Source organism: Babylonia areolata, chromosome 1 (genome assembly GCF_041734735.1).
Source record: "Babylonia areolata isolate BAREFJ2019XMU chromosome 1, ASM4173473v1, whole genome shotgun sequence".
NCBI lineage: Eukaryota > Metazoa > Mollusca > Gastropoda > Neogastropoda > Buccinidae > Babylonia > Babylonia areolata.
In genome coordinates, this window is record NC_134876.1 from 27,193,681 (window position 1) to 27,265,769 (window position 72,089).

Consider the following 72,089-nt stretch of genomic DNA (forward strand, 5'->3'; position numbering starts at 1 on the left):
CAGATTGTCCACTGTCAGATGTGATGTACCCCCTCCCTCTCTCCCTCCACACCTCTCCTTCAATCAGATTATTCATTGTCAGATGTGATGTACCCCCTCCCTCTCTCCCTCCAAACCTCTCCTTCAATCAGATTGTCCATTGTCAGATGTGATGTACCCCCTCCCTCTCTCCCTCCACACCTCTCCTTCAATCAGATTGTCCATTGTCAGATGTGATGTACCCCCTCCCTCTCTCCCTCCAAACATAATTCAATCAGAGTGTCCACTGTCAGATGTGATGTACCCCCTCTCTCCCTCCAAACCTCTCCTTCAATCAGATTGTCAGATGTGATGTGCCCCCTCCCTCTCTCCCTCCAAACCTCTCCTTCAATCAAATTGTCAATTGTCAGATGTATTGTACCTAACCCTCCCTCCACACCTCTCCTTCAATTAGATTGTTCATTATCAGATGTGATATACCCCCGCCCTCTCTCCACACCTCTCCTTCAATTAGATTGTTCATTGTCATATGTGAACTACCCCCTCCCTCCCTCCACACCAATTCTTCAATTAGATTGGATATTGTCAGATGTGATGTACCCCCTCCCTCCACACCTCTCCTTCAATTAAAATGGATATCGTCAGATGTGATGTACCCCCTCCCTCCCTCCCTCCACACCTCTCCTTCAATTAGATTGGATATTGTCAGATATGATGTACCCCCTCCCTCCCTCCCTCCACACCTCTCGTGCTCACCGCCAGAAAAAGATTGAAGCAGATGACCGCAGTGAGATTTCCACCTGACCAAAGCCATAGACCCCAAAGATGCAGAAAGTCTGGCATTGGCAAATGCTGATGGAGAAATCCACTGTCTCTAAAACCACTACACATACAACAGCATCCATGGACTGTGAATCCCTACCGGACCGCCGTCTGTTCAGCAGACTGCACGGGGTGAGGGACCTGCAGGATTCTACTGTCAGACCTGACCAGGCATGCTGATTTGTTAAAAGCCATGAAAACAGACATCAGACAGAGAGAGAGGAAGAAATGAGAGGCAGAGAGAGAGAGAGGGGTGGGGGTGGGAGAGGGGGATGGAGTGGGGGAAGGAGGGAGATATTTCTTTCTCGTGAAACCTCGATTGTTCCCTTTGGTTGGTTCAAATGTAAAAGAAAGGGATCGGGTAGAAAAGAGGAGAGTAAGAGTAGAGAGAAAGAGACAGAGAGAAAAAGAGATACAGGCAGGCAGGCAGGAAGACACAGAAACAGAGAGACAGACAATAAGAGAAACAGACAAACAGACAGAAAGAGACCGAGACAGACAAAAACAAACGGAGACAGACAGAGAGGGAGGGAGGAGTGTGCCTTGGTGGCTTTAGAGAATCAGTCCAGCGTTTCCTGTCCAGTGGACAACACAACGCCGCCAATCACTGGAAATGAATGGACAGCAGACCAAATGGCCCTCAGCAATAACGTCACAGACAGCAGACCAAATGGCCCTCAGCAATAACGTCACAGACAGCAGACCAAATGGCCCTCAGCAATAACGTCACGGACAGCAGACCAAATGGCCCTCGGCAATAACGTCACGAACAGCAGACCAAATGGCCCTCGGCAATAACGTCACATACAGCAGACCAAATGGCCCCCCGCAATAATGTCACAAACAGCAGACCAAATGGCCCTCGGCAATAACGTCACAGACAACAGACCAAATGGCCTTCGGCAATAACGTCACATACAGCAGACCAAATGGCCCCGGGCAATAACGTCACATACAGCAGACCAAATGGCCATCAGCAATAACGTCACAGACAGCAGACCAAATAGCCCTCGGCAATAACGTCACAGACATCAGACCAGAATTAATGGCCATCAGCAATAACGTCACAGACAGCAGACCAATGGCCATCAGCAATAACGTCACAGACAGCAGACCAAATGGCCATCAGCAATAACGTCACAGACAGCAGACCAAATGGCCATCAGCAATAACGTCACAGACAGCAGACCTTTTGGCCATCAGCAATTACGTCACAGACAGCAGACCAAATGGCCATCAGCAATAACGTCACAGACAGCAGACCAGTGGCCATCAGCAATAACGTCACAAACAGCAGAACAAATGGCCATCATCAGTAACGTCACAGACAGCAGACCTTTTGGCCATTAGCAATTCAACACAGACAGCAGACCAAATGGCCATCAACAATAACGTCACAGACAGCAGACCAAATGGCCCTCGGCAATAATGTCACAGACAGCAGACCAAATGATTGTTGGAGGATAATAGTGATGTGACCTTGATTGTTGGATGGTAACAGTGATGTGACCTTGATTGTTGGATGGTAATAGTGATGTGACCTTGTTGGCTTTTGGGGGGTAATAGTGATGTGACCTTGTTGGTTGTTGGAGTTTAATAGTGATGTGACCTTGATTGTTGGAGGTAATAATGATGTGACCTTGATTGTTGGAGGGTGACAGTGGTGTGACCTTGTTGGTTGTTGAAGAGTAACAGTGATGTTACCTTGTTGGCTGTCAGAGGGTAATAGTGATCTGACCTTGTTGATTGTTGGAGGGTAATAGTGATGTGACCTTGTTGGAGGGTACTAGTGATGTGACCTTGTTGGTTGTTGGAGGGTACTAGTGATGTTGCCTTGATTGTTGGAGGGTAATAGTGATGTGACCTTGATTGTTGGAGGGAAATAGTGATGTGACCTTGCTGGTTGTTGGAGGGTAATAGTGACAGTCCTGACCTTGTTGGTTGTTGGAGGGTAATAGTGATGTGACCTTGCTGGTTATTGGAGGGTAATAATGAAGTGACTTGGTTGACTGTTGGCGGGTAATAGTGATGTGACCTTGATTGTTGCAGGGTGATAGTGATGTGACCTTGTTCATTGTTGGATGGTAATAGTGATGTGACCTTGTTGGAGGGTAATAGTGATGTGACACTGTTAATTGTTGGGGGGAATAGTGATGTGACCTTGTTGATTCATGCTGGGTAAGAGTGATGTGACCTTGTTGGTTGTTGGAGGGTGATAGTGATATGACCTTGGTTGTGGGGAACCATTCAGTTTATGTCTATGTACATGTATCAGTGTTGAACCATTATGTCTATGTACATGTATCAGTGTTGAACAATTCAGTTTATGTCTGTGTGCATGTATCAGTGTTGAACCATTCTGTTTATGTCTACACTCTATGTACTTGTATCAGTGTCAAAGACTCAAACCATTCAGTTTGTCTGTGTACACACATCAGTGTTGAACCATTCAGTTTATGTCTATGTACACACATCAGTATTGAACCATGCGCTTCACATCTATGTCAGTATGTGCATATATTGGTGTTGAACAAATTAAGTGTGCATTGCATGTAAAAGTGTCAACCATTCTGAGTGTACCACATGTAAAAGTGTCAACCATTCAGTGTGTATTTCACGTAAAAGTGTCAACCATTCAGTGTGTATTGCATGTAAAATAGTCAACCATCCAGTGTGAATTGCATGTATTGGTGTTGAATCATTCAGTGTGCATTGTATGCAAGTGTCAACTATTCAGTATGTATTGCATGTAAAAGTGTCAACCATTCAGTGTGCATTGTTTGTCAACGTGTCAACTATTCAGTATGTATTGCATGTAAAAGTGTCAACCATTCAGTGTGCATTGTTTGTCAACGTGTCAACTATTCAGTATGTATTGCATGTAAAAGTGTCAACCATTCAGTGTGTATTGCATGTAAAAGTGTCAACCATTCAGTGTGTATTGCATGTAAAAGTGTCAACCATTCAGTGTGCATTGTATGTAAAAGTGTCAACTATTCAGTATGTATTGCATGTAAAAGTGTCAACCATTCAGTGTGCATTGTATGTAAAAGTCAACTATTCAGTATGTATTGCATGTAAAAGTGTCAACCATTCAGTGTGTATTGCATGTAAAAGTGTCAACCATTCAGTGTGCATTGTATGTAAAAGTGTCAACTATTGAGTATGTATTACATGTAAAAGTGTTGACCATTCAGTATCCATTGTATGTAAAAGTGTCAACTATTCAGTGTGCATTGTATGTAAAAGTGTCAACCATTCAGTATGTATTGCCTGTAAAAGTGTCAACAATTCAGTATGTATTGCATGTAAAAGTGTCAACCATTCAGTGTGTATTGTGTGTAAAAATGTCAACCATTCAGTGTATACTGCATGTAAAAGTATTAACCACTCAGTGTGTATTGCATGTAAAAGTGTCAACTATTCCACATGACTGTACACTAACAACACATCTCATTCCAATGACATCAAACACAAAAACTCTCAGAAAAAGCCTCCTCACACCATACTTTTGTTGTTTTTCTATATATAATCGAGAACTCAAACAAACAACTGACAAAAACCATTCAATCAACCCTTCCATTCTCTCTACAATACCATTTATTGATGAACACTATAAGCTCTGTCATGTGACACAAGGTAATCACGTCCTCAACATGTAAAAATATTTGTATTAAAACCTGTATTTTTGTTTTTCATTTCTGTTGTGTGTTCTCTCTTTCAATGACCTGTGGGGGGGTAGTGGGGGAGGGTCCTTTTCCACATTATTTGTACACATCCTCTTACCCCAGTCAACATAATTATGCTGTCAATATGTAAACCTGCCAAAGACACCATACACTCTTTTTCTTTGGCCCATGTGCATACTTCATGAGGAAACAGTATATACTTGTGTGTGTGTGTGTGTGTGTGTGTGTGTGTGTGTGTGTGTAAAGTGAATGAGAAAAAGACATAAATAAGTGCAGAAAGGCTTGTTCTCCATCAAGGTCACCACCTGAAGTGGGCATATGCTCTGTTGGCTTCACACAGTCGGTGTAACTCCTGCTTCTTCCGGATGCTTTTCCCCTGTGAACACAAGACATCACACTGGATGAACAATGAATGCTGCACACAACACAACACACTGGATGAACAATGAATGCTGCACAAACGACACACCACACTGGATGAACAATGAATGCTGCACACACCACACCACACTGGATAAGCAATGAATACTGCACACACACCACACCACACTGGATGAACAATGAATGCTGCACACAACACACCACACTGGATGAGCAATGAATACTGCACACACACCACACCACACTGGATGAACAATGAATGCTGCACACACAACACTGGATGAACAATGAATGCTGCACATAACACAACACACTGGATGAACAATGAATGCTGCACACAACACAACATACTGGATGAACAATGAATGTTACACACACATCACACTGGATGAACAATGAATGCTGCACACACACCACATTGGATGAACAATGAATGCTGCACACAACACACACCACACTGGATGAACAATGAATGCTGCACACACAACACACCACACTGGATGAACGATGAATGCTGCACATAACACACTGGATGAACAATGAATGCTGCACACTCACCACACCACACTGGATGAACAATGAATGCTGCACACACAACACAACACTGGAAGAACAATGAATGCTGCACACAACAACACACTACACACAACAAATGCTGATGCAAAAAGAAAAAAAACACCCCCCCCCCAAAAAAAAAATAGCAACAACAAAAAATATGAACACCAAAAAGACAACAAAAAAAACAACAACCATATCAACAAACATATAAAAAAAACAAAAAAAAAACAACAAAAAAAACACAAAAAACCCCCAAAACAAAAAACAAAACAAAACAAAAAACAAACCCAAACATCAGACTGTAGATGAAAAATGTTTGAAGTAACACATCAATCCTGCACATCCCATCCATACCTCACTGAGCAACTGCATGTGATGTGTGTGTGTGTGTGTGTGTGTGTGTGTGTGTGTGTGTGTGTGTGTACATATGTAAAATAAATTGTAATTATGTATGAAATTTCTTACTCAAGTATATTTCATAATGAAAAGAAAACCAAATGTGAAAACACACATACACACACACACACACACGCTCTGTCTCACAGTGAGTCAGACAGCAAAGCACTGAAGTTGAAACAGAGAGACTGACAGACAGACAGATGGACATACACTACCTGATTGCTGTAGGCGTCGAGGAGTTCCCAGGCCAGCTTGGTGTGCATGGGGATTTTGCGTTCCTTGTCTCTGCAGCTCTCCACCAGCCACTTGGACGCCTTGAACATCTGGTACTGGGCAGAGCATGGCACTGGTACCTGTTCAGTCATCAATACACCTGTATAAGTGCCTAGACAGTCATCATTACACCTGTATAGGAACCTGGACAGTCATCACTGCATCTGTATAGGTACCTGGACAGTCATCATTACACCTGTACCAGCACCTAGACAGTCGTCATTACATCTGTACAGGTACCTAGACAGTCATCATTACACCTGAAAAGGTACCTGGACAGTCATTATTACATCTATATAGATACGTGGCCAGTCATCCCCACATCTATACGGGTACCTGGACAGTCATTATTACATCTGTATAGGTACCTGGACAGTCATTATTACATCTGTATAGGTACCTGGACAGTCATCACCGCATAATGCTTTAACAGCTGGTACTGGACAGAGAGCAGGGCAATCACCACACTGTCAACTGTCATCTCACCTGCGCAGGTACCTCACCACTCTGTGAAAACTGTCATCTCAACTGTACAGGTACCTACACAGTCATCACTACACTATGACAATCGTCATCTTATCTGTACAGGTCCCTGAACAGTCATCACCACACTGCTGACAACTGTCATCTCACCTGTACAGGTACCTGAACAGTCATCACCACACTGACAATTGTCATTTCACCTGTACAGGTACCTGAACAGTCATCACCACACTGCTGACAACTGTCATCTCACCTGTACAGGTACCTGAACAGTCATCACCACACTGTGACAACTATCATCTCACCTGTACAGGTACCTGGACAGTCATCACCACACTGTGACAACTGTTATCTCACCTGTACAGGTCCCTGGACAGTCATCACCACACTGTGACAACTATCATCTCACCTGTACAGGTACCTGAACAGTCATCACCACACTGTGACAACTGTCATCTCACCTGTACAGGTACCTGAACAGTCATCACCACACTGTGACAACTGTTATCTCACCTGTACAGGTCCCTGGACAGTCATCACCACACTGTGACAACTATCATCTCACCTGTACAGGTACCTGAACAGTCATCACCACACTGTGACAACTGTCATCTCACCTGTACAGGTACCTGAACAGTCATCACCACACTGTGACAACTGTCATCTCATCTGTACAGGTACTAATCATCAGGATAGATACCTGGTATGTGACAGTGTAGAGAATTATCACCCTAATCATCAGGATAGGTACCTGGTATGTGACAGTCTAGAGAATTATCCTGATCATCAGGATAAATACCTGCTTGGTGATGCCCCTATGACTGATCAATCGTAAGCACAGTACCTGGTATGTGACAGTTAAGAGAATTATAATCCTAATCATCAGCATAGATACCTGCAAGGTAACACTTTGGAAAATGATGATCCCCATCATCAGGAAAGCTACCTGGCAGGTGATGACCCAATCACTAATCAATCATCAGCACAGATACCTGGTAGGTTACGCCGCCCTTGACAATCTTGGTGGTGATGAGGACAGGCTTGCAGTTGTCCAGGGCCTGATGGAAGATGGTCAGCGGGTTGCACTCAATGGCTGCCTTCTCCTCGGGGCTCGCTGCCTTGTTGTACTTCTCAACCTGGATGTGCTTCATGTTCTCAAATGTCTGCACAGGTAATACACACCTGATTTCAAATGTCTGCACAGGTAAAACACACTTGTTCTCAAACGTCTGCACAGGTAATACACACCTGATTTCAAATGTCTGCACAGGTAAAACACACTTGTTCTCAAACGTCTGCATAGGTAATACACACCTGACTTCAAATGTCTGTGTTACCCGAGGAATGGCTGGGAATAAACACAACCACCTCGTCAGAAGTCTCAATGCAAACTGACGAGTCTGTCTCATGGTCTCATGTGTACAGTTTTCCTGAATTTCTATCACACTGCATTTAACGTACTCTCTCAGCATACTTCCCGTGCAATGTCCAGCCATAGCAGAGTTCATGTCACTACATCTGCACAGGTAAAACACACTTGTTCTCAAACGTCTGCAAGGGTAATACACACCTGATTTCAATTGTCTGCACAGGTAAAACACACATGTTATCAAACATCTGCAAAGGTGATACACACCTGACTTCAAATGTCTGCAAAGGTAAAACACATTTTATATCAAACGCCTGTACAGGTAAAACATATTTGTTCTAAAACATCTGCACAGGTAAAACACATCTGTTCTCAAACATACGCACAGGTAAAACACACACTTGTAATGTCTGCACAGGTAAAACACATACATGTAACACCAGATGTTCTTCATATTATCTAATGTCTGCAAGTAACACACTTGTAACATAGTGCACAGGTAAAACATATACTGTAATACCTGGATGTTCTTCATATTCTTTAACTCTTTCATTCCTGCAGCAGTTTTCCAGTTTACAGAATTCTCACCCTTCATTCGTGGGGCCCAGAAAACTGTGCAGCAGAGGATTCTCCCTTTCCTTCCTACGGCACGGAAAATTGGTTCTTGCAGTGAGTGCTTTGAATTTTGCGTGAGTCGCGTCATCAGCATGTGTCATATATCCTTGACTGGGTATCTTGCATTGCAGTGTTTGTGAGTCGAATAGATGCTGGACACCCCACTCCTCCTCCTAAGGTTGTGGGAAAGTGGCCGCCACTACATTTTTGCCGATGTGCTGTGTAGCAACATGTACACAGAAAATAGATTGTGAAGAAAATTCAGATTCTGACCAGTTTTCTGATGATGAGTTTTACAACGCTTAGTTTAACAGATGATGATTTCAATCTGTTACTACTGAATGAAGAGGAGAGAGTGCAATTAGCTGCTGCTATAGAAGCACTGATAGTGGTTGATGAAAGTTCAAAAAGTGCATGTGTGAACATTGTGGATATCTGTGCAGTGACTAGTGTGACTGCTTCAAGGAATATCACACATGTCACCTTTGTGTGACATATGGCGTGATGACTGTGACACGAACATGTGCCTATAGAGAAAGTTTCGGTTGTGAATAGTTTATGTTCAAGAAATGTGTAAATAATGTTCTGACTATGGCCCAGTGACTGCTTGTGTAGTGAAAGGCATACATATTCTTTGAGGCAAACTTCAAATATGTTGTAAGGACAATAGCATTGACAACTGTTACAATTTTTCATGGATGTGACCTGTAGTGTGGCACTGAGATGCATGTGAGGCACTTCTCCATGAGTACCTGCATGAAGTGCATACTCTGCAAGCAAAACACTGTCCTGCATGTGGTACATACTTCCATGCATTGCAGTTAACCTCTAACTCACATGATTTACACCTGAGTGTCACCAGAGATGTCACTTTATATTGTCAACAGGGTCACAAACAACTTCTCAAATCAATTCTGTACACAACAGCATATGACAATCTTAGTGTATTGTAGGAGTTCCTGGCTGTGTAGAACATGCGACAATGATTTGGGATGCAATCCAAAGAGCAAAAGGCAGAGAAAAAGAACCTTGATGTGGTATGGCTGGATCTGGCAAATGCGTACGGGTCAGTTCCTCATGAGATGAAACAACTGGGCCTCAAGATGCACCTTGTACCAATGAACATCAGGGAAATGCTGAAGAAGTACTTCCATGGCTTCTCAATGCGGTTCACCACCAAGGAATACACAACAAATTGGATCAATCTGGAAGTGGGCATAGCCATGGGCTGTGCAATTTCTCCAATCCTATTTGTGCTGGCAATGGAAGTGATCTTGAAGGCCTCAATGAAGGGAATGGATCGAGCTGACCTCGGTAACAGATACCACATAACTCCTTTGAAAGCCTTCATGGATGACACAAGTCCCTTCAATAAAAGAGGATGACGCCCGTGAAATATTAAAGTGGCTGAACGAGCCAGTTGCCTCAGCCAGGATGAACTTCAAACCAAAGAAATCACGGAGCCTCTCACTGCGTAAAGGAAAGGTAGCTGAAACGGTCACGTTCACTGTAGCCAACCAAGCCATTCCAACAGTGTCAGATGAACCAGTCAAGAGCCCTAGAAGATAGTATGATGAGTCTGTGAAAGACACAAAAAGAGAAAAGGAAACCAAGCAGACAGCAGAAGAAGGCCTGCATATCACAGACCAGTGTGGCCTTCCTGGCAAATACAAAGTGTGGTACCTACAGTTAATGCTAATACCAAAGCTCCTGTGGCCTCTCCTGATGTATGATATCAGCTGTAGCACAATCGAGTCAATTAAGGCAAAGATCAACAAGTACACACGCAAATGGCTTGGTGTCCCACCTGGTCTCACTGACGTGGCACTCTACTGTCACCAAGCAAAGCTGAGGCTACCTCTGAAGTCCCTTGTCGAAGAATACAAGGTAGGGAAGGCAAGACTTCTTAGCATGCTCGAAGACTCAGGTGACGGTACTGTGAGATCCAACAAACTCAAACTGAAGACTGGCAGAAAATGGGAAGTCAGGGAGGCAGTCATTGCAGCAAAAGAAAGTCTGAAGTTGAAGGAAATAATAGGACACACCCCAAACCAATAGACAAGGCCTGGGATCGATAAAGATGGAATGGTGGGACAAGGCAAGGGGGAAAGCAAAAAGAGACATGATAATGTAGGAGATCAAGAAGGAAGAGGATGATAAAAGAGTCCAGAAGGCAGTCCAGCAAGGCCAGCAGGGGCAGTGGACAACATGGGAAAATGCACTGGGCAGATGTGGGGGAAGGGAGAGGCAGGGTGTAGATGGTGAGGACTGGGGAGATATGTGGGGAGAGGCATGGTGTAAATGGTGAGAACTGGGGAGTGGCGGAGGGAGAGGCAGGGTGTAAATGGTGAGGGGAGATATGTGGGGAGAGGCATGGTGTAAATGGTGAGAACTGGGGAGTGGCGGAGGGAGAGGCAGGGTGTAAATGGTGAGGACTGGGGAGTGGCGGAGGGAGAGGCAGGGTGTAAATGGTGAGGACTGGGGAGATGTGGAGGAAGGGAGAGGCAGGGTGTAAATGGTGAGGACTAGGGAGATGTGGAGGGAGAGGCATGGTGTAAATGGTGAGGACTGGGGAGATGGAGTGGCTGGGTGTAAATGGTGAGGACTAGGGAGATGTGTAGGAAGGGAGAGGCAGGGTGTAAATGGTGAGGACTGGGGAGATGTGTAGGAAGGGAGAGGAAGGGTGTAAATGGTAAGGACTAGGGAGATGTGGAAGGGAGAGGCATGGTGTAAATGGTGAGGACTGGGGAGATGTGTAGGAAGGGAGAGGAAGGGTGTAAATGGTAAGGACTAGGGAGATGTGGAAGGGAGAGGCATGGTGTAAATGGTGAGGACTGGGGAGATGTGTTGGAGTGGCTGGGTGTAAATGATGAAGACTGGGGAGATGTGGAGGAAGGGAGAGGCAGGGTGTAAATGGTGAGGACTGAGGAGATGTGGAGGGAGAGGCAGGGTGTAAATGGTGAGGACTAGGGAGATGTGGAGGAAGGGAGAGGCAGGGTGTAAATGGTGAGGACTGGGGAGATGTGGAGGAAGGGAGAGGCAGGGTGTAAATGGTGAGGACTGAGGAGATGTGGAGGGAGAGGCAGGGTGTAAATGGTGAGGACTGGGGAGATGTGGAGGAAGGGAGAGGCAGGGTGTAAATGGTGAGGACTAGGGAGATGTGGAGGGAGAGGCAGGGTGTAAATGGTGAGGACTGGGGAGATGTGTGGGGAGAGGCAAGGTGTAAGTGGTATCAAGGTCTGGCACAGCCCAGCATTAGTTGTGCCAGAGATTAGCTAGATATCAATGATACAGCAAGTGCCATGGAAGTAAGCATGATCTCTCTCATGATATTTGTTCTTGAATGCATGCATGCACAAATATGTTGTACTCACTTCTACTAAAATCACTATTTTGGAGAGACGTTAAACAAAAGAATGCAACACAAACACACACACACCACCTGCTTATTCACTTCCTTTTCACATTTCCATTCATCTAATATGTCATAACTATTATCATTTATACCATAGTGAAGAGATGCTAAATTGAAGACAAAACACACATACACACATGCACACACACACACACACACAAAAACAACAAAAAACCACACACACACAAATGCTTTCTCACTCAAGTATAACCAAATCAGTACCACTAATCCCTCCCCTCCACACACACCAATAACAACACAATAATGTAAACCTGCAGAAAGTTCTTTTGTATTTCATTTGTTTCTCTTTTCAAACAGAAATCCACACAAAAACTTACTCGTTCTAAAATTTCTCTGGCAAGACGTTTGTTTCCACTTTTCATGATGCGGTTGATAAATTTCCTGCAACAAAAATAAAAATTACACAATGTTTAAAACTTAAAGTGAAAAGGATGAGGAATTTAGCACTGGAGTAGGAGAGAAGGAGAAAGGCAGACAAAATGAAAGAGAGAGAGAGAGAGAGGAACCAAACAAAATTTTGGTTTCATATAATACATGAGCAACACTGATGATTTTTTATGTAAGACGTAAGCACCATTGATGGTAATCCAATATAAGTCATGAGCACCATTGATGATAACCGTGAATATATGTGTTCCTATCATTGTGGTTGTGTTCATAAGAAACATTAATAATGTTTATTATTTTGGGATAAATCAAATCAAATCGAGTTAAAGTCAAATGTGTTATTGTAACGGCAGGTTGGATGAGTGGGATGATAGGCTGGGTGCGACCAGCATCTTTCAGAAGTCAGAACTGACACTGCCATTCTTGGGTTGTTTTTTTTCCATTGTGCCTGTTTGGACGGTTCCACTTTGCTGGTTGCAGCTGTGGGCTGGAGGGAGGTCTGCATGGTGCGGGACTGGCAATGTGTTCTGCGGCGGCGGTGACAACAGCATCGATGACAATGATGACAACAGCGTCAGCTGAAGTACTTGGTCGCTGTGTTCAGTAAAGTGCTATCCCCCAACTTACTATCTCCATTATCGCATTCATTCCTGACCACTGGTGTATTTTGGACTGCAGCGGCAGAGACTGAGCACAGCAGACTATATTTTTGTGTGTTTGTAAACATGTGAGAGGGGTAGTTGTGTCAGTATTGTTTTGTTGTTGAATTTCGTGTTTGTAAATTTATACCAAATATTATTTTTGTTTGTTTGTTTATTTGTTTTTGAATAAATGTTATAATTTCAAGTGGAATCTGGTTGTTCCGACTGGTGCAGAGGGCTGACAGATTCGTCGTTGAATTTTTGTCATCGCTCGTCCATCTGTCTGTCATTCTGTCAGCCGTAGCGTGACATATGTTGATCATTTGTATTTATATTGTTGACAAATCTACTGTGATGTTGATTGTGCAACGCCATTCCATCCCTCATCCCCAACTATTTCCCACCATGTTCGTGTGAGTGTTTTAATTTAATGATGGAGAGACTGTCTTCACATTTAAAAGTTGCTATCTCTTAAAATATTTTCTCTAATTTCTGTACTGTTTCACACAATAAAGTGACTGACTGATTGATTGATTGATTGATATATGACATGATCCCCACTGATAACTGACAAACAGTTTTGCACCATTGATGATAATCAATGCAAGACATAAGCACCATTAATAATATATATATATATATATATATATATATATATATATATATAAACAACTGATAAATATATTTATAAGCACCACTGATACAAAATGGTATAAGACACGAGCAGAATTGATGACAATTTGGTGATAACTGGAAGTAAGATATAAGCACTATCCAATGATACTTTACCAAATGATAATGAAGACATAAGCACCATTTATTAAAGATTGATGTGACATGAGTATCACTGATGATAATTGTTATAATGTTATTGGATGGAAGATATGAGCATTATCAAATGATACTTTACCAAATGATAATGAAGACATAAGCACCATTTATTAAAGATTGATGTGACATGAGTATCACTGATGATAATTGTTATAATGTTATTGGATGGAAGATATGAGCATTATCAAATGATATTTTACCAAATAATAACATTGATCCTTGAGCTCTTGTCCTTACCACATCAACATAAATTGAAACATGTGATGAAGAAATATCATGTATTTCTTCAAACAAAAACATCATCATCAAAACTAAGACATGCAGTAAGATCCCCCATGATCTGAATTCATCACTGTGGAAACAGCACATGAAATGTCAACGAAGTGCACAAATTATCACTGTGAAAACAACACATGGGATATCTGTCTCACTGCACAAATCATCACTGTGAAAACAGCACAGAGTATCAACTCACTGCACAAATCATCACTGTGAAACAACACATGAAATATCAACTCACTGCACAAATCATCACTGTGAAAACAGCACATGGAGTATCAACTCACTGCACAACGGGGTCATAGAAGACAGACTGTACTTGTTCTGTCCTAGCAGCTTTGATTGACCGGAACCTTCGCAGGTCCCTCTCCTCAATGGGTTTCTTCAGTTCCTCTCTGTCCACTGTTGGTTCTAGAAAGTAGGGGTTGTACTGACTCATGGCCCTGATGGGGCTGGTCCTGAAAGCACAACAACACATGTGTACAATCATTACAATGTGTGCACCATTTACATACACTGTTCCTGAAAGGACAACACATGTATACAATGTGTGCACCACTTACATACACTGGTCCTTAAAGCACAACACATGTATACAATCATTACAATGTGTGCACCATTTGCAAGAATGGTCAGATACATGGAACCTCTGTTTTAACGTATCAAAATGAAAGGTCATGCACACTGGCAAACAAAACCCTAGTTATGACTACACTATGAATATTGATAATTACATTCAAACCATAAATGTGTGTAAAGAAGAAAAAGATCTAGGAGTGACATTTGATGACAAACTTTCCTTTAGTTTGGGCCTTAAATTTAGAGAGTTATAAATAAAACTAACCAAATAATTGGAATTACAAAGATAATTACTTTTAAAGATAAGGTTACCCTTTTGAAATTATGCAAGGCTTTTATTAGACCTGATTTGGTAAATGGTAATGTTGTGTGGTATCCTACATGGAAATATCAACCAACAGCTATTGAAAATGTTCAAAGGAGAGCTACTAAAAATACTGAAGGAATGCCAGAATATGACACATGGAGAAAGATTAAACTATTTGAAGTATTTTAATCTGCACCCTCTGATTCTGAAGGGACGGCAGATTAGGGGAGATTTGATACAGACTTACAAAATTATTAACAACATTGACAACTACTACTTAACACACAGAATTATGCTCTTATTGAACATCATACAGAAAACTGAAAGTGGAATGGGAAGCCCAGAGTGGCATGAGGCAATGCGTAACTTTCAGATTAAAAAACTTACATGGTCATACTGCCTGGGACATGTAGGTGTTAAGAGAATTGAGCGAGTTGAGAGACTAGCTGGTAATGCAACAATGAGCGGCCTACATTTAGGAAAATTGGAAATCTTCAGAAAAGTAAAGAACAGGCACAAGGCCATCACACCATCGATTGCCTCAAAGAAATTAAACTAAAGGTAGAGAGAGGGAGCAGCCGTAAGTCTAGCTTGAAATGTAGACCATGATGCTTTGCAAATCAAATGGATATTGGCATCATTTCCAAACCAACATTGCGTAAATTTCTTCAAAATGGAACAGAGTCTCTGTGGGCTTTTCCAAATACAACAGACTGAGCAACACACAAGACGCCATATTCCTGGCATCAGAGATTTTTTCCCATCCCTCTTGCAGCCAGTCAGTGGCAGCCTGTGTGTGTGCGCGCTCACTTGTGACCGTCTGTGTGTTTGTGTGCGTGTGCAAGTGTGTAAATGTACACACATGTCAGGAGAGCTCTGTGATTGTCTATGTATATAGAGGTGTGTGTGTGTGTGTGTGTGTGTGTGTGTGTGTAGAGGATAAGGTGTGTGTGTATGCCTGTCTGTATTGTGGGAAAAACAGAATATTGGAATATGCAGGGGTGCATATACTTTTGTATGTGTGTGTGTGTGCGGTGGCGGGGGGTGCATGCAGTGTGTGTGTGTGTGTGTGTGTGTGTGATCTCATGTATGTTTATCATATCTGATATCTTATTCTTATTCTTAAACTGCATGTTTGTTGCATATCTGTTATGCATGTGTGTGTGTGTGTTACATTTATTTACTTATAAGTTTATTTATTATCATTACTGTCTTTTTGTTTTATTTTCTATTATTACCATTACCATTATTATAATTATTAATATTATTATTACTCTCATTTATCATTACTTTTTTTTCTCAAGGCATCTGCTTGGCAGATGTGGTGTAGCGTATATGGTTTTGTCCGAACGCAGTGACGCCTCCTTGAGCTACTGAAACTGAAACTGACTAAGCACGTTGGGTTATGCTGCTGGTCAGGCAGCTGTTTAGCTGATGTGGAGTAGCGTGTATGGATTTGTCCGAACGCAGTGACGCCTCCTTGAGCTACTGATACTGATACTCAATTATTGTTCATACAAAACAAAACACACACACACACACACACACACACACATCTACTTGTGATCAAGATGTAGAACTGAAGGTCAGCATACACGATACATCATAACTGTACCATACATTTATTTGACGTATTCCAGAATAAGCATACGGTCTATAAAGAATAATAACGCTCGAATCACACTTCAGTTTCCAATACGTACAGTGATGGACTGGTCAGCAACTTGAGGCCGTTAAAATTTGTAAGAAGAGTCAGCCACGATCTGCACGGCGTCGCCATGATGGAAGTCTCTGTTGTTGGAAAACCACAAACTGTAGTTGATAATTCAAGGGACGTAACTGGGATTTCCTGTGCGCTGCGATTCCGATTGTTCCTTGATGGTGACGAGCAAAACATTTTAACTAGTGTTGAGGTATTTTCATCAACTGTACTTTCACCAGTGACATTTGATCTATGCTTTGTTTATAGTTGACTGCTTGGCTCTGCAGCAGTCTGTGTCTTCCCCTTCTCCCTCTTCTTTTCTTCTACATGAATATATTCTCAACTCCGTGAAGTCATTGGGGTGGCGTACTACACTTTTAACCAACCCCCATGATCTGTTGATTGTTTGTCAAAGCTTAGGTCTCTTCCCTATCTATTGTGCAATGTCAGTGTGTGTCAGTGTGTGTGTGTGACTGTGAGTGTGTGTGTGTGTGTCAGTGTGTGCGTCAGTGTGTGTGTGTGTGTGTGTGTGTGTGTGTTTTGTTCAGTTTAACGTCTATTCACTATAAGTGTTATTAGACGGAAAGTAGTGGATAAAGGAAAGGGAATACATGTGTATATTAGTGTAAGATGAGTGTTCATCTTATGTAGTAGAGAAAAAGCACATAAGAAATTAAAGGCTAAAGAGACTGTGGTGGGTAATGAATGAGGTGTCATAGGAAGGAGAATATATTTTTATATGTATGCATATCAACAAGTACTAACTTACAACAATGTAAATTTAAATAGCAACATTAATTAGAATACATCAAAGGAGGATACCAACTGGACTGGAGTTTAAAATTTCCGAAAACATTCTAAACAATGAGTAATCATTCAAAATCTTTTCAGCAGCTGATGGAATATTGGTAAACAAGTCATCAACTACATCTTTTGGAATTAACTGTCTTATGCTAGGACAATGAATGAGTAGATGGTTAACAGTTATTTGCTTACCGCACATACATTTTATATTATTAGAAAATTTTGTACAAAAGGCGTTCAAACGAATTCTATACATTAGACTTGTGATTTGTCTTGAATGTGCTCTTGGTGTCAAATTTAGAAAATGTTTGGGATTAGCTGCATTCTTTGTGTTTACACAATACTGGTAATATTGATTATTTGAATCGATAGGCAATTTCTAAATATATTTTCTATACTACTAAAGCATTCATGCAGATCTAACTGGATGTCAGGTTGTATTGCTCCTTCGAAATTACGTGCTGCTCTTCTGGCTGCTTGGTCTACCCATTCATTAGAAGATATATCACAGTGCGATGGTACCCAACAGAAAGTTATATGAATACCCTGTTTTGTCAATTGATGAATAATATGTTTTATTTCCATTGTCATCTCAATTTGCTTCTTTGAATTTGGAGATTCTATAGTTTGTAACACTGACTTCGAGTCTACACATAATAAAACCACACAAACAGTTTTTGGAATGTCTGAAATATAATTTAAGGCCATAAGTATGGCAATAAGGTCAGCTGTGAAAATGGAATATTGTGTACCAGTATAGTATAATTTTTCTATTCTAAATGAAGGAATTACAATAGCCGCTCCTGAATGTCCATCTTCTAGAACAGATCCATCTGTATATTTTTAGATAATTTGAATATTGATTTTCTATATGGGAGAGTATTTCAGGTTTTAACAGAAATAGTGACTGGTTCTTGGATAGATCTGTATAATCTGTGTCAAAGGTAGCTTTACACTGCTCCCATTCAGGGACTGGTGAAAAAGTAGGTATTTTTGCAATTTGCTTGTCTATTGTTTCCATGGCACTAAAATGACTAATGATATCTGATGCAAATGTATTAATGGATGTCATAGACTGTATCATCTTAGCTCTTTTAGCAAAATCTTTTTGTTAACTCAAATTAGCTTCTTCATTTGAAAAGGTTTCATATGCAGAAGATTTGATAACAAATTTTGTGGCTGAAGCTTTCCCCACATGGGGAAGGGGAGACAGTGTGGTGTCCATTCACAGTGTTTGACAGTGACAGTGTGGTGTCCATTCACAGTGTTTGACAGTGACAGTGTGGTGTCCATTCACAGTGTGTGACAGTGTGGTGTCCAATCACAGCGTCTGACAGTGACAGTGACAGTGTGGTGTCCATTCACAGTGTCTGACAGTGACAGTGTGGTGTACATTCACAGTGCATGACAGTGACAGTGTGGTGTTCATTCACTGTGTGTTGACAGTGTGGTGTCCATTCACAGTGTGTGACAGTGACAGTGTGGTGTTCATTCACAGTGTGTGACAGTGACAGTGTGGTGTCCATTTACAGTGTTTGACAGTGACAGTGTGGTGTCCATTTACAGTGCTTGACAGTGTGGTGTCCATTCACAGTGTGTGACAGTGACTGTGTGGTGTCCATTCACAGTGTTTGACAGTGACAGTGTGGTGTCCATTCACAGTGTGTGACAGTGACAGTGTGGTGTCCATTCACGGTGTCTGACAGTGACAGTGTGGTGTCCATTCACAGTGTGTAACGGTGACAGTGTGGTGTCCATTCACACTGTGTGACAGTGACAGTGTGGTGTTCATTCACAGTATCTGACAGTGACAGTGTGGTGTCCATTCACAGTGTGTGACAGTGACAGTGTGGTGTCCATTCACAGTGTGTGACGGCGACAGTATGGTGTTCATTCACAGTTTGTGACTGACAGTATGGTGTTCATTCACAGTTTGTGACTTACAGTATGGTGTCCATTCACAGTGCCTGTTAGTGGCATAGCTGTATCCTGATGCTGCTTGTTGCTGTGGGGATGGTCAGCAGCTTCAGTCCACAACCCTCAGATTCATCCCACGACCGCCATCCAGCCTTCCATCCCCTCCATCCCCACTATCCAGCCCTCCCAGCATCCAGGCTTCCATTGCCAACATGGCGGGGGCTGCATCCTCTCTCTGGCATGGCAACTACAGGGGCGCAGTGTACCCAGTCAGACTGCATGCACCACCTGCTGTGCTGGACGGAAACCCACGTCACGTCAAGACGCTGGTGGCTCTGGCCGCTGCCAAGATTGTGCAGGACTCCTCCATGACCACCACTACTGTGGCCATCGTTCCCCCGCCTCTCTGTGAACCGCTGATGAAGGTATGGGGGGTGGACTGTACTCATGAAGGAGTTCTGTTATACTGTATTGTGTTGTTCCCTCGTCTCTCTGTGAACCACTGATAAATATCATAAAGTTGTGGGGCGTGGACTGTGAACCACTGATAAATATCATAAAGTTGTGTGGGGTGGACTGTGAACCACTGATAAATATCATAAAGTTGTGGGGAGTGGACTTTATTTTATCGTTCCCTCACCTCTCTGTAAAGCACTGATGAAGGTAGGGGGGTGGACTGTACTGTGTCGTTCCCTCTCCTCTCTGTGAACCACTGATGAAGGTATGGGGCGTGGACTGTACTGTGTCGTTCCCTCTCCTCTCTGTAAACCACCGATGGAGGTATGGGGGGGTGGACTATATTGTGTCGTTCCCTCTCCTCTCTGTGAACCACTGATGAAGGTATGGGGGGTAGACTGTATTGTGTCGTTCCCTCACCTCTCTGAACTGCTGATGAAGGTAGGGGGGTGGACTGTATTGTGTCGTTCCCTGTCCTCTGTGAACCGCTGATGAAGGTATGGGGCGTGGACTTACTGTCGTTCTCTTGCCTCTCTGTGAAGCACTGATGAAGGTATGGGGGATGGGCTGTGCTGTGTTGTTCCTCCGCCTCTCTGTGAACCGCTGATGAAGGTATGGGGGGTGGACTGTAATGTGTCGTTCCCTCTCCTCTGTGAACCGCTGATGAAGGTGTGGGGGTGTGGACTGTACTCATGAAGGAGTACCACAGCTCACAGGATGGCCCAGCGGGTACATCCACATGGGATGGCACCGAGCAGGGGATGGATTGGGAGCAAGATTGAGAGCCTCTGTCTAAGGAGGAGGACGAACAAGCGGATGAGCACTCTTCGCCCCCATCCCAGGGTGACAGATTGAGCCCACACCTCCCAAGGGACCAGCCTGAACTAAACTCAGACTTAGCCGAGGTTGAACTGACCAATCTCCATAATCGGGTCACGCATGCTGAGTCGGTCCCTCAAGCTACATTGTCACCCTTGGCCCTCCTTAGGCAGTATGACTCTAACTCCAGAACCACCAGATGACTCAGTGCCAGAAATGGCACAGGAATGGCTTAATAAGCCAGCCCGCTCTGTCAGGGTGCTGCTTCCATCCCTCCACCAGGCAGGGAGTCTCTTTCTGCCCCGGGCGCCTTCCCCCCCCGGCAAGTTCCTCCAAAGGCGGGTTGTGGTCCTTGTACGCACAGGACCACCCTGCCTACATGGAAGCGGAGCCCTCCTTGCAGGATAGGATGTTGCTCTCGCAGTGCAGCACCTTCCCCACTTCAGCTAATCTATCCTTTAAAACATTAGCGGAGTGGGGCAGATTGGCCTGCCACTGCCTCCTCAAGGTTTCCACAGCTTATACCTTTTTCTACGCTTTCCTCCACATGGCCAGTGAGCTGTGGAAACAGCTCTGGTTAATCAGGACACAGGGTCACCTTCCTCTGTCCCTCTGGGCCTCTTCACTGACCAGAGGTTAAACACTTTTGGCAATAGGGTAGCCTCTGTTCTCACAGCAGCCGCAGACACTGCTACCAGCTTTCACTTCAGTACTGTGCTGGCTTGGCGTAATGCCGTTCTCCACCTCTCTAACACTCCATTAGAGGAGAGGGCTGCCTTGCGGTCCATCCTGGCGCAGCAGCACTCCCTCTTCGGCCAGTATGGGCTCCATTTTGTCAGCCACAGGGCAGAGACGGACAGGGAGGTGGCTTCATATTTAATCCACACCTCCCAGGGATGTCAGGGTTCGCTGCTATTGAAGAGACCGGCCACCAGGGCCCCTCCATACACCACGCCACCAAAGTCGAAGCGGCATGCGCAGAATCAGCGGCAGAGGAATAAACCACCTCATGTCCGTCCAAGCCGACCGGCCATGCCCAAAGCCAGAAGGCAGCACCCCCAATGACTGGGCCCCGATTCAGCACCGCCAGTCGTCCAGCCCGTCCAAGTAGGAAACCTGTCCCGGCATGCACATCAGTGGCGCGCTCTTGGACTCAACGACTGGATTGTGTCAGTGCTAGAGTCAGGGTACATACTGCCTTGGCTGGAAGACCGCCCCCCTCTAAGACCCACTCCTCCTTATGTGCCCAGCTCGGTGGAGCAGGAAAGCGTGTTAGAGACAGAGATATCGCACCTACTCCTCATAGGAGCGACACAGTAAAGTACAACAGAACTCCTTCATGAGTACAGTCCACCCCCCATTCCTTCATCAGCAGTTCACAGAGAGACGAGGGAACAACACAGTAAAGTACAACCGAACTCCTTCTTAGTACTAGCAAATGATCCACAATCTTGGTATGAATCCACCGCCGCCCAAATACCGGCTGAGCGTCCCTCTCTATAGGACCCTACACTGTTGTAGACCTGGCCAAGTGTCTTGCTCCACTGACTAATGGTGCTGGTTTTCCAAATGAAGAAAACTTCCCATAGCTCACAAATCAGAAATCTGCATGTCATGCTTTCCAGCGCAACACATGCATTCCATATACTTACTTAGCTACAAGGAGCACGCAGGAGAGCTACAAGGAGAGTGGGTCTACCATAACTGGCAGCGTTCACACACACGCACACACAACCCTCCTTGTCCATGACAGACACCCTTCAGGGGGTGTGGTGCCTGTGGTTTCCACAGAAGGTGGTTCTCATTGCCACAGGGTCGACAGAAGACCCCTGATTTCTGGTGCACCGGTTTCAGACCTGGAAGTTTGGGCACTAGATGTATTTTTCTCTGGACTGGAGCAAGCTGACTGCTTATGCATCAGTTTAACATGGTACAGTATATGAGTCTTATGACACCAAAATAAGGAGTTTGTATTATATTCCCAGTGTGATTAAATATATCTACCATGTCAAACTCAAATGCCCACCTGTCCATCCCGGCGGTTCTTGCCGTGCTTCTTATTGATGTTTAATTGCTGGCCATTGGAATGAGTAAATAGCTCCAACTGAAAGTGGCATTTGATTGGCTAGGAGACAGCAGACTCATATTAGTGAGGTGTCTTATCACTGACTTGCTGTGTTATTTTGGCCAAGAGGAGCAAACAGATAGGCCTTGTATGCATCAGTCTGACATGGTAAGTATGTTTAACCAGACCAGTTTTATACAGACTACTCATGTTGCTGCATATTCAATGTTCCATCATGAAATGAAGTTTGACTGACACACACACACACACACACACACACACACACACACACACACACACACACGCACGCGCACACACACACACGAGTTTGATGAATGTAGCTGTCACATGGCAGGAAGCGTTGGTGAAGAACCGAGAACTGGCGATTCGCAGCATCATGGCTGCCTGGCCAGGGCCGGTGCTGGTGCTGCGTGACCTGGTGCCGGAGCTGTTCACCTCACTGCTGCCCCTGTACAACCCTGAGTACCTGGCCGCCATCGTCAGACAGGGCCTGCGCTACACCACCTCTCTGGCACACGCCTTCCTTGACACCCTCAAGGCCAATGCCAACAGCAGGCTCCGCTTCCTCGACCTGACCGGCTTTCCCACAGGTCTCTTCCTTTGTTGCACTTTCTCTGTTGCACTTCCTTTGTTGCTCTTCCTTTGTTGCACTTCCTTTGTTGCACTTCTTTTGTTGCACTTCCTTTGTTTCGCTCACCGAGTTTCCCACAGGTGGATGATAACCAGTTCTCTTTGCTTTTCATTCTTTGTTTCACTTCCTTTGTTTGACTCATGGTGAAAAATGAGTCTGTGGACACAGTTGGTCACTGGACCTCATTAGCTTTCCTACAGGTTCTCTTTAGCTTTCCTTTGTTCCTTTCAGTCACCGTGGTAACAGTCAGTAACTGGAATCACCTGTTTGGCTTGTCCGTGTGTGTTGTGTACAGCATAATCTTTCACTGTGTGTCTATGATGTGCTGTATAGAACATCTTTCACTGTGTGTCTATGGTGTGTTGTATCTATAGAGTCTTTCACTGTGTGTCTTTGGTGTGTTGTACAGCCTCTTTCCCTGTGTGTCTATGGTGTGTTATACAGTGTCTTTCACTGTTTGTCTGTGGTGTGTTATACAGTGTCTTTCACTGTGTGTCTATGGTGTGTTGTATCTATAGTCTTTCACTGTGTGTCTATGTTGTGCTGTATAGAGCATCGTTCACTGTGTGTCTATGGTGTGTTGTATAGAACATCTTTTACTGTATGTCTATGATGTGCTGTATAGAACATCTTTCACTGTGTCTGTGGTGTGTTATACAGTGTCTTTCACTGTGTGTCTGTGGTTTGTTGTATAGAGTCTTTCTCTGTGTGTCTGTGTTGTGCTGTATAGAACATCTTTCAATGTGTGTCTATGTTGTGCTGTACAGAACATATTTCACTGTGTGTCTATGGTGTGTTGTATCTATAGTCTTTCACTGTGTGTCTGTGGTGTGTTATACAGTGTCTTTCACTGTGTGTCTATGGTGTGTTATACAGTGTCTTTCACTGTGTGTCTGTGGTGTGTTATACAGTGTCTTTTGAACACTGCATGTCTATGGTGTGTTATACAGTGTCTTTCACTGTGTGTCTACGGTGTGTTGTATCTATAGTCTTTCACTGTGTGTCTGTGGTGTGTTATACAGTGTCTTTCACTGTGTGTCTATGGTGTGTTATACAGTGTCTTTTGAACACTGCGTGTCGATGGTGTGTTGTATAGAGCATCCTTCACTGTGTGTCTGTGGTGTGTTGTACAGTGTCTTTCACTGTGTGTCTGTGGTGTGTTGTACAGTGTCTTTCACTGTGTGTCTGTGGTGTGTTATACAGTGTCTTTTGAACACTGCATGTCTATGGTGTGTTGTACAGAACATCTTTCACTGTGTGTCTATGGTGTGCTGAATAGAACAACTTTCACTGTGTGTCTACGGTGTGTTGTATCTATAGAGTCTTTCACTGTGTGTCTGTGGTGTGTTATACAGTGTCTTTTGAACACTGTGTGTCTAGGGTTTGTTGTACAGTCTTTCACTGTGTGTCTATGGTGTGTTGTATAGAGCATCTTTCACTGTGTGTCTATGGTGTGTTGAATAGGGCATCTTTCACTGTATGTCTATGGTGTGTTGTATAGAGCATATTTCACTGTGGGTCTATGGTGTGTTGCATAGAGCATTTTTCACTGTGTGTCTATTGTGTGTTGAATAGGGCATCTTTCACTGTGTGTCCATGGTTTGTTGTATAGAGCATCTTTCACTGTGTGTCCATGGTTTGTTGTATAGAGCATCTTTCACTGTGTGTCCGTGGTGTGTTGTATTGAGCATCTTTCACTGTGTGTCCATGGTTTGTTGTATAGAGCATCTTTCACTGTGTGTCCGTGGTGTGTTGTATAGAGCATCTTTCACTGTGTGTCCATGGTTTGTTGTATAGAGCATCTTTCACTGTGTGTCCATAGTGTGTTGTATAGAGCATCTTTCACTGTGTGTCCATGGTGTTTTGTATAGAGCATCTTTCACTGTGTGTCCATGGTGTGTTGAATAGGGCATCTTTCACTGTGTGTCTATTGTGTGTTGAATAGGGCATCTTTCACTGTGTGTCCATGGTTTGTTGTATAGAGCATCTTTCACTGTATGTCCGTGGTGTGTTGTATAGAGCATCTTTCACTGTGTGTCCATGGTTTGTTGTATAGAGCATCTTTCACTGTGTGTCCATGGTTTGTTGTATAGAGCATCTTTCACTGTGTGTCCATAGTGTGTTGTATAGAGCATCTTTCACTGGGATGACTGTGTTGGAGACATGGTCAACCAGTCTGTTCAGTATGATGCAGGTGAAGATCTTGCCGGCGATGCAGAAGAGATTCCACGGTGGTTATCGCAGGTTGTTTTGTCTCCCTTCCATTTGTAAATGTCGACAATTGAAGCATCCTTGAAATCCTAGGGGACCTCCCCTCTCTCCCAGATGGACTGGAACAAGGCGGTCAGCTTGTCTGTCAGCACCTCACCTCCATGCTTGTAGATGTCAGCCTGGATTCCATCCACTCCTGGTGCTTTTCCTGATGTTGTCAGGTCTCTGCCTTGGTGGGAGGGGCAGCTAGCGAGTCGTTGACTGGTAGCTGTGGGAGGGCTGCAGTTACCTTGTCAGATAGGGACGAGTTGCTATTGAGGAGGGTGTTGAAGTGCTCTGCCCAGCTGGCAAGGATGTCTTTCTTGTCTGTCAGGAGGGTGGTCTGGTCCAAGGCTCGGACAGAGGTTGATCCTGTGACTCTCGGCCCATACACAGCTCGGAGACCATCATGGAAGATCTTCATGTCGTGAGCATCAGCAGCGGACTGAAGCTCTTCGGACTTTCTCTCCCACCAGGTGTTCTTCATCTCACACAGCCCTTTCTGTACGAGTTGCATCAGATTCATCATCACTTTTTTTGTATATGTACAGTGATATAACTATGTTTCTCTGTTCTCTTTATATATTTCTCATTTCAGTCATGCCTCTTTCCTGTATTCTGTGTGGTGATTAATTTGACAGTCTTAATAACCCCTTTACTTCTTGATTTTTTTTTCTTGTCTTTTTTCAGTATTTGCTATTGTACTACAGTTTGATTTGTAATGTATGACAATATGATTCCATACCCAATTATGTTTATGTGTGCATATGCATACATACAGGGATCGCGTTAACGCATGTTTTTCGCGTATTTGACGCATTTTGATTTTCGCTGACGCATTTTCATAGCGCTCACGCGTAACACTTACGCAAAACAACTTTTACTCCAAGCCGTATCAATGCAACTTTAGGACTGACTTGGCAGCTAGGTTTGCGATACTGAATCAGACGGTACAAGACAAAGTGTCTGTGCATGCGGAGCACTGCGAGATGCCTACGTGACTCTTAACAGCTACAGCCAATTAACAGAGTACGCGCGCACACAACACTGCTTAGCTGACGAGTTTTGGAACAGAGTGGCGTCATTACAGGATGTGACCCTGTAGCAGGAAAGTTAAGCCTTGTTTGACTGCTGAACGTTAATCGGCTAGCCTAGGCCCTAGCGTTTTTTTGTTTTCCACTGTATCTCAGTCACGGAATCGACTCAATATGATTGTCAGGGCTTGCGGTGAATTTCACATATATGTATGTACATGTCGACATATGCATGCATGTGTGGATTTGTGCATATATGTGCATAGGGATGTGTGTGTTTGGGGATGAGTGCGTGCATATGTGGGTGGGTGGGTGGGTGTGAGTGTGTGACTGTGTTCCCTTTATTATAATGATGATGATGGTGTGTTGATTAGTATTATAATTATCATTAGTAGTAGGGGTGGTGGGGGTAGTAGTAGCAGTAGTAGTAGTAGTAGTAGTGTAGTGGTGGTGGTAGTAGTAGTAGTAGTAGTAGTAGTAGTAGTATTTACCATTATTATTATTATTGCTGTTGTGTCTTATCGTTACTGTTTTTGTTGTTACAAGGACAGATTGGAAGACTAGGCAATGCCTAAATTCTTCTCTCTTTCTCCCCTTTCCATTAAATATATGTACGCTATTGTAACTGATGTAAATTAATTAGCAAGGACAGATTGGAAGAATGGGCCATGCCTAGAATCTTAATCCTAGAATAAAAAACGTTTTGAGTTATGAGTTCTCTCTCTCTCTCTCTCTGGAAAAAGCTTCAGTGTGGATTTTTTTTAAATGCACGTGTGCATTTTGTATAATTTTTGCTTGTAATACAAACTCAGTGTTTGTAACATAATGCTTGATCTTTTTCTTTGATTCTTGATTCAAAAATGATTATAAAAACAAAAGCAAAAAAAAATCCAGTGTGCACAAACATGTGTGTCCAGCGGAGGTGATGGTGTACTTTGTGGCAACCCACTGCATGCTGGCCCACAACGAGGTGCGGCACGAAGCCATCCGCACCATGTTTGAACATGCCCAGCAACAAAGTGACAGCCATGAGACAGCCAGCATGGACCCTGTTGAACCAATGGACCACTGCCTGCCACCAGACTGCTGTCAGTTCATCTCTCTCTCTCTCTCTCTCCTCTCTCCTCTCTCCTCTCTCTGCCTCTGTCTCTGTCTGTCTGTCTCTCCTCTCTGCCTCTGTCTCTCTGTCTGTTTCTGTCTCTCCTCTCTCTCTTTCCTCTATCTGCCTCTGTTTCTCTCTGTCTCTGTCTCTCCCTCTGTCTGTCCTCTCTCTATCTCTCCTTTGTCTCTGTCTGTCTCTCTCTGCCTCTGTCTCTCTCTGTCTCTCCTGTCTGCCCCTGTCTCTCCTCTCTCTGTCTCTTCTCTCTCTGCCTCTCTGTCTCTCCTCTGTCTCTCCTCTCTCTGCCTCTGTCTCTCTCTGTCTCTCCTCTCTCTGCCTCTGTCTCTCCTCTCTCTACCTCTGTCTCTCCTCTCTCTGTCTTCCTGTCTCTTCTCTCTGTCTCCCTGTCTCTCCTCTGTCTACCTCTGTCTCTCTCTGTCTCTCCTCTCTCTGCCTCTCTCTCTCTGTCTCTGGTCTGTCTGTCTCTCCTCTCTCTGCCTCTGTCTCTCTCTGTCTCTGGTCTGTCTGTCTCTCCTCTCTCTGCCTCTCTCTCTCTCTCTCTTCCAAGTGTGTGCTGCACACAGGGTGAGGATGGTTCACAATTTGTAATTCATGTAAGTATACAGAATCGTAGACATGACCAGACTAGAGCTTGATTTCGTTAGTTTGTGTCCACTGCAAGGAGAACACATTCAGATCTCTGAAAACAATATTCTGTGGCATGATACAGAGAGAGAGAGAGAGAGAGAGAGAGAGCAGACTATAGCCACAAGGAGGCTCAGGTGATAAGTGACCAGTGGTCACACGCTTCGCCTATTTATGCAAGTTGTGCTAACTGTGATGACACCCATATGGCCAGCGAAGCAAACAGGCTCAAATCTGGCTAAATTTGACTAGAATTGTGTTTGTTGCAAGGTGTTAAATGATAGATTTCTAAATGATTCCTGAACCAATTTGTGTCAGATTGGTCGCAAATAACAGAGCTCAACACCACCTTTCTAATGAGTATAAAATGAAGTGGTGGTTATTTAAAATGAATTTATAATCCTAATTTAGTCACCTGTAACTGATCAGTTTTTACGACAGTTCTGCCAGTATATAATACATGTAGATTACTGATCCATCAAAAGAAATATTCAGTTAAATAGTGTATTTCATAAACACACTTTTCAGCTTGGCCCAAGCCGGCAAGCAACGCTAGTCGTGTAGTGATTGTTGGTAAGTGTTGACATTGAAAATCGGCTTTGTATCTTCTAAGTGCCTGACCTGTTCTCATCCAAACACAATAATAGTGTGGTTGCAGGGTATGATAAGCAATCACATATAGAATTGAAGATTGTAGCATTATATGTGACGAAAAGACAAAATGATGTAAGCTTAGCATCAGTTGAAATCCCCACACTGGTGAATGATTACACCAAAATCAACAATGCTTTTAACTGATTAAAGTGTGTGTAAGCACAACAGACATAATCTGACAGTGAATAATACATTAGTTTAATTTGATAAATGTTTAGAGCATTTGTTTAGAATGAGCTTTGCATTTACAACTCAAATGGCATCACGCATTCTGCGCAAGTAGTTGAAGACCAGTAGGTTGGCTGTGAAAAAGGCGTCTGCTCCAGTTCGTGTGTGAAACTGTATTTGTTGCCAGCTGAGCGCTCGGCTACATTTATATCAGACGTCAGTACTTTATATCAACAGTCAGTACTTTATACCAGCAGTCAGTACTTTATTTCAACGTTCAGTATTTTATAGCAGTCGTCAGTATTTTATTTCAGCGGTCAGTATTTTATATCTGCATTCAGTACAGCAGTTGGTTCAGCAGTCTAGTGGTCAGTACTTTATTAGTTTATATCTGCGGTCAGTACTTTATTTCAGCAGTCAGTGTTTTATATCAGCATTTAGTACAGCAGTCAGTTCAGTGGTCAGTACTTTAAATCTGCATTCAGTACAGCAGTCAGTTCTTTACTTTAGTGGTCAGGACAGCAGTCAGTTCAGTAGTCAGTACTATATTTCACTATTTTCAGCGGTGACTATCAAGCTGGATGCCTTTGTCACGTCAGAGTCGACCCACACGGAGCTATCCAAGGCTCTCAAAGTGTCCAGTTTTGAAAACAGGAAGCTGACCATTGTCATCGGCCGTCTGGCTGTCACCTGTCTGGGCCAGGCCAGGATCACTCTACTGCTGCAACAGGTGCACCCACAGGTCAGTGACCTTGACTCTCCCTCTGACCCCTTGACCTCTCTCCTTGTCTGTCTGTCTGTCTGTCTGTCTGTCTGACAAGTGTTGTGAATTCAGTTCATTTCCACTGTCGCCACAGAACAGTTTGGTTACCAGTGTCGCTACAGAACAGTTTGGTGACAGAAGTGATGATTCCCTGCACTGACTGATACCCACTGTCACAACAGAACTGACTGATTTCCACTGTCACTACAGAACTGACTGATTTCCACTGTGACAGAACTGACTGATTTCCACTGTCACTACAGAACTGACTGATTTCCACTGTCACTACAGAACTGACTGATATCCACTGTCGCTACAGAACTGACTGGTATCCACTATATCCACTGTCACTGCAGACTGACTAATATCCACTGTCACTACAGAGCAGTTTGGTTTCCACTGTCACTACAGAACTGACTGATTTCCACTGTCACTGTAGAACTGACTGATTTCCACTGTCATTATAGAAGTGACTGATTTCCACTGTCACTACAGAACTGACTGATATCCATTGTCACTACAGAACTGACTGATTTCCACTGTCATTACAGAACAGTTTAATTTCCAGTTCCTGACAGGTCTCCACTGTCATTTCAGAACAGTATCATTTTCAGTTCCGGACGGGTCTCCAGTGCCATTACAAAACTGTAATTTCCAGTTATGACAGGTCTCCACTGTCATTACAGAACAGTTTAATTTGCAGTTCCTGACGGGTCTTCAGCTACAGTACAACGCTCTGACGGTGCTGTGTCTGGTCAAGATGGCCCCCACCCTCAAGACGCTGGTCAGCCTTGAGTCACTGGACCTGTCCTGCAACAGCATCGTGTTCCAGAGTGAGGCCGCCTGTCAGGCTGCTGCCGATGTCTTTGCGGCCATGCCCCGCCTTCACCGCCTGGACCTGAGCAACAACAGGATCAAGACGCGTTTACGTCGCCTGCTTGACCCCATCCAGCGACCTCTGACCTTCCTGCGGCTGGCCGGGTGCAGTCTGACGGTGACGGACTTGGTGTACCTGTCTCACTCGCAGCACAGCGGTAGGCTGGAAGAGCTGGACCTCAGTGAAAACAACCTGACTGCCTGCTGCACCCCGCTCAAAGAGGTCCTGCTGGCATCCTGCAGGACTCTGTGTGTGCTGGAACTGGAGGACTGTCATCTACAGTCTGTGCACATGGACCACCTGACCCCAGGCTTCCCCCACCTGTCTGCACTGCTGCTCCTCAACCTCTCCCAGAGCCACCTGACCGCAGACTGTCTGCTGTCAGTGCTGACCACGGCCGCCCAGCTGCCCAGTCTGCAGATGTTCAAGGCGTCCTACTGTGTGGACTGTTACACCGATCAGGGCCAGGAAGACCAGCGCAAGGCCTCCGTGCTGGCACAACTGAACAGCATCGCCAATAGCAACCAGGCCATGCAGGTCAGGGGCAGGCCACTCACCTTGTTCCTGTCAGAGCTGGAACGAGTGCTGGACACAGAGTGAAGTCCCTCAGTCAGTCACTTTATCACTATGTTGTCTGATTCTTTTGGCATTCACGATCTTGCTGTTTCCAGGTTTCAGTCCAACTTAACGAATCGAACCCAGACTGTTTGTGTAAATAGAAAATATTTTAAGGAAACTCCATTATCATATGGTGTCCCACAGGGATCAGTTGTTGGCTCTATTCTGTTTGTTCTGTATGCTACCTGACTGTCTGATGTTGTAAACAGTCACTGTCTCTCGCACAAGACGACACTCAACTCTGTCAGTTGGCTTCTGTTGCTGAAACCAATAAACTGATGACATACGTACAAAAGTGTATAACAGACTTGAAGTCTTGGATAACCTTCAACAGACTACAGCTAAATGATGAAAAGACTGAACTGTTGCTTGCACGCCCCAAGAAATTTATGAACCACCCGTCTCTCAATCATTCTCTTGTGGTTAACAACACAGTCATTCCTGTCTCCCAATCAGTGCAGAGCCTCGGTATCAGTCTTGACCACAGTCTGTCATTTCAGCAACACATTTCAAACATTTGCAAATCAACTTTTCTTGAGTTGCGAAGAATTGGTTCTGTTCGCCATTACCTGTCTATGGAAGCAACCAAAACATTAGTTTGTGCATTTATTTTGTCAAGGATTGATTACTGCAACTCTGTTCCAGATTCAAAAAACTTCACTGGATAAACTTCAAAGAGTTCAGAACACTGCTGCTCGACTTATTTTCAGATCCTCCAAATTTGAACTTGTTACTCCTCTCTTCCACTCACTTCACTGGCTGCCAGTTTCAAAAAGAATTGAATACAAGCTTTCTGCTCTGAGTTTTCTGCCCTCTCAAGCTCTGGCCCTCGCTACCTCTCTGACCTCCTTGAAGTGTACATTCCAACTTGTCACCTTCGTTTAGGTTCTGATACCAGGCTTTTAAAACTCCCTATTGTAAAGAAGAAGCAACGGGGTCAGAGATCTTTTTCTTTCCAGGCTTTATCATTGTGGAACAAACTACCAGAAAATTTGCGTCATTCTGTCTCGCTGAAATCTTTTAAGTCTGCTCAGAAAACACATTTTTTCCAACAACAGTAACAGTAGTTTTTTTATTTGTTTTTTTTGTTGTTGTTGTTGTTGTTGTGGTATTTTTTTGTTTTGTTTTGGTTTTGGTTTTGTCCTGATGTTGGTGTGATCTGGTTTTGGGTGCATGTTTTGTTGTGGAGAGGCTGTTTGTCATGTGTGTGTGTGTTGTCCTGATGTTGATGTGATCTGGTTTTGGGTGCATGTTTTGTTGTGGAGAGGCTGTTTGTCATGTGTGTGTGTGTTGTCCTGATGTTGATGTGATCTGGTTTTGGGTGCATGTTTTGTTGTGGAGAGGCTGTTTGCTGTGTGTGTGTTTGGCGGGGTGCTCTCCTGTTCGTGTGTGTGCGTGTGCCTGGGTGTGTGTTGCAGGGATGCGTTTTCTGGAGGGCATCATGGATGGGTGGGTTGTTTCCAATGTTCATTTGCATGAGTGTTTTCTGACACATGCTTCCGTGTGTGGGGGGGTGGGGGGAGGGGGGGGGGTGAAAGGGTAGGGATGAAGATGGAGAGAAGTATTAATGGAGGAGGCGGGGATTGGGGAACAAAATGTAGCGCGCTTTGAGCAGTATTTCGAGAGAGACGCGCAAAACGAATGTCCATTATTATTGTTATTCAGTCAGTCACTTTATTGTCGGATACACAGTTAATGCTGGAATACAGTCACTTTATCGCTTTATTGTCTGATTAACACTTAATTTTGGAATTCAGTCAGTCACTTCAACACTTTATTGTCTGATACACAGTTAATGCTAGAATTTGCACAAGTACACATACACTGTATGGTTGGTACAAGTACAAATATTATGTGTGATAAGCATACACATATAATTTGTGGTAAACGCACACATATAAAGTGTGATAAACATACACATAATGTGTGATGTAATGTGTGATACATGTACACATATAATGTGTCATACAAGTACGCATACAATGTGTGACACAAGTATGCATACATGATATGTGATACAGTTACAAATAAAATGTGTTGACATGTACACATTCAAAATAATTGTATGCCACAAATACACACAGAATGTGTCCTGTTTGTGTACAGGTCTGCATGTAGGTGTGCACTTGGAAGCTCAGTGTTCATGTGCCTGTGATCAAGATATGGAGGAAGTCTTCAGTTTTGATGTACATTGACTTCAAACCTATCTGTGTTATTTCACAAGTTGTCATTTTTTGTATAAATTATGTTTTGAAATCAGTGTTCATGTTTTTTGTGTTGATTTTTATGAGTTTTCTTTATTCATTTGTGTGTGCATCAGAATTGTTTAGTGTGGTGATAATTTAAAATGTTAGGATAATTTATTTTTACTTTTTTGGTAATTATTTGTATTTGTATTTCTTTTTATCACAACAGATTTATCTGTGTGAAATTCGGGCTGCTCTCCCCATGGAGAGTGCGTCGCTACACTACAGCGCCACCCATTTTTTTGTATTTTTTCCTGCATGCAGTTTTATTTGTTTTTCCCATCGCAGTGGATTTTTCTACGGAATTTTGCCAGGAACAACCCTTTTGTTGCCGTGGGTTCTTTTACGTGCGCAAAGTGCATGCTGCACACGGGACCTCGGTTTATCGTCTCATCCGAATGACTAGCGTCCAGACCACCACTCAAAGTTTCGTGGAGGGTTAGGGTTAGGGGTTAGGGATCCATCCTCCAGAACCTCAGCCTCAGGCGCTGAACATCCCCGGCACGTCCACTGCACCGACCTCTCCAAAAAGAATGGAGACCAAACATCCTTTTCCTGTTCTACCGCTTGAAGCACCCTTTTCCAACCTTCATATTCAAATATTATAAGTCCTGATACCCCATGTTCATGTTTTTAGAATCGGTTTTCTTTCTACCTTCTCTATTGCGAAAGATGGAGTCTGGCTTGAAAAATGCCTTCTCTGATAGGAGGAATACCTAAAATTTGTTTGCTGCTGTTGAACTTCTTCAAAGTTTGTTGTCCTAATTGTGAAGCATTTACTCCAATCTCCATGGTGCCAATGCTTTGGGCTTAGGTCCTCAAAAATTTGCGGACATGTTCATGTGATATACGAAGTCTGCAGGTTTCAACCGTCTTTGTTGAACTACGTCTTGACTGAAGCTTCTCCAACCGAAACTGTGGCCGTTTGTAATTAGGAGAAAACAAAAACAAAAAACAGACAAAAGGCTCCCCAGTCGAATCTTCAGCATACAAAATGCAGTCTGGGACTTCCTCAACTGTTGATGTGATTGTGTGACAAAGCTCAGTGCCCAGATTAGATACCCCCACGAGTACAGAAGGAGCTCTGTGAACCCAAACATCAGATCGAGCAATATCCAGGACGCCACGATCATTGTGCCAGAGATCTTTTCCCACCCCCTTTGCGGCAAATCTGTGGCAGTAATATATGTGTGTGTGTACATATGTTTATGAGAGCTCTGTGCGTGTGCGTGCATGTGCACGCGCGTGCGTGTGTGTAATGTGGGAGATGGGGAATGTGTGTGTGTGTGTCTGTGCGCGCGCGTGTGAGTTATTGTTTTGGGACTCGTGTGCCTTTATGCGTAGTGTTGGGCCTGCATACATTTGTTTGTTGGAGAGTTTGGCTTTCGTGTCTTTGAGACTACAGATTGTTGCAGTGTTTGTGTGTGTATGTGTGTGTGTTTGTGTGTGTGTGTGTGTGTGTGTGTGTGTACGCTCGTGCGCGCGCTCGAACAAATTTGAGGCGTGTGTAAATCCTGGTTAAAATATCTCATCTGTTTACGGAACAAGAGGAAGGCATTCAACTCGCGTTCATTCCAAAGCCTTCACTTTTCTCCAGTCACGTGGAAATTTCGCCGCTTTCAAAGGGAACAAAAAGTGACGTGTGTGACAGCCAATGATGAACCGCATATTTATGGTGCTAAGGTTTCTGTGCCAGCGAGTTTCTCTTCACTGAAAACATCTGTAACCATCAACCACAGACCCTGTGTATGAATACATTACAGGATCTTAATTTGATATAGCCACACCACCACCACTAACCACAACTAACTCTTGCTGAAGTACACCACCACTATTAACCACAACAACTAACTCTAGAATCAGGATCAGGATTTGGGGCGTTGTTATATACAACTTAGCCATTTTTGGCTTTTTATGCCCCTTCAGATTTACTCCTTTTTATTGTTGGTCATGTCGTTGACTAGCTCAGTCATTTTATCCATCAAAATCAGATTTCGTTTTTGTCAATAACTCACGTTTATCTATGAGGTTCTTAAAAGTATTTATACTAGGTGCACGTTTGATATTGTTTGTTAATTTGTTCCAATAATGTGTTACTCTGTTACTAAATGTAAACGTTCTGAGATTTGTTCTGGAATACTGTTTAAATATTTTATCTGTACTGTTTCTTGTAGTGTCTACCTTTGGAGTACAAAAAAGCATGCTTTGTTTACATCGTCAAACCCATTAAATATTTTGTACGTCTGTATCAAGTCCCCTCTTACTCTTCTTGCTTTAAGTGATGGTAGTTCTAAGTACTTTAATCTTTCTTGATATGAATGATCTTTTATGCTATAGACCATCTTTGTTGCTCTTCTTTGTGCCCGTTCTATGGCTTGTGACTGCTTTATTTGCGTTGGGTACCATACAGTGTTTCCATACTCCAGGATAGGTCTAACTAATGTTTTATATAACCGTAAAAAAGTACCCTTATCTATAAATGTAAATGCTCTTTTTATTATTCCAATCATTCTGTTCGCTTTGTTTATGCTATTTGTTATATTTGTAAGGGGTCAGATCTGGTCTTCCTGAAATCTAGAATTAAAAACCAAAGAATTAACTCTAGATTTCAGGAAGACCAGATCTGACCCCTTACCACTTGTCATTGAAGACAAGCAAGTAGAGATCATCAGCGACTTTAAATTTCTCGGACTGATCATTTCCAACAATTTGAAATGGGAGAAAAATACGGAAAAATTTGCTAAGAAAGCACAACAGCGCCTGTATTTTCTTCGGCGCCTCAAAAAGTTTGGAATTAAAAAAGAAATCATGGTTGATTTCCACCGAGCAGTCATTGAAAGTGTGCTAACCTTTGCTATTACTGTTTGGTACGGAAACATTTCCAAGGCAGAAGTTGCAGCCCTTAACAGAATCGTAAAAACTGCCACCAAGAACACCGGGGCTGATCTACCTTCTCTAGAAGACATATATTATAAGCGGCTACTCAAAAAAGCAAAATCAATCAGCCAGGAAGAATCACATCCAGCTTTTGGGATTTTCGAGATGCTCCCCTCTGGTCGACGGTACAGAAGTATAAGGACGAAAACCAATCGCTTCGCCAATAGCTTTTTCCCCAAAGCAGTCAATGCCCTGTCTCTCGAACAAATCCAGTGTGATAAATAGAATTGTGCAACCAACAACCATCTACGTGAATATCAAGTCATCAGCCCCATCCACATGTAATATGCAGCTTCTGTTCAAATGCGTGTGACTTGACTTGACTTGACTTGACTTGACTTCATTTATTGTCATAAAATCCCGAAGGATTAATAGACACAACAAAGAACAAAGGGAACAAAGAAATAAACGGTCATCTAATACGCATGCACTGAAATACATAGTTGGCAAGTGTTTTTTGACAGTCATCGCAGGTGAATAAATCACTTGGTTTTAGTATATTGTTTTGTATGTTTCTAGAGATCACATTTGATTGATGATCATACTGCTGTATAGTAGTGATTAGATGGCTTCGCAAATTATGAAATAAGATACACGAATCTAAGAAATGCAATTCATCTTCAACAACTTCACATATAGCACATAACCTCTCTTCTCTGGGAATGTTTGCATATCTTCCTCGTTCGATGTTTAAATAATGTGCGCTTATTCTGAGTTGACAAAGAGCTTGTTTGTGAGCAGGATCGATTTTATCAGTTAGATAATTCTCAATTTGATAATCGTTTCTTTTAATTTTGTTGTAGAAATCTAATCTACTGTATTCAGTTTTTGTCTGTTTCCAGAATTGTACATATCTATTTCTTAGTTGTTGGCGTAATGTAAATTTAAGCCTGCTGTTACTAAATGTCGACTGATTGTTCCAAACATGACCTAATCCTACATTGTGAAGAATATTCTTTACAAATTGTATCCATGGATTTTCAATTGTGTCTGGTTGGTTCATCATCGACATATAGACCTTTTTGATATGGCTATCATTATGTGCATCCAGAATATGAGTCCAGTGGTCAAGAACTCTGCAAGCAATATGAATTCCAACTGGAAATCTGCCCAGTTCGGCTAGAGTTGGCAGATTCATTGCTTTAGAATGTACCCCTAGAAGCAGTTTGCAAAATTTTATATGCATTTGTTCATGTGAATGTTTCGAAGAAATACAATTTCTAAAGAAATCTGTCATTCCTGTATTGAATGAATTGGTAGTTTTTGTTTCAGCCCATGGGAACCAAATATCGGATCCATATGATAATATAGGTAAAACAAGTGAATCAAAAAGCTGCAGCACAATATCCAAACGAATATCTTGCTTTTTAACGATTCGTCGGAGGGAGTGTGCTGCTTTTAATGCCTGTTTGGCTAGATGCTCTTGGGCAAATGAGAACGTTCCAGTTTTGTGAAATAATATACCCAAGTACTGTGTGTGTGCGTGTGTGCGTGCATGTGTGTGCCTGTGTGTGTGTGTGCGTGTGTGTGTGTGTGTGTGTGCAGTGCGTGCATGCGTGAGTATGCACAAGTTTTTATATTGATATGCACTTGTATGTATTTTATTTCTGCTGTATCTGTGTTTGTGTATGATTTTCGATTTATGTTCGTATATTGTTATGTACTATCCCCCCCCCCCCTGCCCCCAACATTCCTTGTGACCCGGTACACTTGGTAATAAAGACATATTCTATTCTATTCTATATGTTTGTCAAATTATAATTTTTTGTCAAATGTGACACCTAAGTCTTTTTCCTCATCACATTTTGATACTTCTATTTCTTTGTCTCCAATTTTCATTATATATTCTTTCTCTGGGTTTGATTTCCCAATATCAGGTACTTTACATTTTTGGGCATTAAAATATAGATTCCATGTGTCTGACCATTTTACTAATGTTTCAATATCTTTTTGTGAATCCTGATAGAATTTTGGAGAATTGTATAATTTTGTGTCATCTGCAAAAAATTTACTTGTACTCTTTAGTTCGCGAGGGAGATCATTTATGAATAAAGTAAATAGTATAGGTCCTAATACACTACCTTGTGGTATGCCACTTATAACATCAGCTTTACCGGAGAAGGAACTACCAATCCTAATTCTTTGAGTTCTTTTTGTTAGAAAGTCCCTTATCCACCCAAGTGTGTTTCCTGTTATTCCATAAGATTCCAGTTCACCAGTACACCACCTGTAACGACAACTAACTCTTACTGAAGTACACCACCACTAGCCACAACTAACTCTAGCTGAAATACACCACCACTAACCACAACTAACTCTTGATGAAGTACACCACCACCTCTAACCACAACTAACTCTTGCTGAAGTATACCACTTCTAACAACAACTAACTCTTGCTGAAGTAAACCACCTCTTGCCACAACTACTAACTCTTGCTGAAGTACACCACCTCTAATCACAACAATGTGATGAAAGTCATCACATCGAAGCAGACGTTTTTTCGTGTGGCATTTCACTTTATCTGAAAGAGGCAATTTGGTTATATGCGTGGTTGCACGAGGCGCATGGGGCGCTTGAGTTAACATTTATTTTTCTTATAGTAATACGGATGTTCAGATGAGAGCTCAGGTGGATGCGTGCTCTTTGGCACAATTTGTTTGTCAAGGAACCTGTGCGGCCGTTCGGCTTACAGTCGCAGAGAACTTTGGCTCTGTGACCTTAGTGCCCATGTGAGAGTGGAAAAAAACAATGTAGAATATTTCTGGTGTTTATTTTGATTCATTGTTATTACGTTGGAGTAATTTGGATAAGTGTATTTGCATGTGTTTTTGATGGTCGTTTTGCTTTTTGGTCTTTAAAAAAAAAACAGGATGTTATATTATCATACTATTTCTAAACTTGAAAGTAAGATTCCTTTTTGTCAAAGTGTTCAAGATATCGTTGCTACTGTGACAGGGGAGAAAGAAATATTGTTTTGCTTACACTTAATCTTTGTTTCATAATTAGAATGATTTCCGCTGGAAGAATAGAATATAAATTTGTAATATGTAGTTACTTGGTTGGAAACATATGATTGGATTGGAAAGACAGAAAGAAGCTAAAAGCTATTATATATTACGAAGACGATAGCTAAGGAATTATGAATTTATAACTGGTAAATTAATGGTGAGGATGTGTGACTGAACCTAGGGAAGTTAGTGAAATTGTACAGGGCACACACACACGCATTCACACGCATGTGACTGACGGACAAGACAAGACAATACGGAGACAAGCATAAACACGTACATTAGCAAAGATGAACAAAGTATTTTTATTTTGATTCAAAGAGCTTGTGGGTTGGCGCTGGGCCGAGACCTAGCAGCCGCAACAGCAACAGCAGCAGCAGCAGTACTGCTGATGGCGCCACCGTGGAGGGCAGCCAAGCTGTGGAGAAGGCGATGAGGAACAGCCTGTATCCGGAACTGAGGACTGGAGTGGAACGGACTCTTGGACATGCGTTTTCCCGTTATGTGTTGTGCAGCGTGTTGTGTGTTGTTGCCCTTCAACCATACTATGAGTGCGTGGGTGAATTTTTCAAATATAGTGGGGGTTTTTGTACATAAATATTTGCAAAGATATCCGTCTCCTGTGTGATTATTATGCACGTGAACATGGCTGACAGAGGAGTGAGATGTGAAATTTGTCTTTATCTGAACGGGTATGAATAGATGTCTTTACAAATAACTAACTCTTGCTGAAGTGCACCACCACTAACGACAACTAACTCTTGCTGAAGTTCACCACCACTAACTCACTCTTGTTGAAGTACACCACCACCACTAACCACAACAACTAACTCTTGCTGAAGTATACCACCACTATAAACCACCACTATAAACCACAACTAACTCTTGCTGAAGTACACCACTATAAACCACAACTCTTGGTGAAGTACACCTCCACTATAAACCACAACTATTGCTGAAGTACACCACCACTAACCACAACAGCAAACTCTTGCTGAAGTACACCACCACAATAAACCACAACTAACTCTTGCTGAAGTACACCACCACTAACCACAACAACTAACTCTTGCTGAAGTACATGTTTCAGAGAGGGAATGGTCAGGGTAAAGACCCAGAGGACAGAATGCGAGATTTAGCATCGAGTGATAAACACAATAATCATGAACAAAAATGAGCTAACAATGTTTCTCGTCGTTTTTCTGTACTTCCCCCCCTCTTCTTTATCCTTTCGTTTGTTCTTTCATTCGGTCGTGCACTCAGCATTGCCTGTGATGACTCCGCACTCAGCGTTACATGTGACGCCTCAATACTATGAAGTGTGATGACTCCGCACTCAGCGTTACATGTGACGCCTCAATACTATGAAGTGTGATGACTCCGCACTCAGCGTTACATGTGACGCCTCAATACTATGAAGTGTGATGACTCCGCACTCAGCGTTACATGTGACGCCTCAATACTATGAAGTGTGATGACTCCGCACTCAGCGTTACATGTGACGCCTCAATACTATGAAGTGTGATGACTCCGCACTCAGCGTTACATGTGACGCCTCAATACTATGAAGTGTGATGACTCCGCACTCAGCGTTACATGTGACGCCTCAATACTATGAAGTGTGATGACTCTGCACTCAGCGTTACATGTGACGCCTCAATACTATGAAGTGTGATGACTCTGCACTCACGTTACATGGGACGCCTCAATACTACGAAGTGTGATGACTCCGCACTCAGCGTTACATGTGACGCCTCAATACTATGAAGTGTGATGACTGAGCTTGTAAAGAAACTGACATCTCTGCCAGTTTTCACATGCAGACAAGATCGAAAAGGAAAAGGAAACACAATCGTTTCTTCTTTTAGTCTGTTCCTTTTCTTCTTCGGAACATTCACATTTTTTAATTCGTTTATTTATTTATTTATGTTTATTTCCTTCGCCCCCTCCCCACCTCCGCCAACAGATGGATGACGTCATGCTGATATGGTCGGACATCTTTGGGGCCGAAGCCGCATGCTCTGTCCTGGAAACAAAATTTGATGATGATCATCATCATGGCAACAACAATAATATTATTATTATCATTATTATTATTATTATCCTTATTATTATTATTAGTCTTGTTGCTTAAAACCCTGCCGCCAGCCCATGGCCAGACCACAGCTGACAACAGCGACAGCTTGGGTCCCGTGAAGCTGGACAGAAAATACGTGGAAAAGACCTCGTGTGGATCAGTTCAGTGCTCGTCAGGCACTCGAACCTCGGACACAAACCTTAACCCTAACCATGGGTCCCGTGAAGGTGGACAGAAAACACGTGGAAAAGACCTCGTGTGGATCAGGACTGCTCGTCAGGCACTCGAACCTCGGAAAGCGCTCTGTAGGATTCTGTGTCGTATTCACTTTATGTTGTGTTCACGTTCTTTCAGTGTTTTCCTAATCCAATAGCGAAACAATGCTGGAGGAAGAAAATCATGACGAAAAATATGAAATTGATAGTGAAACGACCACGACGAAGGAGAACAACAACAAAAAAATGAGGATGAGAAAGAAGATGTGAATGACGAATGTCACAACTAGTACGGGGTTGCCCATGTCCCCCAAACCTTTCCCAGACTAACTTCCCGACAACACAAACACACAGACACAGAAAAGTTCAGCTCGTTCTTACGTCTAGCTTTCTCCCTATCTTCTTGGATACGTCTTTCTTCTCTGATGCGCCTGGCCTCACCCTTACTTGCTGAAACGGGTGAACCATGGGGCTGATCACCTAACTGATCCATGACCCAACCAGACAACTCTGTCTTCTCAAAAGTCCCTGGAGAAAGGCTCACATCACCCCGTTTGGGTGCCGGTGTCTTAGACCCGGGTGTGGCAGCGTTAGCGACCTGCCTCTGAGTCAGCACAGTGTCACGTTTCTTCGAGAGATGCAGTCTAAATACACTTCAGCCACACGACCGTGACTACTCTTCCTATATAAAATAGTCCGCCGACACCACAACCTTCAGCAACGACAAGTGAGTTACAACCATCTAGGTTATCTTGTCTACAACACGGAATCCCAACTTCCTTTTAGCTCGGGGATACAAGTATAAACGATGAATCAAGTGATGCGACGAACAGAACAAAGACACCCTCCCCACCTAACCTGCCTAACTAACCTATTAGGTAACATGCATCCCCCCATTATCACAACCCGTAAGAGGTTGCCCTTGTTCCCCAACCCTTTCCCACACTAACTTACCCACAACACAAACACAGAGACAGAAAATTTCAACTCGGTTCTTAACTGTGACCATTCAAATAAATTGCATGAAACAAATTCAAAGCACGCGGAATTAACCCCCTAACATTAATCACAGCACAACCCCCAAATCTCAGTCCTTCACATGATATTGTCACAATGTTTTATACACCGTGGCATCCTGTTCTGCTCGGTGCTACTGTCAAAGTTCACCTGACCCAAATTCCACTGGGAGTTGAAGGCAGAAGTCGCTCACCCGCAGACTGGAGGATGGGGCAGGATGGGGTGAGGACAATGGGAAAGGGTACGCTGGGAACGTGGAAGCGAGAAAGTGGGCGTGAGGAAACTGGGGCAGGAAAACGCAGACTGTTTCAGCGTCGAACCTGGGGCTCCGTTTAAGGCAGTGGCACGGGGAGAAAAGTCAGAGGAAAAAATATGTCACTAGGAAGACACAGAGGCACACCACTGGCCCAGAGTGAAAACACAGACCACACACAGAGGAAGAAGGGGGTGACAAGGAAAACGCCCCACTACTTCTGTTAGACCCAACAGCTCACACCCCGGAACAGCGACCCGTCTCTTGAGATAGCTTAATTAGCATCAAAAGCCAAGCTGAATTTTTCTTCCCAAACTGAATTAATTCCTGAACTCGCTCAGAGTTCAGAATATTCAAGAAACAGGAACATACCACACACATATTCCAAGAGATGCACGTGCATACGGCCAGCATTAAACCGAACATATACACGTAGGAGAGAGGGTGGTGAGGGAGAGAGAGAGGGGTGTGGGGGGAGAAGGGAAGGAGAAAAGAGGTGCACACAAGCACGGGCACAGAGATCGCCAACGAGCCGTGACAATACCCCCTTCTAAAACTGAAGCCACATGTTTGAACCTTGACCACATGTTGTGGGAGTACACACAAAAATATTTAACTAACCCCTGTGACAGATTTTCTCGAATTTCCCCATTTCTAAAAATAGTTCGCCTGAGGCCAGACACACCCACACATGTCAACAGAAAGAAACTACAGTCTCAACGTGTAGACCTAACCAGGACAACAATTCCATCAAACAGGACATTCTCATTTTGAAGATAAGAGAAAAAAAAAACCAAGGAAAAATCGTATAAACTGTTTAGACAGTACATCACACACTTTCTAATGATTGAATGTATACACGTGGCAAGAAGAAAGCGAAATGAAAATGACCAAATCATGAATAGAGACTACTTTTTTTTAGCGGTGTGCACGTTTTATAAACTGTTTCAGAAGGCTGGCATGGAACACTTTCTCCGTGTTCCCAATTTTTACACAGTAGTCTGCCAACCCAACGCGGTGCACGACTTTGTAAGGGCCATGCCACTCTAGCTGTAGCTTGTTCTGTATGCTGGGACGGAGCAACACCTTGCTGCCCCCAGCAAAGTCTCTACGCGACTTCCCTAGAGGGACTTTGGGAAAACTTTGCTTTGCGACTGTCTTCTGGCACCTCTAGAACGACTGGACATACCGCCTGATGTCGGCACACATACCCAGCCAGTAAAAGTGAGGGAAAATTCTGTCACGGGTATGTTGCATGTCCGAATAACCAGACATGGGGTGGTCATGACCCAGCCGTAACACAGTAGTCTGTAGAGGTCTAGGGACACAGAGCTGTGTGATTTCCCTACAGTGGTTCCCGAAACATCGGAAGAGCACACCCTGCTCACAGCGGTAAGTCACCTCCCCAAATCCTGCCTTCTGAACCGATTTACTTTTGGCATACTCTCTTGCCTTCTGCAAATCCGGGTCTTGGTCCTGTTGCTCTTCTCGAATTACATGACCATCTACACTGTCTGGAGGAAGGGAAAGAGGCACAGAGGCACACCACTGGCCCAGAGTGAAAACACAGACCACACACAGAGGAAGTTGGGGGTGACAAGGAAAACGCCCCACCACTTCTGTCAGACGGACCCAAAAGCTCACACGCTGGAACGGCGGCCACACACATGTTCCAAGAGATGCACGTGCAAACGGCCAGCATGAAACCGAACATATACACGAAGGAGAGAGGGTGGTGAAGGAGAGAGGGTGGTGAGGGAGAGAGGGGAGGGGGGTGGGAGAAGGGAGAGAGAAAGGGGGAGAAGGGAAGGAGAAAAGAGGTGCACACAAGCACCGCACAGAGACCGCCAACGAGCTGTGACAACGAATAAGAAGATAAAAAGTAAACTAAGAAGATGTAGGACTCACCTTTTGCATCAATGTCAGGGATGAACCTCCAACATTTACACTCAACGTCGTGGTAGTTACAGTTGAAATTGTGCTTTGCTGAAACAAGATGGTGATTGTGATCAAACACCAAACATTTACACTTAATATCGTGGTAGTTACAGTTAAAATGGTGCTTTGCTGAAACAAGATGGTGATTGTGATCAAACACCAAACCAAACATTTACTCAATGTCGTGGTAGTTACAGTTAAAATGGTGCTTTGCTGAAACAAGATGGTGATTGTAATCAAACACCAAACATTTACTCAATGTCGTGGTAGTTACAGTTAAAATGGTGCTTTGCTGAAACAAGATGGTGATTGTAATCAAACACCAAACATTTACTCAATGTCGTGGTAGTTACAGTTAAAATGGTGCTTTCCTGAAACAAGATGGTGATTGTAATCAAACACCTAACATTTACTCAATGTCGTGGTAGTTACAGTTAAAATGGTGCTTTGCTGAAACAAGATGGTGATTGTAATCAAACACCAAACATTTACTCTTAATATCGTAGCAGTTCGTATGTATGTTGTACAAGTCAGTGTTATTTTTCACTTGGTGGTGTATGTAATACAACACTGTTGCTGTTCACTTGGTGGTGTGTTTATGTGTGTAGTACAACACTGCGTTTTCACTTGGTGATGTTCATATGTGTGTAGCACAATACTGTTACTTTTATCAATGTGAAGTGCATATGTGTATAGTACAACACTGTTTTCACTTGGTGGTGTCACATTGTGTTCATATGCGTATTGTACAACACTGTGTTTTCACTTGGTGATGTTCATATGTATATAGCACAATACTGTTACTCAGCTTTTCACAATGTGAGGTTCATATGTATACAGTACAACACTGCTTTCACTTGGTGGTGTTCATACGTGTGTAGTACAACACTGTGTTTTCACATTGTGGTGTTCATGTGTATGTAGTACAATACTGTTTTCACATTGTGGTGTTCATATGTATGTAGTACAACACTGTGTTTTCACATTGTGGTGTTCATACGTGTGTAGTACAACACTGTTTTCACATTGTGGTGTTCATGTGTATGTAGTACAACACTGTGTTTTCATATTGTGGTGTTCATATGTATGTAGTACAACACTGTGTTTTCACATTGTGGTGTTCATATGTGTATAGTACAACACTGTGTTTTCACATTGTGGTGTTCATATGTATGTAGTACAACACTGTGTTTTCACATTGTGGTGTTCATATGTATGTAGTACAACACTGTATTTTGACATTGTGGTGTTCATATGTGTATAGGACAATACTGCTTTCACATTGTGGTGTTCATATGTATGTAGTACAACACTGTGTTTTCACATTGTGGTGTTCATATGTATGTAGTACAACACTGTATTTTGACATTGTGGTGTTCATATGTGTATAGGACAATACTGCTTTCACATTGTGGTGTTCATATGTGTGCAGTGTAACACTGTGTTTTCACTTGGTGGTGTTCATATGTGTGTAGTGCAACAGTTACCTTTCACGTGGTGGTGTTCTGAATTATGTGTGCAGCACACTACTGAGTACTCACCCATCATGTAACTCAATGTCTCCTTGATGCCTGATCTACAGTGTGAGTATGTGTGTAGCACACTACTGAGTATTCACACATCATGAAACTCAGGGTCTGCTTCTCATTTCCTGCATTCAAATTTCCAAACACTGACCCTGGTTTGTCGTTTTCACGAACAGATATACATGGTTTAAATTTTTTTACTCTTAAATGTTTGCGGATTACGAAGTCGTCTGAAATTTAATGAGTTTATTGACTTTGTAACTTCCTTTGGTATAACTGCGTTGTTGGAAACAAAGACAGATGATATTGATGTTTCTTTCGTGCAAGACTGTTTCGATTCACTGGGTTTCCACATAGTTTTTTTTTTTTTCCAACAGACGCAAATTATCTTTTCATCGATCTGGTGGCACAGCGGTCTTGTATAAGAAGTCAATAGATAACTACGTTACTATCTGTAACTATGGTGATAATGTAAACATGTGTTCATTGTGGTTTAGAATAGATAAAAAAAATTGTGCGGTCTTGGCAAAGACATTCTTGCTGGGGCTGAAGGAAGCAGATGCAGCAGCGTTAACTCTCTCCATACGAACGGCGAAAGAGACGACGTTAACAGCGTTTCACGCCAATTACCATCATCAAAATATTGCAAGCGGAAGGCTCTTATACTGAAGAGGTGAATGGTGACAAAGAATACCACAATTCTGACGACGGAAGCTAAAGGTTGGGTCATTCAGACACCCACTGGACATCCGAGGGGTCTGTGTAGAGGAGAAGAAAGGACTGGCCGTACTGAGAGTTAATCTTTCTACTGAACTTGATAACTCTGTTGTTGACTTGAAGGATGCTTATTGTGAAGACTGTCACATACTACTGTTCGGTGATTTTAATGCATATACTAAAAGAAACGATGACTTCTTAGAAGAAGATTTGTATACCGATGTGACTGAACTGATAGAATCATTTTCCTGGTGATAACTATAAGCCCATCAAAAGCCATTCACAGGATGAACATAAAATGAATAATTACGGATATCGGTCATTGGAATTTTGCAATTCACATTCTTTACTTATATATAATGGGAGAGTTGGCCGTGATAAAGACATTGATGCTGTGACTAATTATGCATGTTCTCTCATTGACTACTTTATTGGTTCATATGCTTTACTACGCAGTGTACGAGACCTACATGTAGAATCATTTTTGCACTATTTTCTGATGTACATAATCCTGTGACATTGGTTATATCAGATAACCCACAAGTAGTTCCAGTGAGTGTTGTCAAGGAAACTCATACACCGAATAATTACTCTGAGAAAAGTAAGAAACTGGATAACACTAAATGGAATGTGTTCAAAGAAGTATTGCTTAGTTAAGATATAAAGTCTTTGAACGAGTCCGTTGACTATTCTACAGTTCAGGATGCTAATAAAAAGATGACAACAGTGCTTTGCGAATCTGCTACAAAATCGGTGGGGACTATTAGGTCTTCTGTTTCGAAACCGAAAAGAAGAAGAAACCTTGGTTTAATGAAGCTTGTCGACGAAAAAGATCTGAATATTTTCGGGCTAAGGGAAGGGTTAAACAATTAGATACAGTACCAAACAGAATAAGGTTTGGAGAGACAAGTAAAGAATATAATAAAACATGACGAACAAGTGCTAGACAAATGAAAAAGAAAATGCATAAAGAATTAAAACAAATGCGTTCTAATAATTGCAAACATTACTGGGTTAGATTGAAATGACATTCAAAGCCTGGTTGTCCAATATATTTAACAATCTCGTCAGAGCACTTCAAACAGCTAAATACTGAAACAGAAGAAAAAGATAATAATTCATTTATTACATGTAATCTAAACTTTGACACTTACTTCCTTAATACTCTAATAATAACAGTCGATGATGTTGAAAGAGCTGTTAAACATTTAAGGAACGGAAAGTCGGCTGGTATTGATATGGTATACAACGAATGTCTTAAAAAACAGAATGCCAGTATATTCAGTTACGTTTTGCAAACAGTTCAACAAAGTTCTTGATTCTGGCGATATACCAGAAGAATGGTAACTGGTATGATCAAGCCAATTCACAAACGAAAAGGAAACAAAAACGATTGTGATAATTACAGAGGTATCACACTTCTAAGTTGTCTTGGCAAATTATTTACTAGTATATTAAATAGCAGACTTACTGCATTTATTGAAAGTAACAAGATATTACTGAATAATCCAGCTGGGGTTCGAAAGAACCATCCGATTGTTGACAATGCTTTTGTTTTGAAAGTGATAATTGACATTTTCAAACAGCAGAAGAAAAAGTTGTATTGCGCTTTTGTTGACTATGGGAAAGCTTTTGATTCTGTGTGGCGGTATGGACTATGGATAAAACTGATGAGGGAGAATGTCAATGGTAAGATTTTGAATGTTGTTATGAAAATGTATGATCGCATTAAGTTGTGTGTATTCAATGATGATAACATATCCGAATTTTTCGGAAGTTTTAGAGGAGTCCGTCAAGGAGAAAATCTCTCTCCATTGCTTTTTTCTTTATATTTGAATGATTTGGAGACGTTTTTGCTAACATACGATTGCCATCCTGTTACTATTCACACTAGAAACAATAATGCGTTTGATGGTGTAAACAGTTCTTCCGCATATATACATTTATTACTTCTTTTGTATTCAATTCTAAACAGAATACACAAGATCTGTTTAAATTCGATTTAGAAACAATAGACGTTGTCAGCTCATTTACGTACCTTGGAATAGAATTCAGTAGGACTGGAACATTCTTTCTAGCTAAAAAGAGAGCATATGACCATGCACATAGGGCAATATTTTCGTTGTTACAAACTGCAAGAAAGCAGGAACTATCCTTACATCGTTGTTTTAGACATGTATCAGAAAATGGTTATACCAGTTCTGTTATATGAACGTGAAATATGGGGATGTGAGAATCTTAATGTGTTAGAAAAACTGCAAATGAAGTTTCTGAAACACTTTTTCATCTGCACCGAAACACAATGTCTAATATGCTACTTGGAGAAACATGTATATTTCCCGTTTCAGTTCTTGTAAAGTGTAGAATGGTGCGCTTTTCGTCAGGATTAATCGACGATGCAACTGATAAATTATCAGTAAAGCATATTATGCTTTATACAGATTATTTTCATATACAGATTTCCCATCAAAGTGGCTAAACTTCATCAAGAATATTCTGATTAACAGCGGTCATGACTGTGTTTAGTTTTCACATACATTAGTAAGAATTTCTTTTGTCGAAATATCATGCAAAGTCTAAAAGATACGTACATTCAGTCATGGAGAAAATCGCTCGAAGACCGTACTAAATGTCTGTTCTATAGGAGCGTCAAACCCAACTTTTGCCAAGAAAAATATCCCACAACTTCCAGATACTTACGTATATCGTTTGGTAAAGTTTCGTTGCAGTAAACTACAGATCAAAATAGGAAGAAGAGAAGGTGAAAACAGAGAAAACAGAATTTGCAAGGAATGTAATACCGTTGGGGATGAATTTCATTTTGTTTCAGAATGTCCCAAATATACTGTAATTCGAAATAAACTGATACCACACGAATATAAATCACATATGTCAATGTTCGGTTTACGCAATTTATTCAGTGCTGAAAAAAAAACACACAACTAAATGTAAGTAAATTTATAAAACTTGGAAAGAGTGTGTAACTTTTGTTACATCTAAAACATAATTGTCAGTATATTTAAGTTTGTTTTGTTGCAAATCATTGTCATTAGCGCGTGTGTGTGTGCGTGCGTGGGTGTGCGTTTTTGCGTGTTTCGTAGACATCGTTGGACTGAAGTTGTGATTCAATGAGTATGTATTGTTATTGTATCCTCCACACCCCAAAAGGGGCAAAGGGATTGAATTTCTGTGAATCTTTTAAGCTTTTAATCTTTTTTTGTAACTCAGTGTCTTCTTCATGCCTGATCTACAGTGTGAGTATGTGTGTAGCACACTACTGAGTACTTACTCATCATGTAACTCAGTGTCTCCTTGATGCCGGATCTACAGCGTGAGCTCAGCCGGGTGCGGCTCGTGAGGAACAGACTCTGGATGCAGCGAACCACGGTGCCTGCAGCTCTGAAAATAAGCATGGTGACAATAACCATGTTGACAATAACCATGGTGACAATAACCATGGTGACAATAAGCATGTTGACAATAACCATGGTGACAATAAGCATGGCGACAATAGCCATGTTGACAATAACCATGGTCACATTAGTCAAGGTGACAATGACCATGGTCACATTAATCATGCTGACAATAACCATGGTCACATTAATCAGGGTGACAATGACCATGGTCACATTAATCATGGTGACAATGACCATGTGACACGACAATCTCTATGACGTGATGGTGAACAACGATAATGATGATGTTTATCATCAGTAATATAATGACAGTAGGACAACGATGATGACGGTGATGATGACAACAAACAATAACTCAAAAACGACGACTATAATACTGCACATTGCATCTGTTTATTGCCTTTCTGTGTCAAGTGTTCACTTGTTCCCAGCTTTGTATGATATAAGCGACAATGTAATAGCCTTTTGTATCAGTAATGCGCTATACTGAAGTATTGCGGTCTCTGAAATGTTTCGCTGATTGACTGTCATGTGCAGCCATAGTGAAGCTTGGAGAGATATTGAAGTGTGTGAAATGGTTTGCTGAATGACCGACATGTGCAGCCATAGTGAAGCTTGGAGAGATATTGAAGTGTGTGAAATGGTTTGCTGAATGACCGATATGTGCAGCCATAGTGAAGCTTGGAGAGATATTGAAGTGTGTGAAATGGTTTGCTGAATGACCGATATGTGCAGCCATAGTGAAGCTTGGAGAGATATTGAAGTGTGTGAAATATTTTCCTGAAAGAACGACATGTGTAGCCATAGTGTAGCTGGACAGACTGCTGTCTTCTGTGCCAAGCAGCCCATCACGTGACCCCCTTTCTGTTTTTTCTCCCATCTTCTCCCTCCCTCCCCTCCTCTACCACCACCATCTCCACCGCTACCACCACCACTACCACTACCACCGCTACCTCCACTACCTCCACCACCACTACCACTACCACCATTACCAACATCATCACTACTACCACCACTACCACTGCCCCCACTACCACTGCCACCACAACCAACACTACCACTACCACCACCCCCACTACCACTACCACCACCTGAACCACTATCACCACTATCGTCACAGCTGCTACTATTATTACCACCACCACCACCCCACTACCATTGCCACTGCCAACACCAAATCCAACATCATACCACTTCCATTACCACTATAAACACCACCACCACTACCACCGAAACCAGCACCAAAACCACTACCACACCCACCACCACTACCACCACTGCCACCATCACCAATACCACCGCTACTTCTACTACCACTTTACTGCCACTACTACCACCCAACCCCCACCGCCTCCAGTGACGTACTGGCACTTCAGTATGTTGTGCAGACACGTTTTGGCCATGTAACCTGTGCCGGAACCACCATCCCCGCTCCCGTCCCCCACCTCCTACCCCCCAGTGACGAACCGGCACTTCAGCTTGTTGTGCGGACACGTCTTGGCCATATTCCCTGTGCCGGAACCACCATCCTCCTACCGCCCCCCCCCCCCCCCCCCCCCCCAGTAACTTCCATGCAGCTTGTTATGCGGACATGTCTTGGCCTTGTCCCCTGTGCGGGAACTATTATCCACCTACCCTCCCCCAGCTCCCCCTGCACCCTCCCCCGCCCCCCCCCCCCCCGCCCCCCCTCCCTCCCCCCCCACACACACACCAGTGACGTACCGGCACTGCAGCCTGTTGTGCAGACATGTCTTGGCCCTGGCCATGTCCCCCCAGTGCTGGAAGTGAGCCAGGCCAAAGGCCTGCAGACACCTGTTGAACAGGTAACTCTGCTCCACCTTGCTGCAGTGAGACGTGTATGGGTTTGCCCGCCTGCTTCCCATGGCTGCTTCCACTGGGGGCACACATTGTTTGGTTTAACATAGTCAGCCAGAGAGAGGCACACGTTGTTTGGTTTAACATGATCAGTCAGAGAGAGGCACAAGTTGTTTAGTTTAACATAGTCAGTCAGAAATAGGCACAAGTTGTTTGGTTTAACGTAGTCAGCCAGAGAGAGGCACACGTTGTTTGGTTTAACATGAACTGTCAGAGAGAGGCACAAGTTGTTTAGTTTAACATAGTCAGTCAGAAATAGGCACATTTTGTTTGGTTTAACATAGTCAGAAAGAGGCACAAGTTGTTTGGTTTAACATAGTCAGAAAGAGGCACACGTTGTTTGGTTTAATATAGTCAGTCAGGGAGAGGACAAGTTATTTGGTTTAACATGGTCAGTCAGAAAGAGGCACAAGTTGTTTGGTTTAACATTGTCAGAAAGAGGCACAAGTTGTTTGGTTTAACATAGAGAGAGGCACAAGTTGTTTGTTTAACATGGACAGTCATTACCACTACCATTCCATTACCACTATAAACACCACCACCACTACCACCGAAACCAGCACCAAAACCACTACCACACCCACCACCACTACCACCACTGCCACCATCACCAATACCACTGCTACTTCTACTACGACTTTACTACCACTACTACCACCCAACCCCCCTCCCCCCTCCATCAGTGACGTACTGGCACTTCAGCCTGTTGTGCAGACACATTTTGGCCATGTCCCCTGTGCCGGAGCCACCATCCCCCTACCCAGCCCCCTTCCCACACCCCATCCCCCCACACCCACCCCACCGCCTCCAGTGTCAGAGAGGCACAGGTTGTTTGTTTAACATAGTCAGTCAGAGAGAGGCACACGTTGTTTGGTTTAACTTAGTCAGTCAGAAAAAGGCACAAGTTGTTTGGTTTAACATAGTCAGACAGAGAGATGCATAAGTTGTTTGTGTAACATAGTCAGTCAGAGAGATACATAAGTCGTTTGTGTAACATAGTCAGCCAGAGAGAGGCACAAGTTGTTTAGTTTAACATAGTCAGTCACAAATAGGCACATGTTGTTTGGTTTAACATAGTCAGAAAGAGGCACAAGTTGTTTGGTTTAACATAGTCAGAAAGAGGCACACGTTGTTTGGTTTAATATAGTCAGTCAGGGAGAGGACAAGTTATTTGGTTTAACATGGTCAGTCAGAAAGAGGCACAAGTTGTTTGGTTTAACATAGTCAGAAAGAGGCACAAGTTGTTTGGTTTAACATAGAGAGAGGCACAAGTTGTTTGTTTAACATGGACAGTCAGAGAGAGGCACAGGTTGTTTGTTTAACATAGTCAGTCAGAAAGAGGCACAAGTTGTTTGGTTTAACTTAGTCAGTCAGAAAGAGGCACAAGTTGTTTGGTTTAACATAGTCAGTCAGAGAGATGCATAAGTTGTTTGTGTAACATAGTCAGTCAGAGAGAGGCACACGTTGTTTGGTTTAACATAGTCAGTCAGAAAGAGGCACAAGTTGTTTGGTTTAACTTAGTCAGTCAGAAAAAGGCACAAGTTGTTTGGTTTAACATAGTCAGACAGAGAGATGCATAAGTTGTTTGTGTAACATAGTCAGTCAGAGAGATACATAAGTCGTTTGTGTAACATAGTCAGCCAGAGAGAGGCACAAGTTGTTTGGTTTAACATAGTCAGTCAGAGAGAGGCACAAGTTATTTGGTTTAGCATAGACAGTCAAAGAGAGGCACAAACTTTTTCATCATTTACAGTCGGGCTTCCGACATCGTCATTCATGTCAAACAACATTAGTCCGTTTGTGTGATTCATAGGTGTCTGGCATCAACAGCAGTGAAATCGTAGGTGCTGTTTATCTTGACTTACAGAAAGCTTTTGTTCTTGTTGACCACAAAATATTAGTTAAAAACTGTCATTGTATATCAGAAACACCACTAAGCTGTCCTTTTTCGAATCATTCCTTACTGACAGAAAACAACATGTTTTTACCAATGGCAATGACTTTTCCTCTGAAACAATTCAAAGTAGAGTTCTTCAAGGATCCGTTCTTGGACCACTTCTATTCTATGTGTTTATCAGTGACCTTCCTTTGTCTTTATCAGACTCAAGGGTCTCGTGTGATCTTTTTGCAGATGACACTTCCCTTCGTTCCAGTTCTTGTACTATTAGTTGCAATTGTCGTAGGTGGATTTGATAGTAACAACAGTTTTGCTTAATCATCCCATTGCTTGTTTCCTATGGTAGATATTGATGACATATCCCCCCAAACCCCTGCCCTACCCCCCCCCCCACCCACCCCCCCACACACACACCCATCTCTCTCTCTCTTTCAGTTGTCAAGATTTTTGTACAAAGTGTTTTAGAAAAGGTCAGAGTTAAAAGCAGAAGATTGATTGGTGATGATGCAGGATGATTTTTAAGAAAATATAAAAATGAAGACGGGAAGTCTTTTGATGAAGGAAAAAGGAAAAGTGTAGCTGGTTCATTCAGTTTAAGTCAACCCTTGTTTATCTATATGTACGGTAATAATCCCGAGTAAGAAGCCTTCCACTTCGTGCGAAATTGAACTGATAGATATAATTATGTGTTCTAACCCCCTGAACTGAACATTTTATTTATTCAATAAAATGTCATGTCATGTCATGTTATGTCATCTCTGTCTCTGTCTCTCTCTCTCTCTCTCTTTCTGTGTGTGTGTGTGTGTGTGTGTGTGTGTGTGTGTGTGTGTGTGTGTGTGTGTGTGTGTGTGTGTGTGTGACATATTAAACTTAGTTAACAAGGTAACACATCGGCCAGTATACTATGGAGTGATGGCCAAGAGGTAACGCGTCCGCCTTGGAAGCAAGAGAATCTGAGCGCGCTGGTTCGAATCACGGCTCAGAAGCCAATATCCTACCCCCCTCCTCCACTAGACTTTGAGTGGTGGTCTAGACGCTAGTTATTCGGATGAGACGATAAACCCGGATCTCGTGTGCAGCATGCACTTAGCGCACGTGAAAGAACCCACGGCGATAAAAGAGTTGTTCCTGGCAAAATTCAGTAGAAAAATCCATTTCGATAGGAAAAAAGTAATAAAACTGCACGCAGGAAAAAATACAAAAAAATGGGTGGCCCTCTCAGTGTAGCGACGCGCTCTCCCCGGGGAGAGCAGCCCGAATTTCATACAGAAAAATCTGTTGTGTCAAAAAAGAGAAATACAAATACAAATACATCACCAAGCAAAGCCGCTTTGCAGAACAAAATGAAGCGAAAATTCCATTATAACAATCGCTTGACTAGAATCAGCACCACACACACACACACACACACACACACACACACACACACACACACACACGAGCGCGCGCGCGCGCGCGCACGGAGGCAGGCATGCAGGCACATAATGTTATATATGGAAATGTCTCCAAAAAGATTACAGATACTTCTGAAACTAATGATCATAGATGCAGCCAGATGTTATCTATACCCAGACCAAGAAATAACCTTTAAAAATCCAGTTTCTTGTACTCTGGCGGAAATTAATTTGTGGAACAATCTTCCACTCAATGTAATATATATATATATATATATATATATATATATATATATATATATATATATATATATATATATATATATACACACACACATATTAAGAATAAAAACGTGTTAAAGAAAAATCTGAACCATCTTATTAGTCAAAGGAAGATGAGCAGTTATACTATATAGTTATCAGTCTACCACTTTGTTTATTTATTTGTGAAATGTTTTATCTACGCTCTTATCGGAAATGTATATGTGTTATATGAGGGGATGTGTGTGTAAAATGCACGCGCGCACACTCGCATTTTAAGCAAGAAATGACAACAGTCCACGAGAATGTTTCCCAAACAAAGCAAAAAAGACAGAGTGCACTGAACTTACCACAGCACTGAAACAGGACCACAGCCACAACCAGCACCACGTGTCGGGCAGGCATGTCGAGGTTTCTGAGTGACTCTGACCACGCGTTCCAACAGACCAACAGACGAATGGGCCACTTGTGAACAACGGGTGTATTAATAACAGCGCTAGAGTCAGCAGACATGAAGCTGTCATGACTGTCAACAGTGTCTTTCATCATAACTAACTGCTTCACTTCCTCTTTACCTTGGCCTGAACTCACCTTCTGCTGTTAATGTTACTTGTTGTTCTTGATTTACCTGAACCTGTCTTATTTTCTTTCTTTTTTTTCGTTTATCTACTTACTTATTTTTAAAAAATCTATTCATCTGTTTATCATTCTTTTATGTAGTTCCCCTAAAGCAGGTTCTCCAGGCCTGGTCACTGCCTTTGATTACCCGGCTAGGCACCTGCACCATATCTTCTGTATTTTTCAGCAGATGTGGTGTTGTGTCTGTGGATCTGAAATCAGAACGTTTTCCATTCAAGGATTAAAGATTTCAGGCGTGGCCTTTTGTTGCATTCATTCCTTTACAATGTGCATCCACTGCAAACAGTGCACACATGTATGAAGAAAAAAGGAGAGAGAAAAATGACCCCCTCCCCCCCAAAAAAAAACAACAACAAAAAAAACAACAAAAAAACAACCAACAAGAAAAAAACTCTTCCAACAGAAGGACATGAATGATGAACACACACACACACACACACACACACACACACACACACACACACACACACACACACACACACACACACATACACACACACACAGACTGACAGATGGAGAGAGAGATAGACTAATTATGGGTATCATATTCTTTTGAGTATGTAAAGTTCTTATTTGATAGCAAAAAGCCGTGTTTCGTAAGCGAAAGAAAACATCAAGCTTTTTTCTTTTTCTGTCCATGTAGACGAACACAAAAGAAAAATATGTTGATGAATCAGTGTGAGTATGTGAAATGTGGAATGAATAAATGAGAGAAAAAGGAATAAAACCACTTTAAGAACGAAGAGGGTTTACATTTTGTCAGCATCACCAAACGTAATGGTGTTGGAGGCAAAGAGTTGATGGGTGTGAGGTATGCAAGGAGATAAAAGGCAGCGCCCTGTTCTCAATATGGTATTGTTTCCACTTCCGACACTGGGCATAGACACTGTATTGTATGGTATTGTATTGTACTATGTTGTACTATACTGTGCTGTATTACTCTTTGTATAAACATTATTTCTCTGTGTGAAATTAGCCTGCTCTCCACACGGAGAGTGCATCGCTAGAGTGAGACTGCCAACTTTCTCTGCCTAAATGTGTATTTCTTTTCCTGTCAAAGTTGATTTTTCTACAGATTTTTTCCTGTGGGTTTTGCCCATTACCTCCAACGGACTCCAGGAATTGACTCTGCAGCGGTCCTCGTTTCCCTTCTGCCCTGTTCAACCCAGATTCCCTCACGCCCGCTCCCTATCCTGACCTTCATATTCCCAAGAACTTCCTTGCCCGATGTATCCCATCATGTACTACCCTCTTCAATTCTGCAGGCATGTGACTTCAGGCCTCGAGTGGGCTCATTGATATTTGTCGTCCACGGATGGGTCTGACTTAGGTTCGAGTGAACTGACATTGCATAGAACTGGTGCCGCAGTTGCTCGAGCCTACCGTGACAATTATTCTGTGTCATCATAAGACTGAAGGAGAGTGGTGCTGTAGTTTTAGGATTTAATTTTGTGTGTCTGGACCTGTCTTTGGAAGTGGAACTACAGTAAAGAACTGAGCTGAACTTTTATGTCTTAGTGTTGTGTTGTCGGGATGTAAGTCTGGGAAGGTGTGTGTGTGTGTGTGGTGGTGGTGGGAGGGGGGTATATGGGCAACCCCTTATGGTTGTGACAACCAACACTCCACTGATATAAGTATCCATATTAATCAGTTACTAGGCCAAAACGCCATTGATACTAGTATCAATATTAATCAATTACTAGGCCAACACTTCATTGATATAAGCATCATTATCAGTTAATGAATACATCACGACCAACACTCCGTTTATATAAGTATGAATATCAATATCAATCAATACCTCTAGGCCAACACTCAATTGATATAAGTATCATTATCAATTAACGAATACCTCAAGGCCAACACTCCGTTGATATAAGTATCATTATCAATTAACGAATACCTCATGGCCAACACTCCGTTGATATAGGTATCAATATCAATTAACGAATACCTCAAGGCCAACACTCCGTTGATATAAATATCATTATCAATTAACGAATACCTCAAGGCCAACACCCCATTGATATAAGTATCATTATCAATTAACGAATACCTCAAGGCCAACACTCCGTTGATAAAAGTATGCAAATCAATCAATCACTGGGCCAACACTCCATTGATGTAAGTATCGATATCAATCAATCACTGCGCCAACACTTCATTGATATAAGTATCAATATCAATCAATCACTGGGCCAACACTCCGTTGATGTAAGTATCAATATAAAAAATTCGGTCACCACACATAGCATTTTGTCATGGCTAGTACAGGGTCAGTGCCTTGATAATGTATTATTAACAGTTTGGGACACCGCATAGGCTGTTGCGTTGTGTGTGTGTGTGTGTGTGTGTGTGTGTGTGTGTGTGTGTGTGTGTGTGTGTGTGTGTGTGTGTGTCCTGTACATAATGTATTGTTTCCAGTTTGTGTGTGTGTGTGTGTGTGTGTGTGTGTGTGTGTGTGTGTGTGTGTGTGTGTGTGTGTGTGTGTGTGTCCTGTACATAATGTATTGTTTCCAGTTTGGGACACCGCGTAGCCTATTGTGTGTGTTTTGTACAGGGTAAGTACGGCCGCCGTTGATAAAGTATTGTTTCCATTTGGCAAAGCAGGAAACGAGGCAGCTAGGGAACATGGGAGTTATGGGCCTGCGTACCTTGCCCTTGTCACCAGACCAGAGAGATGAATGGCAGTTTGTGACAAGCAGAATCTGTCTCTGTCAGCTCCACGTCGGCCACGTCAGCAGAAAACATTCATACAGGAACTCTGTGACGTTTCACTCTCCGGGCGTGAGACGGCCCAGTTGACAAATGTCAATGTGTGTGTGTGGACGCGTGGCCAAGTCACAATGTCCCCGACTAGGGAGCGAGTATATACAGGTTCAAGTCCCGATTTTTCTCCCTATCCACTAGACCTGAATGGTAGTCTGGTGCTAGTCTTTCGGATGACACGATAGACAGAGGTTCCATGTGCAGCAGGCACTAAGTGCGTGCACAACTGACGGCCACAAAATCATTGTCCACTGCACAATTTTTGCGGAAAAACACATTTTGATAAAAAAAAGTGTATATACTTACAGTTAGAAAGAAGAAAACAATGATGGGTGGCGCTGCACTGTGGCGATTCCCTCTTCACGGGGAGAGCAACCCGAATTTTACACTGAGAAATTTGCTGTGACAAAAATAATGCACAGTAATATATTTTTTTCAAGGCCTCACGAAGCGCGTTGGGTTACGCTGCTGGTCAGGCATCTGCTTGGCAGATGTGGTGTGGCGTATATGGATTTGTCCGAATGCAGTGACGCCTCTTTGAGCTACTGATACTGATACTGAATAAAAATAAATTTGAAAAAAGGAAAAAAGAAAAAGAAGATGGTTGAAACACAGCGAACTTCCCACTGGTTGCATGATGGCTTTCTGATCATTGTCTGAAATGTGTTTAGATGGTGAACATCGTCAATCCCTTGGCTGAACCAACAAGAATTGTCTGAAATCTGTTTAGATAGTGAACATGCTAAATCCATTGGCTGAACCAACAAGAATTGTCTGAAATGTGTTTAGATGGTAAACATGCTAAATCCCTTGGCTAAACCAACCGGAATTGTCTGAAATGTGTTTAGATGGTGAACATCGTCAATCCCTTGGCTGAACCAACAGAAATCGGCTGAAATGTGTTTTGATGTTGAACATCCTAAATCCCTTGGCTGAACCAACAAGAATTGTCTGAAAATTGTTTAGATGGTGAACATCGTCAATCCCTAGGCTGAACCACCAAGAATTGTCTGAAATGTGTTTAGATCGTGAACATCGTCAATCCCGTGGCTGAACCAACAAGAATTGTCTGAAAATTGTTTAGATGGTGAACATCCTAAACCCCTTGGCTGAACCAACAAGAATTGTCTGAAATGTGTTTAGATGGTGAACATCCTAAATCCCTTGGCTGAACCAACAGGAATTGGCTGAAGTATGTGTAATGGAAAAAAGTGAACACCACGGTATTGACATGAATGTTTTCAGATACAAACGGAGTATGGCTGCCAACATGACGGGGTAAAAACGGTCATACACGTAAAAGCCCACTCGTGTAAATACGAGTGAACGGGGAGTTGCAGTCCACAAACGAAGAAGAAAAAGAAGATACAATGTGGTGATAACCAGCCATGAAAGGTGTGTGCCCCCCCCCCCCCCCCACACACACACACTACCCCCACCCCCAACCCCTACCCACAAAACAACAACAACGACAACAAAATAATAAATACCATCCCTCATACCAGATGACACCAGCAATACGTGTACCACCAAGTCCATCTGTTAGTGCAGGAGGGGGCACGAGTATAATTTCCTTTTAATATTTTTCTTTTCTTTTCTTTCGAAGAAAATATGTTTCAACCACACTTTGGTCGGTTGCTTTCCTGACGCGGGAAGCATGCTCACGTTAACAGGCATGGCACCTTTCCACCTTGGAGGCAAGGAAAACCAGAACTACAGTCACCAGGGGGGCAACAGATTACGCCTGTCTTCAGGATGACAAAAAGCGTACCGTGAGATGACTTGAAGCACACGCTACACGGCAGTGTGACATGCGGGGATTTCCTGGAAAGGTAGCTGCCACACGGGCGATGACAGACGGTGTCAGCAAGTTGATCCCTGTCATTAATCAGTTCGCCCTCACCACTCACCCTCACCACCCAACCACAATCACCACCCGCCCTCACCAACCTCCATGACCACCATCACCACCCTCCATCAATATCAGCGCCATCCATCACCACAATCCATCACCACCATCACCACCCACCATTACCATCACCAACCACCATCACCACCCTTCATCACCACCACCACTCACCATGAACACCGACCAACACCATCATCCATCCAACATCACCAACCACCATCACCACCCTCCATCACCTCCCTCCATCATCACCATCAAAAGCCACCATCACCACCCTCCATCATCACCATCACAAGCCACCATCACCACCCTCCATCACCACCATCACCACTGACCATCACCATCACCACGCTCCATCACCACCTTCCATCACCACCATCAACACCCACCATCACCACCCTCCATCACCATCACCACCCAACACCACCCACTATAACCACCCACCATCACCACCTTCCATCACCATCATCATCACCACCCTCCATCACCATCACAACCCACTAACACCCATCATCACCTACCATCACCATCATCACCCATCATCACTACCTTCCATCGCCACACTCCATCACCACCTTCTATCACCATCACCACCCACAACCACATACCATCACCATCACCACCCTCCATCACCATCACCACCCTCAATTGACATCACCACCAACCATCACCACCCTCCATCACCATCACCATCACCACCCACCATCACTATGACCACCCTCAATTACCATCACCACCAACCATCACCACCCTCCATCACCATCACCACCCACCATCCATCACCATCACCACCCTCAATTACCATCACCACCCTCTATCACCACCCTCCATCACCATCACTACCATCAATTACCATCACCACCAACCATCACCACTCTCCATCACCATCACCACACTTTATCACGACTCTCCATAACCATCACCACCCTCTTTCACTGTCATCACCCACCATCACCATAACCACCTTCCATCACCATCACCACCCACCATCACCATCACCACCCTCCATCACCATCACCACCACACTCACCCACAATCACCATCACCCAAGATCACCATCACTGCCCACCATCATCACCCAAGATCACCATCATCACACTCCATCACCATCACCACCCTCCATCACCACCCAATATCACCACCCTCCGTCACCACCCATCATCACCACCAAATATCACCATCACCACCCTCCATCACCACCCTCCATCACCACCATCTCCAGTACCACCCACCATCACCATCAACATCACCATCACCACCCTCCATCACCATTCTCCATCACCATCACCATACACCATCACCACCCACCACCACTCTCCATTACAATTACCACCGTCCCTCAAGACTATCCATCACTATCACAACCCTCCATCACCATAACCAACCACCATCACTATAACCACCTCCAATCGCCATCACCATCAGCACTCTCCATCACCATCACCACCCTCATCACCACTCTCCAATCACCATCGCCACCCTCCATCACCATCACCACCCTCCATCACCACCCTTCATCATCAACATCATCACCGACATCATTACCATCACCACCCTCCATCACCACCCTCCATCACCATCACCACCACCCTCCATCACAATCACCACCCTCCATCACCATCACCACCCTCCATCACCACTCTCCAATCACTATCACCACCCTCCATCACCACCCTCCATCACCATCACCACCCCCCATCATCACCCTCCATCATCAACATCATCACCGACATCATTACCATCACCACCCTCCATCACCATCACCCCCCCCCATCATCACCCTCCATCATCAACATCATCACCGATATCATTACCATCACCACCCTCCATCACCACCCTCCATCACCATCACCACTCTCCATCCCAACCCACCATCACCACCCAAGATCACCATAACCACCCAAGATCACCACAAGCATCCAAGAACACTATCACCACCCTCCATCACCACCCACCATCACAACCCAAGATCACCATCACCACCCTCCATCACCACCATCAGCACCCACGATCACCACCATCACCATCACCACCCACCATCACCACCATCTCCAGTACCACCCAACATCACCATCATCCTCACCACCATCACCATCACCATCACCACCACCCACCATCAACACCATCCATCACCACTCTCCAATCACTATCACCACCCTCCATCACCATAACCACCCTCCATCACCACCCTCCATCACCAACATCATCACCAACATCACCACCCTCCATCACCACCCTCTATCACCAACATCATTACCAACATCATCACCATTACCACCCTCCATCACCATCACCACCACCCTGCATCACAATCACCATCACCACCCTCCATCACCACCATCACCACCCACCATCATCGACAACACCCTCAATCACCACTCTCCAACACCACCCAAGATCACCATCACCATCTTCCATCACCGACACCATCACCACTCTCCATCACCATCATCACCACCCTCCAACACCACCCAAGATCACCATCACCATCTTCCATCACCGACACCATCACCACTCTCCATCACCATCAAAACCCTCCATCACCACCCAAGATCACCATCACTACCCTCCGTCACCACACACTATCACCACCACCCACCATCACCACTACCACCCACTATCACCATAATCACCATCACCACCCACCATCAGCATCACCATCACCACCCACCATCATCACCACCACCCACCATCACCACTACCACCCACTATCACCATAATCACCATCACCACCCACCATCAACATCACCATCACCACCCACCATCACCACTGACCATCACCACCACCGACCATCATCACCACCCACCATCAACATTACCACCCACTATCACCACCCACCATCACCGCCATCTCCATCCCCACCTACCATCACCATCACCACCATCCATCAACATCACCACCCTCCATCACCACCCTACATCAGCATCACCACCCACCATCACCACCCAAGATTACCATCACCACCCTCCGTCACCACACACCATCACCATCACCACCCACCATCACCATCTGGAGAGATGGACACATTATGGGGTCGGGGAGAGAGGTAATAGGGATTCGGATGTGTCAGGTCAGGTCATTAGATCTGCTACTGGTAACCTGTAATCCAGTACAACCTGTTCAGGGTCGGGTTGCCGGCGACTAAACCGGCACTCCCACCGCTCCCTTCCGGGACTGGTGAGGCGGGTGGCTAGACACCCTTATGGAGATCCATAAAAGGGCGTTGGCTCAGGAGAGCCACCGACGGCCATCTAGCTCCACTGTGCTGTGTGCATGCCACACGCAGTTGGCCCCCGGGGTGTGTCTACCCATGCATGCGAAGTCTGGATCCGGCAGAATCTGCGGAAGAAACCTATCGGTTCAACGGAGAGGAAGGCGGTTACAGCAACGCACTGTGGAGTGCAGAGAGCAAGATGAGACACCGAAAGGATATCTTGGTCATCCACTGCATCCGTGCTCATCCTCCAGTCGTCTCGACTTAGTCTTGCCACTGGAAATTGGTGGACCCGGACGAGAGAGTTAGGTTGACGTTGCGCAACTCCTCTTCACTTTAAACAAACTCATCGCGCAAGTCATCAGTCATCCAAAATGACCTTTCATCCTTCATCATTTCATCACCCCCAAGTCCTGTGGCGACAGGCGAGCGACGAAACGACAGGTGTGGGTACACTGGCAGTCAGTCGCAGTCGCAGACCTGCACGCAGGCGGCTCAGGCCATAGGGTCGTTCTTCGTCGACAGGAGCAGCGATGGAGCTCGGCAGCCGTCTGAGCGTCTGAGCAGCCCTCTTTAGAATGCACTGCTCACCTCCCTGGCATGAGGAAGGGGCTAGAAAAGGTGCCCTAAAAATTGCCTGCTCCATATCACCCTGGCCAGCATACCGCGGCTGGCGGGGACCCTACATCAGCGGTCGAAACAACAAGAAAGAAAAGAAAAAAACAAGGATCGTTCCTCTCACCATTGGTGCTTGGAACATAAGGACTCTCCTGGACAGAGATAACGCGGACAGACCCCAAAGGAGAACGGCACTAGTTGCATCCGAACTCGCCAGATACAACATTGACATCGCAGCCTTGAGTGAGACTCGGCTTGCAGGTGAAGGCGAGCTCTGTGAACGGGGATCTGGTTACACCTTCTTCTGGAGTGGACGAGGAAGCGAAGAGCGACGTGAGGCTGGCGTTGGTTTTGCAGTAAAAACAGCACTTGTCAGCAAGCTAGCTGGAACCCCAAAGGGAGTCAACGATAGGCTTATGACCATGAAACTCCCACTGGCATCTGGCCAGAAGCACCTCACCATTGTCAGTGCCTACGCCCCAACCATGACCAACCCGGATGAAGTGAAGGTGAAGTTCTACGAGGACCTTCACTCTGTCATTGCTGCTATCCCTAAAGCAGACAAGCTCATCATTCTTGGGGACTTCAATGCTAGATTTGGCTCTGACTACATCTCCTGGGATGGAGTGATTGGAAAGCACGGTGTGGGCCACTGCAACCCAAATGGATTGCTTTTGCTTCAGACCTGTGCAGAGCACGAACTGCTGATAACCAACACAGTTTTCTGCCTCCCTACCCGTAACAGGACGTCATGGATGCACCCTCGCTCAAAGCATTGGCATCTCATCGATTATGTCATCGTCAGGAAAAAGGATAGGCAAGATGTAACGTGTAACAAAGACCATGTGCGGCGCCGAGTGTTGGACAGACCATCGCCTTGTAATCTCGAAGCTGAATATTCGAATCCAGCCCAAGAGACGCCCCCAAGGCCAGAAGGCTCCAAAACGGCTCAACATCGCTAAGCTGAAAAACATCACCATCAAACAGTCCTTTGTGGAGCTGCTGGAAGATCGTCTGGAATCCGCCTCTCTGGACAACCAGAATGTGGAGTCTGACTGGAGGACCCTGCGTGAGCTGATCTATAGTACAGCTTCAGAGACCCTGGGACCCATGTCCAGAAAGCACAAAGACTGGTTTGATGAAAACTGTGATGAAATCAAGCAGCTTCTGGATGAGAAATACCGTCTGCATCAAGCCTACCTGAGCAACCCAAAGTCCACATCAAAAAAGGATGTGTACGATGCCATCCGCAGGACTGTTCAGCAAAAGTTACGCCAGATGCAGGATAAGTGGCTGAGTGACAAAGATGATGAGATCCAGGGATATGCTGACAGGCACGATATGAAGAGGTTCTATGATGCCTTAAAAGAAGTCTACGGCCCCACATCCTCAGGATCATCCCCCCTCCTCAGTGCAGATGGGAATACCTTGATCACCGAGAAGGAGAAAATTCTCGAACGCTGGGCTGAGCACTTCAACAGTGTCTTAAATCGCCCTTCCTCCATAAATGATGAAGCCATAGACCGTCTCCCACAAGTCCCCATCAACGAAGCACTGGACGATACGCCAACACTTCTTGAGACCCAGAAAGCAATCCGTCTGCTATCCAGTGGCAAAGCACCTGGCTCAGACTCCATACCAGCAGAGGTCTACAAGGATGGAGGCACTGTGCTGACTGAGAAGCTCTATCAGCTGTACTCACTCATGTGGAAAGAAGAGACGATCCCCCAGGATTTCAAAGATGCATCTATCATTCACTTGTACAAGCGAAAGGGGAACCGGCAAGCCTGTGATAACCATCGGGGCATTTCCTTGCTCTCCATCGCAGGCAAGATACTTGCCAGGATCCTACTAAACCGCCTCACAGCACACCTTGACCAAGGTCATTTGCCTGAGAGCCAATGTGGATTCCGGAAAGAGCGCGGAACCACCGACATGGTGTTTGCTGCAAGGCAGCTGCAAGAGAAATGTCAGGAGCAAAATGCTGATCTGTTCTCCACCTATGTCGACCTCACTAAGGCCTTCGACACCGTGAGTAGAGAGGGACTGTGGAAGATCATGGCCAAGTACGGATGCCCTCGGAAATTTATTTCCTTGGTCAGCCAATTCCATGAAGGCATGCAGGCTCGAGTCCAGGACAAAGGCGAAACATCTGCTCCTTTTGCTGTCACAAATGGTGTCAAGCAAGGCTGCGTCCTGGCTCCAACGCTGTTCAGCCTTATGTTCTCTGCAATGCTTACTGATGCCTTCAGAGATGGCGATGTTGGAATCGGCCTAAAGTACCGAACAGATGGTAAGTTGTTTAACCTCAGAAGGCTTCAAGCAAAAACGAAGGTCATGACAGACATCATCAGAGACTTTTTGTTTGCTGATGATTGTGCCCTCAACGCTGGATCTGAAGCTGACATGCAACTCAGCGTTGACAAGTTTTCCACTGCCAGCAGGAACTTCGGCCTTACCATCAGCACGAGGAAAACTGAAGTTCTCCATCAGCCAGCCCCAGGGAAACCCTACGTTGAGCCCAACATCACAGTCAACGGTCAGAGACTCAGTGCGGTGGAGCGGTTCACATACCTTGGCAGCACACTGTCACGAAATGCGACCATCGACGATGAAGTGAACGTCAGGATTGCAAGAGCAAGCGCAACTTTTGGTAGACTCAGTGCAAATGTCTGGAACAGAAGAGGCATTAGTCTTGAGACCAAGCTAAAGGTCTACAGAGCAGTAGTTCTCCCCACACTACTGTACGCCTGCGAAACTTGGACAGTGTACCAACGACATGCCAAGAAGCTGAACCACTTCCACACAACATGTCTCAGGAAGCTACTGAACATCAAGTGGCAAGACAAGACCCCAGACACAGAGGTGCTCGCAAAAGCCACCCTTCCCAGCATCTTCACCATCCTGATGCAGTCCCAGCTTCGCTGGGCTGGACACGTGGCGCGCATGCCAGACCATCGGCTGCCCAAAAGGCTCTTCTATGGCGAGCTGCAACAAGGGAAGAGATCACACGGAGGTCAGAAGAAGCGCTTCAGAGATACTCTGAAAGTCTCTCTGAAAGCGTTTGATATCAACCCTGACTCCTGGGAGGAATCTGCAGTGGACCGTGACAAATGGCGTGCTGCTGTGCACAAAGGCGCCAAGTTGTGCGAGGCCAACAGGACTGCTGCAGCTGTTCAGAAGAGGCAGGCCAGAAAGTCACGGGCAAACAAGCTCCCTGACAATGGTATGCCTGTCTTTGTCTGCCCAAACTGTCAGCGAACATTTCGTGCGCAGATTGGACTATTCAGCCATCTGCGCATTCACAGATAGATTCATGAGCATCCTCCCCCCCACCCCACCACCACCCTCCCCCCATCCCCCAGCTGGATGACAACGATGGTCATCATCGATCTCGATGGACACACACCACCACAATAGGGATTCGGACAGATGGACACATAAGGGGGGTGGGGGTGGGATAGTTATTAGGGGTATGAACAGATGTACACATTATGCGGGGGAGGAGAGAGGTAATAGGGATATGGACAGATGGACACATTTTGGGGGGCCGTGGGGGGGGGGGGAGGTAATAGTTGTACGGAGAGATGGACACATTATGGGGGGCGGGGAGAGAAAGGTAATAGGAATATGGACAGATGGACACATTATGGGGGGGGGGGGGGGGGGGAGAGAAAGGTAATAGGAATATGGACAGATGGACACATTATGGGTGAAGGCTCTAGGTAATAGGGATATGGACAGATGGACACATAATTGGGGAAGGAGAGAGGTAATAGGGATATTGTCAGCTGGACACATTATGGGGGGGGGGGGGGGGAGGAGAGGTAATATGGATATGGACAGATGGACACATTATGGGGGTAGGAGAGAAGTAATAGGGATATTGTCAGATGGACACATTATGGGGGGGGGGGGGGAGAGGTAATAGGGATATGGACAGATGGACACATTATGGGGGGCGGGAGAGGTAATAGGGATATGAACATTATGGGGGAAGGAGAGAGGTAATAGGGATATGGACATTATGGGGGGAGGAGAGAGGTAATAGGGATATTGTCAGATGGACACATTATGGGGGTAGGAGAGAGGTGATAGGGATATGGACAGATGGACACATTACGGGCAGGGAGGAGAGAGGTAATAGGGATATGGACAGGTGGACACATTATGGGGGGCGGGAGAGGTAATAGGGATATTGTCAGATGGACACATTATGGGGGTAGGAGAGAGGTAATAGGGATATTGACATTATGGGGGAAGGAGAGAGGTAATAGGGATATTGTCAGATGGACAAATTATGGGAGAAGGAGAGAGGTAATAGGGATATGGACATTATGGGGGAAGGAGAGGGTAATAGGGATATTGTCAGATGGACACATTATGGGGGTAGGAGAGAGGTAATAGGGATATGGACAGATGGACACATTATGGCGGGGAGTAGAGGTAATATGGATATGGACAGATGGACACATTATGGGTGGTAGGAGAGAGGTAATAGGGATATGGACAGATAGACACATTATGGCGGGGAGGAGAAAGGTAATAGGGATATGGACAGATGGACATATTATGGGAGGGGAGGGGGGCAATAGGGAAGTGGACGGATGGACACATTAGGGGGGGGGGGGAGGCAGTATGGATATGGATAGATGGACACATTATGAGGGGGGGGGGAGGCAGTATGAATATGGATAGATGGACACATTATGAGGGGGGGGGGCAGTATGGATATGGATAGATGGACACATTATGAGGGGGGGGGAGGCAGTATGGATATGGATAGATGGACACATTATGAGGGGGGAAGGCAGTATGGATATGGATAGATGGACACATTATGAGGGGGGGGGGAGGCAGTAGAGATATAGATAGATGGACACATTATGAGGGGGGGGGGAAGGCTGTATGGATATGGATAGATGGACACATTATGAGGGGGGGAGGCAGTATGGATATGGATTGATGGACACATTATGAGGGGGGGAGGCAGTATGGATATGGATAGATGGACACATTATGAGGGGGGGAGGCAGTATGGATATGGATAGATGGACACATTATGAGGGAGGGGGGAGGCAGTATTGATATGGATAGATGGACACATTATGAGGGGGGGGGGAGGCAGTATGGATATGGATAGATGGACACATTATGAGGGAGGGGGGAGGCTGTATGGATATGGATAGATGGACACATTATGAGGGGGGGAGGCAGTATGGATATGGATTGATGGACACATTATGAGGGGGGAGGCAGTATGGATATGGATAGATGGACACATTATGAGGGGGGAGGCAGTATGGATATGGATAGATGGACACATTGTGAGGGGGGGTGGAGGCAGTAGGGATATGGATAGATGGACACATTATGAGGGGGGGGGGGGAGAGAGTAATAGGAGTAAGAGAGAGAGAGAGAGAGAGAAAGAGAGACAGACAGACAGACAGACTGACAGACAGCAACAACAAAACAGCCAGTGTGACGCACACTGACAACTGCATCCTATTCCCAGTCACTCACGTGCAGCTTGATGATTCCAGCCAATCAGAAATGACTTTTGATTGATTAACTCAACAAACAGGCACACAAAGCAGCTCTCACCAAAGAGCCGTAACTATTCCGTCTTTCGTCGCCTTACAGCATCACGTGCACAATCTGATGAGGTTGGCTAAACTGCACACAGGATCATCCAATTGTTCGAAAAGCAATTTGTGGTGAGGTGGGGTTTCTGCAGTTTTATTCTGGCGATGGAATCATCCACTTTTAAGGTACAGAGCCCCTCATATTTTTTTCCTTCCTCCTCCTCCTCGTCTTTCTCTGTTGTTGACGGACCAGAAGCAATATCTTGACGAGAAAGATTTTGTGATTTTTCATATCATGTCTGGGGTATTTTTCTATTTCAGTATCCTGAATTCAGGGACAACGGCATTTTTCATGCATAGATGAAGCAGTATTCATTTTGACGATATCCACATTTTTTCCCTCTAGTGTGACTGGCGGAGTGAACGTCCACGCCTTGTAAACACTACTCAGACCGTCTTGAAGGGGAAAATGTGGAAATTGCCATAATTTTGATGCGTGTTCAGTCATTCATTGAGTTTGTGCCAGTCAAAGAGCTGCTTTTTTTCCCCTGTTTTGGATCACCCAGACAATGTAAAGGTAAACAAAAAATATGGCGGCTTGACACGACAAGTGCTGGTTCGTGTTCATAATATGTGTCATTTAAGTCAAACTCTTGACCTAAGGGTAGATTACACCCTAGATATCGTTTGTCACGAGCCTGTTTTTCAAAACGCGCGAAACCTTTCGTTTAACAATAGAATAGAATAGAATATGTCTTTATTACCAAGTGTACCGGGGTCACCAGGAATATGTACCAAGATACCGACATAAAATCGAAAATCATACACAAACACAGATACAGTAGAAATAAGATACATACAAGTGCATATCAATACAAAAACTTGTGCATACTCGCGCATGCACGCACTGCACACACACACACACACACACACACATGCACGCGCGCGCGCGCGCACACACACACACACACACACACACGCGCGCGCGCGTTTGAACAGAAGCTGCATATAAATGTGGATGGGGCT

At 43.9% G+C, this 72,089-nt stretch overlaps 3 protein-coding genes across 6 annotated transcripts; 1 reads left to right on the forward strand and 2 right to left on the reverse strand.

Annotated features, from left to right (window-relative positions):
• Positions 1 to 4,316: 4,316 nt before the first annotated feature.
• Positions 4,317 to 16,819, reverse strand: LOC143291691 (small ribosomal subunit protein uS7m-like). The gene is made up of 6 exons (XM_076601716.1): positions 16,732 to 16,819; positions 14,430 to 14,600; positions 12,322 to 12,385; positions 7,577 to 7,747; positions 6,044 to 6,181; positions 4,317 to 4,866 (listed from the first exon to the last, which is right to left on the reverse strand). The coding sequence occupies exons 1-6, from the start codon at positions 16,806 to 16,808 to the stop codon at positions 4,789 to 4,791; spliced, it is 699 nt and encodes a 232-aa protein (XP_076457831.1). The 5' UTR covers positions 16,809 to 16,819; the 3' UTR covers positions 4,317 to 4,788.
• Positions 16,820 to 16,858: 39 nt separating this feature from the next.
• LOC143281415 (leucine-rich repeat-containing protein 14-like) lies at positions 16,859 to 32,654 on the forward strand. 4 transcript variants are annotated; one of them, XM_076586627.1, is made up of 6 exons: positions 16,859 to 16,941; positions 19,499 to 19,876; positions 23,147 to 23,402; positions 27,645 to 27,815; positions 29,857 to 30,035; positions 30,760 to 32,654. In XM_076586627.1, exons 2-6 carry the CDS (start codon positions 19,664 to 19,666, stop codon positions 31,531 to 31,533), a joined length of 1,593 nt encoding a protein of 530 aa, XP_076442742.1. In that variant the 5' UTR covers positions 16,859 to 16,941; positions 19,499 to 19,663; the 3' UTR covers positions 31,534 to 32,654. The 4 variants fall into 4 exon arrangements, with proteins under 4 accessions (XP_076442742.1, XP_076442748.1, XP_076442756.1 ...); XM_076586633.1 differs by having other exon boundaries at positions 16,878 to 16,941; positions 19,517 to 19,876; XM_076586641.1 differs by lacking the exons at positions 16,859 to 16,941; positions 19,499 to 19,876 and adding an exon at positions 20,499 to 20,519.
• On the reverse strand, positions 32,655 to 57,141 carry LOC143281441 (uncharacterized). Its single transcript, XM_076586656.1, has 5 exons — positions 56,679 to 57,141; positions 52,624 to 52,795; positions 50,775 to 50,884; positions 45,213 to 45,290; positions 32,655 to 41,768 (listed from the first exon to the last, which is right to left on the reverse strand). Exons 1-5 carry the CDS (start codon positions 56,875 to 56,877, stop codon positions 41,719 to 41,721), a joined length of 609 nt encoding a protein of 202 aa, XP_076442771.1. The 5' UTR covers positions 56,878 to 57,141; the 3' UTR covers positions 32,655 to 41,718.
• Between the last annotated feature and the right edge of the window lie 14,948 nt (positions 57,142 to 72,089).

Excerpts from the sequence above, each read along its gene's own strand:
- LOC143291691 (XM_076601716.1), bottom strand. The coding sequence starts at position 16,808 with ATGGCGACGCCGTGCAGATCGTGGCTGACTCTTCTTACAAATTTTAAC. Across the intron at positions 12,386-14,429 it reads TTCTATGACCCCGTTGTGCA|GAAATTTATCAACCGCATCA; the intron begins GTGAGTTGATAC and ends TTTTTGTTGCAG. Across the intron at positions 7,748-12,321 it reads CCAGAGAAATTTTAGAACGA|ACATTTGAGAACATGAAGCA; the intron begins GTAAGTTTTTGT and ends TTACCTGTGCAG.
- LOC143281441 (XM_076586656.1), bottom strand. The coding sequence starts at position 56,877 with ATGATGAAAGACACTGTTGACAGTCATGACAGCTTCATGTCTGCTGAC. Across the intron at positions 50,885-52,623 it reads CACAACAGGCTGCAGTGCCG|AGCTGCAGGCACCGTGGTTC; the intron begins GTACGTCACTGG and ends GCTTATTTTCAG. Across the intron at positions 41,769-45,212 it reads CCCTGACATTGATGCAAAAG|GACAGAGCATGCGGCTTCGG; the intron begins GTGAGTCCTACA and ends TTTTGTTTCCAG.
- LOC143281415 (XM_076586627.1), top strand. The coding sequence starts at position 19,664 with ATGGCGGGGGCTGCATCCTCTCTCTGGCATGGCAACTACAGGGGCGCA. Across the intron at positions 19,877-23,146 it reads TCTGTGAACCGCTGATGAAG|GAAGCGTTGGTGAAGAACCG; the intron begins GTATGGGGGGTG and ends GTCACATGGCAG. Across the intron at positions 30,036-30,759 it reads TGCAACAGGTGCACCCACAG|TTCCTGACGGGTCTTCAGCT; the intron begins GTCAGTGACCTT and ends TTTAATTTGCAG.